This window comes from Mustela nivalis (assembly GCF_964662115.1).
Source record: "Mustela nivalis genome assembly, chromosome: X".
In the NCBI taxonomy this organism is placed as follows: domain Eukaryota; kingdom Metazoa; phylum Chordata; class Mammalia; order Carnivora; family Mustelidae; genus Mustela; species Mustela nivalis.
In genome coordinates this window covers 92,114,693-92,175,640 of record NC_139040.1, presented here as the reverse complement: position 1 = coordinate 92,175,640, position 60,948 = coordinate 92,114,693, and the positions used below count along the sequence as shown (strand labels likewise).

Here is a 60,948-nt window from a genome sequence, read left to right as displayed (position 1 = left end):
AGCCTTCCTATTCTGAGACCTCTGGGACGGCTTGGCTGGTAGTGTATTAGAGGCCATCATTCTATCGAGGGAATTTCTCATAGTAACCATTCCCAGAGGAGGAGGTGAGAAGGGGTCATAGTTCAGTTTGGAGATCCTTCCTAAAGAAATAAGACACTAGGGATGCCTGGGTGGCTCAGTTGGTTAAGCAACTGCCTTCGGCTCAGGTCATGATCCTGGTGTCCTGGGATCAAGTCCCACATCGGGCTCCTTGCTCAGCAGGGAGCCTGCTTCTCCCTCCGCCTCTGCCTGCCATTCTGTCTGCCTGTGCTCGCTCTCTCTCCCTCTCTCTCTCTGACAAATAAATAAATAAAATCTTTGAAAAAAAAAAAAAAGAAATAAGACACTAGAAAATAACTGGTTAAAATACTGGGGTCCCAGTGCTGATCTGGGTGGTCACAGGGCCAATCAAGGGTCACAGGGCTGAGCTTAGGGATCTGAGGGTAGTCTCGAGGGTCCTGGGAAACAGGCTGAAGAGCCATCATTGCTTATACCATTTTAGAGGTTTTAGGTAAAACAAGATGACAGGACTAGGGCTGGCCTATGGCCACAGCAGAGCTGACTTGGGGGTGGCATCGGGGTTATCCTTGCGGTGGGGGGGGGTCTCCCTCTCCCAGGATATACAAATCGGAACAAGAATGTGGGACATGGGAGGCACATTTGTTGAACACTGTGTCCCGAGCATGGGCTCTTCCCATCCCGTGTACCTGAAGTCACCTTGGGGTCCTCGGGGCAGCTCCTCTTCATAAAGAAACCCATGCAGACCACCTCCTGCCTCCTCCACTCAGTCCTCACCAAACGCTCATCACCAATACCGTGAGACCTTGCATCCCTGAAAGCCCAAGACCCAACAGCCCAACTCACAGAGCACCCTTCACTCCCCAGATCCAGCGGTCCGTCCCACAACCACCCGTACTCTTCCTCTTCACACTCGCCAGTGCTCTGCCACACTTTGCCACGTGTCTGACCCTTCTCTACTCCGCCCCACTCACCGCTAGCGTTCTCGCCAAGCTTCACGTCCCAACTTGCACCGCTCTGCCCACACTGCCAACATCCGCCCTCGGCCCATTCACTCGGACTACTCGCTCACTCTCCGAGCCGTTACTCACGTTCCCGTCTACTCTGCTCTTTCTCCAGCACCTTCCCACTGGCTATTTACCACATTTTTGCCTACTCTTCCCTGCTCGCCCTCTTTCTGCCCTCTCATTCCCCCACGCCCCCACCCCCCCAACTTGGCCCTTCATCACCTTCATCTATGTTCCTGATTCTGGTCCATCTGTCCGTATCCTGCTGTTCCCCTCCCCCTTTCGCCCCATGGTCCATGCCTCACTGACTTCTGCTCGCACCCAGGGCCCATCAGCCAGCCATCTGTGTCCCAGGAAGCTGGTATCCACGATCAACATGAATCGGCAAGACCTGACCCCTGTCCACACCGCCCTTCAGACCTTGGACAGGCCTGAAACCCCAGGGATATTCCCTAGCAGCGGGAAGAGGAAATGCTTCCTTTCTGGTGCCCCTGGGCATCCTCTCAGCAGACGGCCCCAGAAGTAAGGCTGTCAGCCCCACGTTTCTTCCCCAAGCTTCCTCCTCCCTGGGAAGACACCAAATGGGACACGTCTGACTTACGTAGCTCCAAAAAAGCAAACCCACAGCTCGTTTTCCTGCAGGATACTTTAGGGAAAAAACAAGGCCCGGCAGGAGACAGGCAGGGTCTCAGAGGTCTGACTCACTCACCTGTCTGGTTAAATCAAAACCCTTCCCCTGCCCTGGATTTACACAGCTTGGGTTCCCCCGTCCCACCAGAGATCGAGCCCCAGTTAAAAACCACAGCATCCTGAGGCCACGAACACAATCACAGAGTGGAACCTCTCTCTCTGGTGCAGACATGCTGCAGCCTGGTCTTCGGCTATGTCCGTTCAGACCACGGCTCTCAATAGGTCACCAGCAGTCGTGTGACCCAGGGCATAAGCTGCCCAACTTGCCTGGATACTCACACATTTCTCTCTCTCACGATAAAAATACACACGCACAAACACAAAATGAAGCAATGTATATCATTTTGTTAAAATATGTAAGAACAGTGATGGGCTTTAATACAGGGTATTTTCAGAGGTCATGGAGCACACTAAATTAGGAAATGTTTTCCAGTCTCCATGATTTCAGGTTTAGGTGCTGTGGTCCCAGCCGACCTAAGAACCACCTCACTTGGCACACTCAGGAAAAGTGAGGCCCGTGTGCCTTTCGAACCAGCTGGCTATCTGTTGTTCTGACAGATTATTCTGTTTACTATTCACTCAAAGCATTAAACTCCATATTGAACATCCATGTCTCAAAAGTTAGGAAATCCTGTATCTAAAATCTAACTTCATTATCACAGCAATGGAACAAAACATTCGTTTTAAAAAGTTTTATTTATTGAAAAGGTAGTACAGCCACAGAGCACAATTTTCAAAAGCTATGAAAGGACACAGAGGTGTCTCCCTCCCAATTCCATTCCCCCAGCCACCCACTTCCCCTGCCCTTTCCCAGAGGTAATCAGGGTTCGCAGCTTCTCATGTATCTTCCCAGAGAGAGTTGATGCATATCTGCTCAATTGCGTACTTACAATTTGTTTTTATATGCAAATGGTAGCATATTATATTCATGATGCTGCACCTTGCTTTTTGCACCTAATCGTGTTGCAGATCATCCCACATCACTACACAGATGATGTCCAAGTTCTCTTTATATATATGTATATATATAAATTTTTATATATTTCTACATATATATAATGCGCACACACACACACGCACACACACAAATTTTTTTTTTCATTTTGCCTACCTAGGAGGTTTGCTGTATGAACATACCATGATTTCGGGATCTAGACCCCTGTCATCTAGACAGCTTCCAACCTTTTGTTTTCACAGTGCGCCTGTGAAGATCTCTGCATGGTCATCATTTCGTACATACGTGAGTATATACATTCCTAGAAGTGGAACTGTAGGCTCGAAAGCCATTGCCTCTGTGGTTTTCATTACTTTGGAATCATTATTTGAGTAAGAGTTTTGCCTGGACTTGCTGTTCCCCAGAGGTTCATGTCGGGTAAGAAACGGGGACCACATTCTAGGCAGGTTAAGAGTTTTTCTTAAAATTGTCCCCCCCACATTTGGTATTTCTTTTAGGTTTGACTTCTCCAGAGTCTGTAAACCGGGGCAGCTGTAGGGCTCTTCAAAAGGAACACCCCCTTTTCCTGCTCCAGCCCCTGTCAAGTGCTCCTCTCATGACTGCAGACTACTTTCTACAAATATGGCTTGTCTGAGTGATCTCTTGTCAAGGCCTCTGCCAGCCTCTCCTCGGACCCCAAATGGGTCTAGGAGACATCCTAACTCCCACCTGTCAATGCCCTCTGTTACGGTGGTGGATGGGGTTGGCCTTGCACTTGGGGGATGTCCTGAACCTCAACTGGTGAGTCCTCACCAGTACGGCCCCACGTGTGCAGCCTTGAGTGTTTGCTTCGAGATCTCCTGCACTGGCGCGAGGTCCCCTCTGCCTCTGGCTGCGCTGGCAGGGTTTCGGCTATCTCCTCCTTGTGGCAGATACAGAGATTACACTTCCTCTTCTGCTCCTTGTAGTGTCTGGGTGAAGACTGAGATGAAAAGAGCCTTTTAATCCCCATATTTAAACCAGATATCAGAATGTACTTTTAAAACGTTAATTAGACAAAACTTTCCCTCAGTGAACCTTAACAGGCGCCTTGGATCTACTCGTTAATGTGTGATGAGCTTTGACTTCCGGCTATGGCCCTTCGCGTGGGCTTTCTTTCCCGTGTGTGTTCTCTGATGTACAATCAGGTTTGATTTTTGGGTAAAAGCCTTCCCACATTCTGCACACTTATAGGGTTTCTCTCCCGTATGAGTTCTCTGGTGTACAGTGAATGTGGATTTTTCTCTGAAGGCTTTGCCACACTCAGAACACGCATAGGGTTTCTCTCCTGTGTGTGTTCGCTGATGTATTATGAGCTGGGACTTCTGGCTGAAAGCTTTCCAACATACGGGACATTCATAGGGTTTCTCTCCTGTGTGAATTCTCTGATGTATAATGAGCTTAGACTTTTCTCTGAAGGCTTTGCCACATTCATTACATTTATAGGGTTTTTCTTCCGTATGGGTTCTTTGATGTATAATGAGGTAGGATTTCTGGGAAAATGCCTTTTCACATTCACTGCATTCATAGGGCTTCTCTCCTGTGTGACCCCTCTGGTGGAGCATGAGATAGGATTTCTGCGAGAACGCTTTCTCACATTCATTACATTCAAAAGGCTTCTCTCCTGAATGAGTTCGCTGATGTACACCGAGGTTGGACTTTTGGGTGAAGGTTTTCCCGCACACATCACATTCATAGGGTTTCTCCCCTGTATGAGTTCGCTGATGCACGATGAGGGTTGACTTCTCGTTGAAAGACTTCCCGCATTCGGCACATTTATGAGGTTTCTCGCCTGTATGAGTTCTTTGATGTATAACAAGAGTTGACTTATCACTGAAAGTTTTCTTACACTCGTTACATTCATGGGGTTTCTTTCCTGTATGAGTACTGTGATGTATAATTAGATCAAGCTTCTGTATGAACGATTCCCCACATTTAGTGCATTCGTAAGTTTTCTCGCCCGTGTGCGTTTTCTGATGGACAATGAGGTTTGACTTCTGAGTGAAGGCTTTTCCACATTCATTACACTCATAAGGTTTCTCTCCTGTGTGAGTTCTGTAATGTATGATGACGGTTGACTTTTCTCTGAAGGCTTTTCCACATTCTGGGCACTCAAAAGGTCGCTCTCCTGTATGACTTCTCAAGTGTATAATGAGCTGAGATTTTTGGCTAAAGGCTTTTCCACATTCAGTACATCCAAAGGGTTTCTCTCCAGTATGAGTTCTCCAATGTACAATGAGGTGTGACTTCTTGCTGAAGGTTTTCCTACACGCGGTGCATTCGAAGGGTTTCTCTCCATTTTTAATTCTCTCTTGCAGACTGAGCCCTTTCTTCCGCCGGAGGGCCTTCCCACACTCTTTATATCCATGCGGCTTTACTCCAGGAGTTGTTTTCTCATACTCCGTACGGAAGAATAACTTTGCACATCCACTATCATGTTTCTTTCCTACAGAGCTTCTGGTAAATAAGTCTAAACTATCTACCATATTATTTCCAAATGGCTCATATTTATGGGACCTTTGGATTGAAGCAACAAGGTTTGTATCCAGATGAAAGGCGTTTCCAAATTCATTATAGTCATGGCCAGTCTTGGTGATAATTGTTTTCGTGTCAGGGAATCCAACTTGCATCAACAGATACCTATCTTGGTCATCCTGGTGCTGTCTCTCAATCTGTTCACCAATTTGACAGACTGCTTCTAGAAGGAAGTACAATAAACCATTTTTGTAACTTAATATTATATAATGACCCTTCTTTAAAAGTGCCCTACCATATAAAAGCTGATACTATTATCTCATTTTATCTGAGTTCTAGAGAAGATCCTGACCATCAAATCCCGTTCTTTTACTAAACTCCCACCTGCTAGGCTTTTTGTTACCAAGAACAATCTTTCCCTGACATCTCAGTCTGTCTTACTTCTACTTTTACATCATCTCTGATTCCTGTCAACTCTGGGGACCTTATCAACCTTTATCTTCACTTATCATATGAACTCTTAAGTGTCCAGGACTTATACAATTTCTTTTTTTTTTTAAAGATTTTATTTGACAGACAGAGATCACAAGTAGGCAGAGAAGCAGGCAGAGAGAGAGGAGGAAGCAGGCCTCCTGCTGAGCAGCGAGCCCAATGCGGGGCCCGATCCCAGGACCCTGAGATCATGACCTGAGCTGAAGGCAGAGGCTTAAGCCACTGAGCCACCCAGGCGCCCCAAGGACTTATACAATTTCTAAGCAGAAATGTAACAGTGTGGCTAATGGACTCAAATCTTAGACAATCCTGAATCCACATTCTTAGTCAATCAGAGAAAGATGCAGAATAATTAACCTTACAAAAACGAAGAAAAACTCAAAGATCTTCCCCCAATCTGGATTCATCCAAGCTTGCATTCACAGTTCAACCCCATCTTCTCCTGTCCACACTATTTTCACTAAAAACTATGACTCTATCAATGCCAAACCCTTCCTCATTTTTTATCACCCACATAGCCTAGTCTCCCATATTTTGCTATATTCAAAATCTAGATAACTTTCAGGTTGCCTGGTTGGCTCAGTGGGTTAAAGCCTCTGCCTTTGGTTGAGATCATGATCCCAGGGTCTTGGGATCGAGCCCCGCATCAGGCTCTCTGCTCCACAGGGAGCCTGCTTCCTCCTCTCTCTCTCTGCCTGCTTCTCTGCCTACTTGTGATCTCTGTCAAATAGATAAGTAAAATCTTAAAAAAAACAACAACCACAAAATCTAGATAACTTTCAAGAAGCAATTCTGTCTTTTCAAAGAAGCTTATTCTGATCTTCCTGTATAACTAACTTTTGTTTTTTTCTAAAGTAGCTATCTGTCCCACTCATTTAGAAGTTAAAGTTGCAAAGCTTCAGCTTAAATATACCATATTTCATCACCTGCAAGATGCACATTATTTCACATTTTAACACATTTCTGAACCCAGATGTACTTATTATCAATGGCATGTCACCAATTAAGTGGTGGAAACTTTTCTTAGTGGCTATGTATTAAAATCAACTGGATCTTGAAGTCAATAAAATATAGTAAATACTTTCTGCATCTACCAAATCTTAATCATTTCTGTAGTTGACTTTTCACCTTTTCCTGAAATTTTGTATGAAAAATGGACAGAAAAGATGAAAGAGTATAAAAAACTATTCAGACTACCACTCAGACTTAACAGTGATAACATTTACAATAGTAATACTGAATTTGAAAATGGACCATGTTCCTATGACATCCTTAATATCATTAGCAAAAAACTCATTCTTAGGCATGAATATCAGACTCAAAGAAGTTGTTTTTGCAAAATACATCTGATGGGGCCACCCAAGCTCCACCAAGTGTCACAACCAATGCTGCTACCACAACAGTGGCTATGCTGACTCAGCGCCACAGCACTACTCTGAAAAGAAATAACTCAACACATTTCACAGGCTCTTGACCATTAAGTGAAAAAAGGTGAAGAAAACTGTATAGTAGGCTACCGTATTTCTAAGGAAAGAAATCTATAAATACATACTTATATAGACTCAACAGGTAAACAAGGGAAGAACACAGCTATACACTTTAATAATTGCTTACCTACAGAAGGAAGGGAGAGAATGAAATGCAAGGAAAGAAGCTGAACTTCTTTAAATATACCTTCTTCTCTAGATTTGACTTTGGAACCAAGTCAGTATTTTACACATTCCTAAAGCAAAACTGGATTTTAAAGGATCCCGTAATAATAATATACCCTCATCTGTATTTTCAAACCACCATCGCTGGAAAGTCTTGTTTCTCAATGGCACCAACGTGATTACCTCAGTTGATTCACACCACTATGGACAGCAGTCTCAGAAGAATGCTAACTACATTACCATCAGATGTAAGATTAAACGTTTAAGCCCAGAATTTGATTTGGAAATACCAACCTTTTTAAATGAAGGAGAAGTATCAGTTTGAATACATGATGTATTTTCTCTTACAAAAACTTTTTTTACCCGGCGCCTGGATGGCTTGGTCAGTTGGGCGTCTGCCTGGGGCTCAGGTCATGGGTAAAGCCCTGCACTGGGCTTCCCTGCTCGGCGGGGAGTCTTCTTGCCCCCAGGCCCAGCTCCTGCTCTCTCTCTCACTCACACTCTCTCTCAAATAAAATCTTTTAAAGAATCGTTTTTACATGGTTCCTAGCTCTGTCAATTTTTATTTTTACTTTTTTTAGAGACTTTATTTAATTGAGATAGATTGAGAGTGAGAGAGCACAGGCAGAGGGAGAAGCAGGCTCCCCACTGAGCAGGGAGCCCAATGTGTGGCTCCATCCCAGGACTCCAGGCCCATGACCTGAGTCGAAGGCAGACACTTAATGACTGAGCTACCGAGCATCCGTGTCAATTTTTAAAAGGCCTAGAAGCAATTCACTAGCATCCAAATTGTGGTCTCAAAACACTATTTACAGGGCGCCTGGGTGGCTCAGTGGGTTAAGCCTCTGCCTTCGGCTCGGGTCATGATCTCAGGGTCCTGGGATCGAGTTCCATATCAGGCTCTCTGCTTGGCAGGGAGCCTGCTTCCTCCTCTCTCTCTCTGCCTGCCTCTCTGCCTATTTGTGACCTCTCCCTGTCAAATCAATAAATAAAATCTTTAAAAAAACATTATTTACCACCAAAAAAATCCAACCAACCAACCAAAAAAAAACCCAAAACAAACAAACAAAAAAACAGGGTTCCTTGGAGAAATGGCTCATTCCAGGCCAGAGATGAGAACTATATAATAAAATGAGCCTGGAACATCCTGTGATACCAGAAAGTTTCTGCTGGCCAGAGATACGGCAGTCTGATTCATAATGAGGATAAAGCAATGGATTAAAACACAAAATATATTTTTTTAAAAGACCTATTTGGGGGGGCACCTGGGTGGCTCAGTGGGTTAAAGCCGCTGCCTTCGGCTCAGGTCATGATTCCAGGGTCCTGGGATCGGGCCCCACACTGGGCTCTCTGCTCAACAGGGAGCCTGCTTCCCTTCCTCTCTCTCTCTGCCTGCCTCTCTGCCTACCTGTGATCTCTGTCAAATAAATAAATAAAATCTTTAAAAATAATAAATAAAAATAAAAAGACCTATTGGGGCACCTGGGTGGCTCAGTGGGTTAAGCCTCTGCCTTCGGCTCAGGTCATGATCTCAGGGTCCTGGGATTGAGCCCCGCATTGGGCTCCCTGCTCAGTGAGGAGCCTGCTTCCCCTGCTCTCACTGCCTAATTGTGATCTCTCTCTCTCTGTGTCAAATAAATAAATCTTTTTTAAAAATCTAAAAAAAAAGACCTATTAGTCACCTTTTGAATGATGCTATAAAACCAACTCAAAATTTTTAAAACTGGTAAACAAATGGGAAAACATATAGAACTGAAATGGAACTCCTGGAACACATAATAAGTAACAGATGAAAGGCAATCAGTGTTCTTTATAGAACTATTCCAGCTAATCAACAAAGAAGGCATGACAGAATATCACCATTTTGCAACATTAATGAACAGATACAAGCAATGACCACCGAGAACTCATAGCTACAATAGACAACCATGCATTACATGCCTCCTGATGAGAGGATGTCATGCCGGCTAGGAAGTGAACTTGCTTAAAGAAAAAAAAAATAAAACCCTGAATCTGGTCAAACTTCAAAATCCAACCATCAGTTTATAAGAAAAAATAAGGGACAGAGGAATATGTTAAGTAGGGTACTTAGCAAAGTCCAGAACGTGGGAAACTAAAAGACAAATTAACCAGTTACTTAAAACGGGGGAGGAGATAGCTGGGAGTCGCTTGTCCACTATGGGAAATGAGAACGCAAGGAGCTGTGAGAACCCTCCGCCCCCGGATCCTCATTTCTCAATACCATCCCCCACTAAAAGGGATCAGAAATCCTTGGAGAAGCTGCTGATTCTAGGTCTGAAACAGGGCAAGTACAGTATGAACCTGGAACACATTTCTGTGCTAGACAGTGCTCAGAGAAGGATGGGGTCATGTTAAGAGACGGAGGAGCCAGCCCGAAGGGACTCCTACTGGGCAAACTGAGGACAATTTGAACATCAAAATGAGTAACGACAGAAGACATTAGTGCATTATAACATCCTGAGAAATAAAACTCTGAGTCCATAATGATACTAAAATGTATTCATTAAAGGGACAGGGTAAGAGAAGAAGGCCAACTTATAAATGGAGAAGGAATGATAGAAAATTCCCCCATCTTCCAAACATCTTATAAAATGGTTCAGGCAAGAATCCTCTGGGTGATAAAACCACTCAGTAAAAATTTTTGAAAACAGGGACGCCTGGGTGGCTCAGTGGGTTAAGCCGCTGCCTTCGGCTCAGGTCATGATCTCAGGGTCCTGGGATCGAGTCCCACATCGGGCTCTCTGCTCAGCAGGGGGCCTGCTTCCCTTCCTCTCTCTCTGCCTGCCTCTCTGCCTACTTGTGATTTCTCTCTGTCAAATAAATAAATAAAATCTTAAAAAAATTTTTTTTGAAAACAGGATATTAATCATTTGGCACCTCCACAAAATGTTAATTAAACATGTGGTTTAACAACTCCACTCCTGGCGCACCTGGGTGGCTCAGTTGGTTGAGCGAGGGCCTTCGGCTCAGGTCATGATCCTAGAGTCCTGGGATCGAGTCCCCATATCAGGCTCCCTGCTCCATGAGGAGTCTGTTTCTCCCTCTGACCTCCCCTCTCATGCTCTCTCACTCTGTCTCTCTCTCTCTCTCAAATAAATAAATAAAATCTTAAAAAAAAATCCACTCCTATGTCCATACTCAAAAGGAATGAAAACATTCATTTCCATAAAAATTCTACATGAATGTTCATAGCAGCTTTCTAATGGCCAAAAAGTGGGAACAGCCTAAATATCCATCAGCAGACAAATGAACAGAAGTGTAATCCAGACAACAGAGTATCATCCCACCATAAAACGGAATGAAGTCCTAATACATGCAACCCCGTGGAGGAACCTGGAAACCATGCTGAGTGAAAGAAACCAGACACGAAAGGTCACATTTTATAATTCCATTTACATGAAATCTCCAGAACAAGAAAAAGCATAGAGGCAGAAAGTGGTTGCCAGGGGATGTGGGAAGGAGGAAACAGACTGACTGATGAGGGGTATGGGCTTCTTTCTGGGGTGATGATAATGTTCTAGAATTAGATAATGGTGATGGTTTCCTACCTTGGCGAATATACTAAAAACTCCTGCATTTGTATCCATCAGAGAGTGAAGTTTGTGGTCTGGGAATTCTCTCTCAATAAAGCTATTTTTAAACAAAGATAATCAAGATGTTTTAGGAGAGCAAACCTGATAGGATTATCTAGACTCGATGGCAACAGATAGCCCAGGCCCGCGTCAGGACAGCAGTGCCGAGGCCTGGGACTCAGGGGGGCCTGGCTTCAGAGAAGGCAGTGAGAAGCGAGTCGGGGAGAGGGCATGGGGCAGGACTGGCACTTACAAGACACTTAGCCACTGGGAGAAAAAGCTGTGCAGAAACTTTGTGGAGTGAGCACCAACTTAAGGGGAGTGGTCTAGTGGGTGTGGGACAGGGCAAGTGGTGTCAGTCCTATGTCTGAGGTATTCATGTCCCTGTCCAACAAGAATAAAGGGTCACAGCGCTTCTCCAGACATTCCTGAAAGCTCTTTCAGATGTCCTTGCCCCTGGCTGACAAGCTGGCACCCCCTGTCCCCATCATCTTGAGTCGATCCCACTCACCTGGAAAGCTCCAGAAGGAGATTTTTGTTTCTCCCAGGCATGGTTCTTTGACCTCCAGTTTGAGGATGAGGTCTGGTTTGGTTCCCTGCGGTCCTGCTAATGAGAAATGACAGTCTTCAGAGAGCCTGGGTCCTTAGAGAGCCTCTGAGAAAGAGGGCGGTGGGGTCTGAGCCAGTGTGGGAGACCCGCTCACTTGACACAATGGTCCAGTGGTCAAGTCGAACCATTCCACCTGGGTTATGAGTTCACAAACACCCTATGAGGAAACTTCAATCCCCGGAACTCAACACCCAAGGATTCAAGCAGTTCAGAGACCTTACAAGTTTTCCAGAGCAAGCAAAGAAAGGCCCTCCATTAGACACAGTAGTCACGAGCAGCAAAATGACCTGAGGAGGCCATTCTTACCCACAGAGACCAGGTTGCTGTACGTCTCCAGCATCACTTCTCGATACAGAGTCTTCTGTGGAGGGTTCAAGTACTGCCACTCCTCCGGGGTGAAATCCACAGCCACATCCTCGAATGTCACGAGGCCCTGTAATTGCACATTCCTTGTACTCCAAAATACTGACCACTGGGTGAGGAGGATGAAATGCACGGAACTGCTGACTGGGTTCCCAGTTCGTGATGATGACTTAATACCGGACTCCTGCTTTGTTGGGAAATCACAAGCCCTAGCAGAAAGACTGATCCATCGAGAATACAGACTGTTTCGTAAGTATACAGAATGTATGTTAAATGATGTGGTATTTGCACAAGGAAGGACAGTCCAGTAGGACTAAAAAGAGAATCCAAATGCCCTCTGGACACCTGAGTTATGACAAAGTTGACATGGCAAGGCATTGGGGGGGGGGATGATCTTTTCAAATAAATGTGGACGGATTACTGGGTATCTATGAGGGGAAATCACCTTTAGCCACTAGCTCACCATATACAAGAATCCGCTACAGAGGAACTGTAAATCTAATGTGAACGATAACATAAGGAGGTGCCTAGAAAACAGGACAGGAAAATGTTTTCATGGTCTTGGTGGAGGGAAAGAATTCTGAAACAAGATGTGGAAAGTGCTACTCATGAAGGAAAAGATTTGTAAATGTTACAAGATTAAAAATACAATAGTCAGGGAAATACAAATCAAAACCACAATGAGATAGACATCAGCCCACTCCTGTCAGAATGGGTAAAATTAAGAACACACAAAACAACAGGTGTTGGTGAGGATGTGAAGAAAGGGTAGTGGGGCTTCAAGCTGGGGCAACCACTCTGGAAAACAGTATGGAGGTTCCTCAAAAACTTTAAAATAGAGCTACCCTATAATCCAGCAACTCTGCTACTAGCTATTTACCCAGAGGATTCAAAGATACTGACTTGAGGGGCACCTGGGGGTCTCAGTTGGCTAAGCATTTGCCTTTGGCTCAGGTTGTGACCCCAGGGTCCTGGGATCGAGCCCCGAACTGGGCTCCCTGCGTGGCAGGAAGTCTGCTTCTCCCTCCCCCACTGCCCCTGCTTGTGTTCCCTTTCTTGCTGTGTCTCTCTCTGTCAAATAAATAAAATCTTAAAAAAAAAAAAAGATACTGACTTGAAGGGATACGTGCACCCTGATGTTTATAGCACCATTATCAACAATAGCCAAATTATGAAAAAAGAGCCCAGTGTCCATCAACTGATGAATGGATAAAGAAGATGTGTTATATATCTACAATGGACTAGTACTCAGCCATAAAAAAGAACAAAATCTTGCCATTTGCAATGTGGATGGAGATAGAGAGTATTATGCTAAGTGGAATAAGTTCGTCAAAGAAAAATAAATACCATATGGCTTCACTCATATGCGAAATTTAAGAAACAGAATGAATGAGGAAAAGGGAAAACAAAAGAGAAAAAGAGTCAAGCCAAGAAACACTCTTGACTATAGAGAACAAACTGATGGTCGCCACAGGGGACGGGGTGGGGGATGGGTGAAACAGGTGAAGGGGATTAAGGAGGGCGCTTGTCATGACGAGCACTGGGTGTTGTATGGAAGTGCTGAGTCGCTATACTGTACGCCTGAAACTAATAATACACTGTACCTTAATTAACTGCAATTTAAATAAAAGCAAAAAAGGTAGAACAGTAAAAAGGCAAGCCTGAAATGGGAGATTATCTGCAACATTCAACATTGATAAAGGGATCTTCTCTGGTGCATACAAAACCCCTGCACATCAAGAAGACAGACAACACCAAAAAGCCGAGAAGAGATGTGAATGTGTACTTCACTGAAAACAAGATCCAAATGGCCTATGAACATAAGAAAAGGTACTCCACCCGATTAGCACTCAGGTAAATGAAAATTTAAGCCACGCCGAGACACTCCTGTGCCCCCACTAGAAACGTTATAATGAAGCAGCCTAAAATAGCATAGGACTGTCGTGAAATGAGAACTCCCACAGTTAGCAGGAATGAATCCTGACAGAGCTGCTTGGGGAAGTTGTTTAACGGTGTTTACTAAAGTTAGTGATTTGCATGCGGTACGACACAGCAATTCTTCTAGGTACACAGCTTCAAGAAAATCATGCACACGTGCTCTAGAAAACGAGTGCGGGGATGTTCACAGAAGCCCTACTTCTAAAACTAAATCAGGAGGAAAAAATCAGATGTCCCTCAACAACACAAAGGGAAACTGGCAGTCATTCAACGGGACCTTGTGTGGTGATGAAAATAAATGAACTACAAACTGCGTAACACAGATGAATCTCACCGATGTACTGAAGAGCAGAAGAATCTAGACACGAGAGTACATGCTACACGATTCTATTTATATAGAGAGTAAGAGCACAGGCAAGGCTAATCCATGATGCTGAAATTCAGGCAAGGGCACCTGGGTGGCTCAGTCGTTAAGTATCTGCCTTCGGCTCAGGTCATGGTCCCAGTGTCCTGGGACTGAGTCCCACATCGGGCTCCTTGCTCGGCGGGAAGCCTGTTTCTCCCTCTCTCACTTTCCCTACTTGTGTTCCCTCTCTCAGTGTCTCCCTCTGTCAAATAAATAAATCTTAAAAAAATTAAAAGTTAGGCGAGTAATTAATTACCTTTGTGGGTGGTACTGGTTGGGAAAGGGCATGAGTGGGATTCGGAGGTCCTCGTCCTCTTCTAATCTCGACCTGGGGGGGTGACTAGACAGTGTGTTCGCTCTGTGATAACGCACCAAGCTGTACACTTACAAACTGCATTTCATGTATAGTTAAATATACTTTACACCTTTATACTAAAAAATCATTTTTTTAAAGGTTTAATTTATTTATTTGACAGACAGAGATCACAAGTAGGCAGAGAGACAGGCAGAGAGAGGCGGGGAAGCAGGCTCCTCACTGAGCAGAGAGCCCGATGCGGGGCTCGATCCCAGGACCCTGGGATCATGACCTTAGCTGAAGGCAGAGGCTTTAACCCACTGAGCCACCCCGGTGCCCCCAAAATTATTTTCAGCAGAAGTGCAAAGGCAATTAAATGGAAAATGGGAGTTCCCATTTCAACAAATGGTGCTGGAACAACTGGATATACGTATGCAAAAACAAAATATTCCAATAAGTATCTCCAACATATATAAAACTCAAAACACAGAACAGATCACAGACCTAAATGTGAAATCTAAACCTATAAAATTTCTAGAAGATACAGGAGAGGCACCTGTGTGGCTCAGTCAGTTAAGCGTCCAATTCTTGATCTCAGTTCAGGTCTTGATCTCAGGGTCATGCGTCCAAGCCCTGTGTTGGGGCTTTAAAAAAAAAAAATACACTCACACAGGATAAAATCTTTTTAACCTTAGGTTAATCAAATATTTCTTAGATGGGAGAGTGAAATTCAAGAGACACTGTTAAAAGAAGAAAAAGCCACAGAATGAAAGAAAATATTTACAAATCACATTCTGGCAAAAAAAAAAAAAACTGTATTGAGAATATATAAAGAGCTCTCATAACTAAAAAAAAAGGCAAAAGAAAGATATTAAACCAAAGAAAACATACAAATCACAAATAAGCACACAGAAAGATATTTAACACATCATTAGTCCTGAAGAAAGTGCAAATTAAAACCACAATGGGAGTTCCAGACAGCTCTGTGGGAAGACCATGAAATCACCTCCTTCCACGGACACGACAAACTTACAGCTCTATATAGAGTAATTTTCCTCTAAAAAAGACCTGAGAACTACATGAACAGCAGCACCTCCACAACAAAAGACAAAGAGACACAATGAGAAGGCCAAGAGAGGCAGTGACAGAACCTGACGTGGGACCCTACACCAGGAGTGGCGACCCCACAATCGGAAGAGATCACAAAAATATGGTACGCTACTCAAAGAGTAAAGGGACTGTGGCCCACATCAGCACCCCTGACCCTGCGGCCCGCACCAGAAAGCCCCCAAAATATTTGGTTTTGAAAGTCAATGGGGATTAAGGCCAGGAGAATCAGAAAATGTTGGGAACAGAGAGATCCCTTGAAGAGATTCTTCAAGGGCTCTCGTGCAAAACCCACCCACCCTGATATCCAGCACAGAAGCAACAGACTGAAAAGCGCCTAGCCCATAAAGAAGAGAGACACACTGACTAATTTTCAAGCAGCTGCCACAGAGACAGAACTTACAAGGATTTTGTCTGGGAAAGGACGTGCTGACTAACAACATTTTTGCAACCTCATCCTAATTTGCTGGTGATGAAGCCGACAGGCACCATTCTGGGCGCCTACCAGCACCAGAGGGCATGTTCTGCCCATTCCACACTGTAACGGGGCTGGGTTAGCCCCCCACACGCCCTGCAAGGCATCCGAGCCACAAGAGAGCTGGGTGAGCGACCCAAGCACCATGCGACCCTCACAGAGACCAAGCCATGGGGAGGACAGGTGAGCAGCCCAAGCCCCATTGTCCTTGCTCAGTGGCCAAGACGCCAGCAGACCCGGTCAGTGCCCTGAGCCGCACCTTCCCACACAGTGGCTAAGCTGCACATGGACAGGGTGAATGCCCTAAGCCCTGCCCTCCCCAGGCAGAGACCAGGCCACCAGGAAAGGGAAAGCAGCTTGCATCCACTCTCCCCATGCAGCCGCCCAACCACAACAGAGCTGGGCAAGGGCCCTGAGCCCTGAGCCCTGCCCTCCCCACACAGCATCTGTGGCCCCATCACCGCCGGCATGCACGTGCAGCCCACACAAGGGACACCCACAGAGTGCCAGGCTCTGGTGGCCAAGGGAGACTTTGGGGCCACACGGAACATTTCCTACACAAGACTGCTCCTTCAAGACCGAGGGAGGTAGCTGTTTTACCTGATACATATAAACAAACACAGAGAAACAGGCAAAATGAGGAGACAGAGGAATATTCTCCAAACCAAAGGCGGCGGCGGCAAGCCCTCAGAAAAAGACCTTAATCAAACAGAGATAGGGAGACTCCCTGATACAGAATCCAAAGTAATGGTCATAAAGATGCTCACTGATCTCAGGAGAATAAAGGACAAACACAATAAGAACTTCAACAAAGAGGGATGCCTGGGTGGCTCAGTCAGTTAAGCATCTTCCTTCAGCTCAGGTCATGATCCCAGGGTCCCTGGATGGAGCGTCAGGCTCCCTGCTAAGTGGGGAGTCTGCTTCTCTCTCTCCCTCTGCCTTCTCCCTCTCCTCGTGTTCTCTGTCACAAATAAATAAAATCTTTTTTTTAAAAAAAGAACTTCAACAAAAAGAAAAAAGATATGTGGGTACCTAGGTGGAATAGTAGGTTAAGCATCTGTGTTCAGCCCAAGACATGATCTCAGGGTCCTGGGATTGAGCCCTGTGTCGGGGTCCCTGCTGGGCAGGGAATCTGCTTCTCTCTCTCCCTTGGCCTCTTCCCCCGACTCATGCACACACACTCTCTCTCTCTCTAATAAATGTCTTTTGGGAAAAAAAGAAAAATATGTAAGTACCAAACAGAAGTTATAACTAAACTGAAAACGCACCAGAAGGGTTCAAAAGCAAAAGAGATTATATAGAAGCACAAATCAGAGGAGCAATGGAAAACATACAGAAAGAGCATCAAAGAGAAAAAAAAGAACTAAAAGGACACCTTAAGAGACCACTGGCACAATATTAAACAGAATAATAGCATTATAGGAGTTCTAGAAGATAGGAGAGAAAGGATCAGGAAATTATTTGATGAAATAGCTGAAAACCTCCCTAACCTGGGAAAGGATACAGACATCTGTTTCAGAAATTCAAAATCAGATGAATACGAAGGGAAAACACTCCAAGACACATTATTATTACAATGGTTAAAGTTGGGGCACCTGGGTGGCTCAGTGGGTTAAGCCTCTGCCTTCGGGCTCAGGTCATGATCTCAGGGTCCTGGGATGGAGCCCTGCATCGGGCTCTCTGCTCGGCGGGGAGCCTGCTTCCCCCCTCCTCTCTGCCTGCCTCTCTGCCTACTTGTGATCTGTCTGTCAAATAAATAAAATCTTTCTAAAAAATGGTTAAAGATAAGAATACAGAGAAAATCTTAAAAGCAGAAAGAAAAGCCAAGTATTACAAAGGAAACCCCAGAAGTCTGTCAGATTTTTCAGCAGAAACATTTAGACCAGAAGGGAATGGGATGACATATTCAAAGTGTGGAAAGGGAAAAACTGCCAGCCAGAAATTCTCTACCCAGCAAGGTTATCATTCAGAATTGAAGGACAAATTAAGAGTTTTTCAGATAAGCAAAATCTTAAAAACAGAGCTCATCACCACTAAACTGGTCTTACAAGAAATGTTACAGGGATTTCTCTAAGCTATGAAGAAAAGGCACTAATTAATATTTAAAGGAGGCGCGCCTGGGTGGCTCAGTTGGTTAGGCATCCAACTCTTGATTTCAGCTCAGGTCGTGATCTTGGGGTCCTGGGATCAAGCCCCATGTCTGGCTCTACTCTGAGCAGGGAGTCTGTGTGATGGCTCTCTTTCTCTGCCCCTCCTCTCTCTTTCTTTCCCCCCACCAATAAATAAATCTTTAAAAATAATAATAATAAAATAAACATACAAAAGTAAAACTCTCATTTGAAAAGGTAAGTAAAAATCAAAGACAGTGGATCAACCACTTATAAAGCAAGTATGAAGGGTAAAAGACAGAAATAGTAAAATTAACTGACAGTAAAATAATTAGGGGGACCTGTTTGGCTCAGTCAGTAGAGTATTTGATTCTTCATCTTGGGGTTGTGAATTCAAGCCCCACGGTGTGTGTAGAGATTACTTAAAAATAAAATTAAAAAAATAATTAAGGGATACATGAAATAAAAAGATACAAAATGTATCATCAAAAATCTAAAATTTGGGGGAAAGAGTAAAAATATAAAGCTTTGCTTTTGAATGTGTTCAAAATTAAACTACTGTCTACTAAAAAATGACTGTTACATACATGTTACATGTGAACCTAACAGTACCCATGAAGAAAAAAATTTCAGTAAATACATAGAAAGGAATCTAAACATAACACTGAAGAAAATAAACCACAAATGAAGAAAGAGAAGAAGAAACAAAGAGGAACTACAAAACAGCCAGAAAACAATTAACAAAATGGCAGTAAGTACATACCTATCAATAATAAAATGTAAACGGACTAAATGTTCCAATCAAAAGACATAGGGTAGGTGAATGGGGAAAAAAACCCTTTTATATGCTGCCTACAAAAGACTCACTTCAAACCTAAAGACATGCACAGACTGAAAGTAAAGGGATGAAAAAGGATATTTCATTTAATGGAAATGAAAAGAGACCTGGGGTAGCAATACTTGTATCAGACAAATTAGAATTTAAAATAAAGACCATAACAAAAGACACAATGATAAAGGGGTCGACCCAACAAGAGGATATGGAATTTGTAAATGTCTATGCACTGAACATAGGAATATCTAAATACATGTAACAAATATTAACAAAAATAAACAGAAAGAGACAGCAATACGGTAATAGTGAAGGACTACAACACCTCACTTACATCAATGGATAGACTATCCACACAGAAAATCAGTGAGAAAACACTGGCCTTACACAATACATTAGACTAGATGGATCTAATAGATACATACAGAACACCCCATCCAAAAACAGGAGAATACACATTCTTGAATGTATAGAGAACATTCTCCAGGATGGACCACATGTTAGATCACAAAACCAGTCGGACAATATGCTATTAAACAACCAATCAAGAAATTGAAAAGAAATCAAAAGGTAACATGGGAGTGCCTGGGTGGCTCATTCGGTTAAGTGTCCAACTCTTGGTTTCAGCTCAGGTCATGATTTCAGGGTCTCGTGACTAGGCCTCAAGTCAGGCTCTGAGCTCAGTGGGGAATCTGCTTGGGATTCTCTCCCTCTCTCCCTGCCCCTCCCCCCACTTGCTCATGCGCTCACACGCACTCTCTCTCTCTCTCTCTCTCTCTCTAAAACAAGTAAATAAAAATCTTAAAAAAGAGAGAAAACATGACACAAATGAAATGGAAACACAATGTTCCAAAACCTTTGGGACACAGCAAAAGCAATTCTGAGAGAGAAGTTCATAGCAATAAAGGCTTACCTCAGGAAACAAGAAAAACATCAAATAAACAATCTGTCTTAACACTCAAGGAAATAAAGAAAGAAGAACAAAGCCCAAAGTTAGTAGAAAAAGGGAAAGAATAAATATCAGAATGGAAATAAATGAAATAGAGACTACAAGCACAATAGAAAACATCAATGAGTAAGAGCTGGTTCTTTGAAAAGATAAACAAAATCAACAAACTTTTAGCCAGACTCTAAAAAAAAAAAGAGCCCAAATAAATAAAATCAGAAACAAATGAGGAGAAATTACAACCAATACCATAGAAATACAAAGGATTGAGGGCACCTGGGTGGCTCAGCAGTTAAAGGCTCTGCCTTCAGCTTGGGTCATGATCCCAGGGTCCTGGGATCGAGCTCTGCATTGGGCTCCTTGTTCGGCAGGGAGCCTGCTTTCCCCCCTCTCTCTCTGCCTGCCTCTCTGCCTGCTTATGATCTTTGTCTGTCAAATAAATAAATAAAATATTTTTAAAAAAAGAAATACAAAGATTGTAAGAGAATACTATCAACAACTATACATCAACAAATTAGACAACCTAGAAAAAAATGGATAAACTCCTAGAAACATACAATCTTCCAAGACTGAATCATGAACAACCAGAAAATCTGAAGACCAATTACTAAGAATGAAACTGAATCAGTAATCAAAAAACTCCCAAAGAGGGGCACCTGGGTGGCTCAGTGGGTTAAAGCCTCTGCCTTTGGCTCAGGTCATGATCCCAGGATCCTGGGATGGAGCCCCCGCATTGGGCTCTCTGCTCAGCAGGGAGCCTGCTTCCTCCTCTCTCTCTGCCTACTTCTGATCTCTGTCTGTCAAATAAATAAATAAACAAAATCTTAAAAAAAAAAAAAACTCCCGAAGAACAAAAGTACAGGTCAAGTTGGCTTCCTCAAATTATTCCAATTCTTAAAGAAGGAATACTTCCAAACTCATTATACAAAGCCAGCATTACCCTGATCCCAAAACCAAAGACACTACAAAGAAAATTACAGGCCAGTATCCCTGATAAACCTAGATGCAAAAGTCTTCAACTAAATATTAGCAAACCGAATTCAATAAAACATTAAAAGGATCACACCCCATGACCAAGTAATTAATTCCACTTGGAATTAATGGTTTAACATCCACAAACAAATCAATGAGATACACCAAAAGCACTGACAAAATTTAACATTCATTTATGATAAAAACTCTCAACAAAGTGGGTATACAGAGAAGGTATGTCAACACAATAAAGGCCATATATGACAAACTCACACCTAGTATCATACACAACAGTGAAAAGGTGAAAGAAAGCCTTTCCTCTAAGATCAGAAACAACATAAGGATGTCCACTCACCACTTTTATGCAACAGAGTACTTGAAGTCCTAGCCACAGTAACTATGCAGAAACAAAAGGAGAGAAAAGGCATCTAAGTGGGAAGAAGGAAAACTGTCACTATTTGCAGATGACATTATATTGAAAAAAACCCTTAAAGACTCCACCAAAAAACTATTGGAATAAATTCAGTAAAGTTGCAGGACACAAAATTAATACACAGAAATCTGTTGTGTATCTATACACTAACACCAAAACTATCAGAAAGAGATTTAAAAAAAAATCAGATTTACAAGTACATCAAAAAAACCTAAAGTACCCAGGAATAAATTTAACCAAGGACATGAAAGACATTTATTCTGAAAACCATAAACCACTGATGAAAGAAACCGAAGATGGCACAAATGGAAAGATACCATGCTCCCACACTGAAAGAAATAATATTGTGTAAATGCTGTGGCTAAAGCAATCTACAGATTTAACACAATCCCTATCAAAATACCACAGGAATTTTTCACAGAACTGTAACAAGTAATACCAAAGTTTATATGGAACCACAAAACATCTCCAATAGACAAAGCAATCTTGAGAAAGAGCAAAGGTAGATATCATGCTCCTTGATGTTCAACTATACTACAAAGCTACAGTAATCAAAACAGTATGGTACTCGGACAAAAACAAACACACAGATCAATGGAACAAAATAGAGAACCCAGAAATAAACCCATGCTTATATGGTCAATTTATCTAGAACAAAGGAGGCAACAATATAACAATGGAGAAAAGACAGTGTCTTAAATAAATGGGTGCTAGGAAAAGTGGGCAGCTGCATGCGAAAGGATGAAACTGGACCACTTTCATACACATATATAAAAACAAGCTCAGGGCCCAGGGAACATAGTAGGGAGATTATTCACTCTTCTTGGAGCGCATGCCTGAGAGACAGCCCTCATGGAGACACCTCCCCAGGAACAAAGAAGTTGGCCAGAGTCATTTCAATTCCCCAGCCCTCCTCATACATGGAGCCATCTGTGGCAAGCAGCATAGCATACACTGACACTGGCTACCTAACTTGTTTACACAAAGCTTCATGCCCCTGCACACAGGAGGAACAACCCTGCTCAGTCCCAGCACGGCAGGCCCCTCCCCCAGAGACCAGCAGAAACCCCTGTCCACATCACATCGCCTGACCAGGGAGTCCTCTCTGCAGGGCCTTAGTTCCAGTAAGGTCGGTGACAGGTCTCATTTAACAAGCAGACCACAGCACATCTAGTTCAAACTCGCCACATTCAGGCCAGGGACCAAGCACTGCCCACAGCAGGCAAGACGAGCCTCTGCAGATGATTTTATTTTTTAAGAGTGGCCAGCACACCTCAGCTGAGCACACATAGCACACATGGGAGACACTCTATGATGTGCCAGGCCCTGGGCATTACAAGGCCCCTTCATTACTTTCAGAAGCAGGAGACATAAACGGCTTCTCTAACACATAGAAAAACACAGAGACTTAGATAAAATGTGAAGACAGAGGAAACTATCCTAAACGAAAGAACAAGGCCACAGTCAGAGATCTAACCGAAACAGATGTAAGTAACATGCCTCATGGAGAATTTAAAGCAATCATCATAAGGATACACACTGGGCTTGATAAAAGAATAGAAGACATCAGTGAGACGCTTGCCAAAGAGAAAAAAAATTAAAATAGAATCAATCAGGGGTGCCTGGGTGGCTCTGAAGGTTAAGTGTCTGCCTTTGGTTTGACTCTTAGCTCATGTCTTGATCTCAGAATCATTAATTCAAGCCCCACATTGGGGCATCAACTTAAAAAAAAAAGAATTGATCAAAGATGAAAAGGACAATAAACAAGATTGGAAACATGTCTGATGTAACAAACAGCAGGCTAGAAGAAGCAAAGGAATGAATTAGTGACCTAAAACACAAAGTAAAAGGAAGTACATAACGAAGATGAAGAAAAGAGAGAGAGAAATTATGCAACATGAGAATAAACTTAGGAAACTCAATGACTCTATCAAACATTACAATTGTATTATAGGAGTCCCAGAAGAAGGAGAGAAAAGGGGGAGCAGAAAATTTATTTGGAGAAATAATAGCTAAAAACTTCCCCAATCTGGGATGGAAACAGACATCTAGATCCACAAAGCACAGAGAACTCCCATCAAAATCAACAAAAGCAGGCCAACACAAAGACATATTGTAATTAAGTCTGTGAAATATACTGATAAAGAAAAAAATCTAAAAAGCAGTAAAATAACAGAAGTCCTTAATGGTACCCAACTGGCTCATTCAGTAGAGCATGTGACTCCTTATCTCGGGATTGTGGGTTTGAGCCCCATGCTGGGTACAGAGATGACTTAAAAAATAAAATCTTAAAAAAAATTAGTCCTTGGAGCACTTGGGTGGCTCAGTCATTAAATGTCTACCTTTGGCTCAGGTCCTGATCCCAGGGTCCTGGGATCGAGCCCCATGTCAGGCTCCCTGCTTTGTGGGAAGCCTGCTTCTCCCTCTCCCACTCCCCCTGCTTGTGTTCCCTCTCCCACTGTTTCTCTCAGTCAAATTAGTAAAATAAAATCTTTTAAAAAATTAGTACTTAACGTACAAGGTTAAGGTCCATAAGGCTAGCTGCAGATTTATCAAAAAAAAACTTGGCAAGTCAGCAGGGAGTGGCATGATCTGTTCCAAGTGCTGACTGTAAAATTCTGCAGCCAAGAGTACTCTTCGAAGCAAGGCTAGCATTCAGAATAGAAGGAGAGATAACAAGTGTTCCAGACAAACAAAATCTCAGGGAGTCCATGACCACCAAACCAGCCCTGCAATAAGTATTAAAGGGGACTCTGAAAAGGAAAGACCAAAAGTGACAAAGGCAAGAAAGGCACAGAGAAAATCTCCAGAAATAACAAGAAATAAAATGGCAATAAATGCATATCTATCTATAACTGCTCTGACTGTAAATGGACTAAATGTGCCAATCCAAAGTCAGAATGGATTTAAAAAAAAAACAAACAAGACCCTTCTATATGTTGCCTATAAGAGATTCATTTTATTTTACTTTTTATTTTTTTAAGTAATCTCTACACCCAGCGTGGGGCTCAAACTCACAACCCTGACATCCAAAGTCACATGGCCACTGTCTGAGCTAACCAGGCACTCCACCCAAGAGAATCATTTTACACTGCAAGACATCCACAGATTGAAAGTGAAGGGATAGAGAAAAATTTATCATGCAAATGGATGTCAAAAGAAAGCCAGAGTAACTACAAATATTGGACAAATCAGACTTTCAAACAGACTGCAACAAGAGACAAAGAAGTGCACTATATCATAATAAAAGGGACAATCCAACAAGAAGATATAAAAATTGAAAGTATTTATGCACCCAACCTGGGAACACCCAAATATATAAAACAATAATAAACATAAAAAAACTAACTGATAACAATACAAAATGGTAGAGGATAGTAACACGCCACCACTTACATCAAGGGACAGAAAATAAACAAGGAAACAACAGCTTTGAATGACACAGTGGACCAGATGGACGTACAGATACATTCAGAACAAAATACATTCTTTTCAAGTACACACAGGACATTCTCCAGAATAAATCACAGATTAGGTCACAAAAACAGGTCTTAACAAATACAAAAAGACTAAAGTTACACCATGCACCTTCTCTGACCACAGCGTTATGAAACTTGAAGTCAACTACAAGAAAAAATCTGGAAGGACCACAAATGTGGAGGTTAAACAATATGCTACCAAACAGTGAATGGGTCAACCAGGAAATCAAAGAAGAAATTAAAAAATACACGGAAACAAGTGAAAATTAAAACACAACGGTCCAGGGTGCCTGGGTGGCTCAGTGGGTTAAGCCGCTGCCTTCGGCTCAGGTCATGATCCCAGGGTCCTGGGATCGAGTCCCGTATCGGGCTCTCTGCTCAGTGGGGAGCCTGCTTCCTCCTCTTTCTCTCTCTGCCTGCCTCTCTGCCTACTTGTGATCTCTCTCTGTCAAATAAATAAATAAAATCTTAAAAAAAATGCTTAAAAAAATTGTTTTAAAATAAAAGTAAAAAAAAATAAAACACAACAGTCCAAAACCTTTGGAACACAGCAAAAGCAGACCTAAGAAGGAAATATATACCAATACAGGCCTACCTCAAGAAGCAAGAAAAAAATCTCAGCTAACAACCTAACATTACAACTAAAGGAACTAGGTAAAAAACAACAAATGAAGCCCAAAGCCAGCAGAAAGAAGGAAATAATAAAGATTAGAGGAGAAATAAATGATACTGAAATTTTAAAAAACAACAGAACAAATCAATGAAACCATGAGCTGGTTTTTCAAAACAATTAAAATTTAGGGATGGGCGCCTGGTGTGGTCTTAGTGGGATAAGCGTCTGCCTTCTGCTTCTCCCTTTCCGACTGCCCCTCCCCCTGCTCATGCTTGCGTGCTCTCTCTCTCTTAAATAAAATCTTTTTAAAAATTAATAAAATTGATAAACCTGTAGCCAGACTTATCAAAAATAAAAGAGGACCCAAATAGATAAAATCACAAATCAAAGAGGAGAGATCACAACCAACACCACAGAAATATAATTATAAGAGAATATTATGAAAAACTATCTGCCAACAAATTGGGACAACTTAGAAGAAATGGATAAATTCCTACAAACATATAAAACTACCAAAACTGAAACACAAAGAAATAGAAAACCTGAACAGACCCATAACCAGCAGGGAAATTGAACCAGTAATCCAAAAACTCCCAACGAACAGAAATCCAGAGTGCTCACTTTGGCAGCACATAAACTAGGAAGTCCAGGGCAAGATGGCTTCACAGGCAAATTCTACCAAATATTTAAAGAGTTAATACCTATTCTTCTCAAACTATTGCAAAAAATAGAAAAGGAAGGAAAACCTCCACATTCATTCTATGAAAGCAGCATTACCCTGATAGCAAAACCAGATAAAAAAAAAAAACTACTGAAAAAGAGAACCACAGGCCAATATCCCTGATGAACATGGATGCAAAAATTCTCAATAAAATATCAGCAAACCAAATCCAACAATACATTAAGAAAATCATTCACTATGATCAAGTGGGATTTATTCCTGGGATGCAAGGGTGGTTTGAAATCCACAAATCAATCAATGTGATATATCACATTAATAAAAGAAAGGATAAGAACCATATGATCATTGCAATAGATGCAGAAAAAGCATCTAACAAAGTACAACATCCACTCATGATAAAAACTCTCAACAAGGTAGATTTAGAGGAAACATACTTCAACATAATAAAGGCCATATATGAAAAAGCCACAGCTAGCATCATACTCAATGAGGAAAAACTGAGAGCTCCTCTTCTACAGTCAGGAACAAGACAGGGATATCCAATCTCACCACTTTTATTTACCTGAGTACTGGAAGTCCTAGTCATTGTAATCAGAGAACAAAAATTATCCAAATAGGCAAGGAAAAACTAAAAATCTCACTACTTGCAGATGACATGGTACTATACATAGAAAACCCAAAGGACTCCACCAAAAAACTGCTAGAACTGATACACAAATTCAGTAAAGTCACAGGATACAAAAGCAATGTACAGAAATCTGCTGCATTTCTATTTACCAATAATGAAGCAGCAGAAAGAAAAATTAAGGAATCAATTCCAGGGGTACCTGGGTGGCTCAGTCAGTTAAGCATATGCCTTCAGCTCAGCTCATGATGCCAGGGTGCTGGGATTGAGCCCCACATCAGGCTCGCTGCTCCACGGGCAGCCTGCTTCTCCGTCTCCACTGCTTCTGCTCTCCTGCATTCTCTCTCTCTCTCTCAAATAATCTTTTTTAAAAAGGAAACCAATCCCATTTACAATGGCACCCAAATCAGTAAAATACCTAGGAACAAACCTAGCTAAGGAGATAAAAGACCTGTACTCTGAAAACTAAAACACTGATAAAAGAAATTGACGATGACACAAAGAAATGGAAAGATGGGTACCTGGGTGGCTCAGTCAGCTAGGCACTGGACTCTTGATTTCAGCTCAGGTCATGATATCGATGGTGGTAAGATCAAGCCCCCATTCAGCCTTCACGCTCAGCATGGAGTCTGCTTGAGATTCTCTCTCTCCCTCTCCCCCCTATTCTCTCCCCACCTCTCTCTGTCTCTCAAAATAATTTAAATAAAATCTTAAAAAAAAAGAAATGCAAAGACATTCTGTGCTCATGGATTGGAAAAGAAAATATTGTTAAAATGTCTATACTACTCAAAGCTCAATCTGGACATTTAAAGCAATCCCTATCAAAATACCACCAGCATGTTTCACAGAGCTAGAACAAACAATCCAAAAATGTCTGTGGAGCCACAAAAGACCCCAAATAGCCAAAGCAACCCTGAAAAAGAAAAACAAAACTGGAGGCATCACAATTCCAGATTGCAAGTTATATTACAAGGCTGTACTAATTAAAACAGCACGATACTGCCACAAAAATAGACACACAGGTCAACAGAACAGACAAGAAACCCCCCAAATGTATCCACAACTATCGGTCAATTAATCCTGGACAAAGCAGGAAGAATACCCAGTGGGAAAAAGAGTGTCTCTTCAACAAATGGTGTTGGGAAAACCGGACAGTTTTGAATGGTGAATGGAAATGGTGAATGGAAAACCGGACATTTTTTGAATGAAAACATTCAAGAAAAAAAAAAGAAAGAAACTGGATCACTTACTTACACCACACAGAAAAATAAATTAAAAATGGATGAAAGACCTAAATGTGAGATATGAAACCATAAAAACTGTGGAAGAGAACACCAGCAGTAACTTCTTGCCATGGGTAGAAGCATCTTCTTTCTAGATCTGTCTCCTGAGGCAAGGAAGACAAAAGCAGAAGTAAACTATAGGGACTAAATCAAAACAAAAGTCTTCTACACAGTGAAGGAAACAACCAACAAAACTAAAAAAGCAACCTACAGAACAGGAGAAGATATTTGCAAATGACATATCTCAAAAAGGGTTAGTATCCAAAACCTCTAAGGAACTTATAAAACTCAACACCCCCAAAACAAATAATGCAATTAAAAAAATGGATGGAAGGAATGCCTAAATGGCACAGTTTGTCAACAGTCTGACTCTTGGTTTTGGCTCCGTTTGTGATTCCAGGGTCATGAGATCAAGCCCCACGTCGGACTCCAAGCTCAGCACAGAGACTGAGTGGGATTCTCTCCCTCTCCCCCTCTGCACTGTGCATGCTCTCTCTCTCTCAAATAAAAAAAAACAGACAGAAGACATGAACAGATATTTTATACATACATACACACACACACACACACACACACACACACACACACATACATATATAGTGGAATATTACTCAGCCACCAAAAAGAATAAAATCTTGCCACTTGCAAAGACGTGGATGGAACGTATTATTCTAAGCAAAATAAGTCAGTCAGAGAAAGACAGATACCATATGACTTCATCATATTTGGAATTTAAGAAACGAAACAGATGAACATAGGGGAAGGGAAGGAAAAATAAAACAAGATGAAAATTGAGGGGGAGGCAAACCATAAGGGGCGCTAAACTCTAGGAAACAAACTTGAGGGTTGCTGGAGGGGAGGCGGGTAGGGGACGGGGCAACTGGGAGATGGACATGAAGGAAGGCACTTGATGGAATGAGCACTGGGTATTGTATGCAACCCATGAATCACTAAATTCTTCCGCAGAAACTAATAAAAAATAATTTGATTTATTATAAACTACAATAAAATACAAACAGAAACTTTCCAAATTTTTTCCCCAGAATACCAGTGACTAACTGAAGTAAGTAATTTAAGAAAAGATTCCTGAAGGGACCTGAGTGTCCCAGTGCAGTATGATCTAATTTTTAAACAATGGGCAGGGGTCACTACAAACCCCGTGCCGCCAGCAAAACCTATCAACAATTTGAGTGTTTTACTTAAAATGGAAAAGCAGCTTGCAGTGACATCAGCTTTAGGAAATACAACACCTGTAAAGCATGAAAATAAATAAATCTTTTTAAAAAGTTAAAAATGGGCAGAAGACATGAATAGACATTTCTCCAAAGAAGACAGCCAGATGGCCAACAGACACATGAGAAGATGCTCAACATCACTCACCATCAGCAAAATGCAAATCCAAACTACGATGAGTTATCACATCACACCTGTCGGAATGGGTAAAATCAACAACATAAGAAACAACAGATGTTGTGGAACATGTGGAGAAAAGGGAACCCTCTTGTACTGTTGGTGGGGATGCAAACTGGTGCAGTCACCCTGGAAACAGTATGGAGGTTCCTCAAAAAGTTAAAAATAGAGCTACCCTACAACCCAGCAATCACACTGCTAGGTACTTAGCCAAAGAATACAAAAGTACTAATTCAAAGGCATACAGACCCCAGTGTTTATAGCAGCATTATCTATGATAGCCAAATTATGGAAACAGCTGTATGCTAACTAACTGGAATTTAAATAAAAGTGTAAAAAAAAAGTGTGGGACTGGCAGAAGATTAGATACATAGATCAACAGAACAGAGTAGAGTCCAGAAATAGATCCACAAATATGGCCGACTGATTTATGACAAACCTGCAAAAGCAATTCAAAAGAGAAAAATGATCCTTTGGACAAATGGGGTTGGAACAAATGGAATTCCATATGCAAAATAATAACCCTCAACCTACTTCTTACCCCTTATATAAAAATTAATGCAAAAGAGATCACAGGTCTAAATGTAAAAGCTAAAACTATGAAACTTACAGAATCAAAAAAAATCTTCACGACCTGAGGATCCAGCAAAGAGTTCTTAACCATGACACCAAAATCACCATCCATAAAGGAAATAATTCATACACAAGACATTTTCAAAATTAAAAATTCTTGCTCTGTGAACACTCTGTTTAGAGAATAAAAAGGCAAACCACACAAACTATGTATCCAGCAAAGGACTTGCACACAGAATACATAAAGAACTCTCAAAGCTCAGTAGTGAGAAAACAATCTAATTTTAAATGGGCAGAAGAGCAGACTGAACACTTCATCAAAGAGGATACACAAAAAGTAAATAAGCGTATCTAAAGACCTTGAACATAATTGGCTATTAGTGAAACCCAAATTAAAGCCATGATGAGATACCAACTATATCGCCAGAATGACTAAAATTAAAAATACTGACAATACCAAGCGCTGGCAAAAACGTAGCAACTGGAATTCTTATACATTGCTGGGGGAAATGAAAAATGATTCAACCATTCTGGAAAACAATCTGGCAGTGTCTTAAAAAGTTAAACATTCACTTATCATGTGACCCAGCAATCCAATATTTATTCTAGAGAAATGAAAACCGATGTTCAGACAAAAACCCGTGTACGAAGGTTTAAAGTAGTGTTACTTGTAACTGTCAAAAACTGGAAATAATTCCAATGTCTTTCAACAGAAGAAGGGACAGACAAGCAGTGGTGCATCAATATCATGGAATACCACCCAGCAATAAAAAGACCTAACACAGCTTGTCTGAATCTCCAGGGAATTATGCTGAGTAAAAATATCCTCAATGTCAAAAGGTCACATACTGTAGGATTTTATTTTCTTAAAGATTTTATTTATTTATTTGACAGACAGAGATCACAAGTAGGCAGAGAGGCAGGCACTGAGAGAGGAAGCAGGCTCCCTGCTGAGCAGAGAGCCAGACATGGGGCTTGATCCCAGGACTCTGGGATCGAAGGCAGAGGCTTTAACCCACTGAGCCACCCAGGATTTGATTTTTATCTCATCCTTGAAACAACAAAATTCGAGAAATGGAGAGTGGTAATTCCTAGAAGGCTAAGAATGGGAGGATTAGAGAAAAGGGATGGATTTGGCTATAAAAGGGCAACATAAGAGGTCCCTGCGGTGCCGGGGCTTGTCTTAACCACAGCAAAGTCAACATCCTGGTCATGACATTCTACTATAGCTTTGTAAGATGTACTATTGGGGGAAACAGGTAAAGGATACATGGGATGTCTCTATATTTTTATAACTGCACATCAATCGATTATCTCCAATGAACATTTAATTTTTTTAAAAAAAGGTTACATACATATGATTCCTTTTATATGACATCCTGGAAAAGATAAAAACTGTAGTGATGCAGAACAGATCTGTGGTTGTCTGAGGTTACAAGTGGGGAAGGAAAGAACCATAAAGGAGTAGCATAAGGCATTTTTTGCCTGATGAAACTATTCTCTATCCCATAGATTAGTTACACCCATCTGTATTCATGAAATACCTTCACCTCAGCACTGACATTAACAATGCCAAATGGGTTCATATTTATTGTACTGGACAGTGACAACAAATTCAATATTCCTACGCACTAATTTAATTTTTTTTTTTTTTTTACTGAAAGAAAAAAGATGGTTGGCTATAAGCACATCTGCAAGACTCTGTCTCTTGGCCAAATGAGAATCCAAAGTCTGACTGATAAACTTACTTCAGGAAAATGATTTCAAGAAAAGCCATTTCCCTAAGACATTTCGTTCCCAAATTACACCTTGACGTTATGTCGCCAGCTCACTGAGGAATGCTGTAAGAAATATCAGCAGGAAACCAGGGACTGCATTTATCACCAGGCTGTGCTTAAAGACAATTCCGCCATCCACAGGAAGACTCTGAAAAGAAATGCCATGGAAGGCAATTACAGGAAACCTCAACTTCCCTGAGGACTTGGTGTACTCTCTCCTGATGAGCAAGGTGAGCCAGCTTCCTAATTAAGTTTCCCTCTGGCAGCCAGAGGCTCAAAGAGACATCTGTAAGTCAATGTTAGTAGCAGTCACACCCTAAGTCCTCCACATGTCTACACTCTAACTTGGCCTTGCCTCTGTTTCTCGTTTTTCCTGATGCCAATGCTTATTTACAAATAATTTCCTATTTTATGTCAGGAATTCCTCCAAGCTCATCACATCCATGGTAAAAAAAAAAAAAAGAAAGAAAAAGGAACAGACCACATACTTACCTGGGGTTTGGCCATTTTCTGTTCTTCTTGGGAAAAGGCAGAGATGTGCGAAGGCTGAGCTGGAAGAATGGAGAAGTATACAGAGTATGAGAGAATCCATCCGGACTATCTGCCTAGAATTATCTGCCCAAGAATTCCCTCCCATAAGCTGGGCATGAGGCCACTCTGTGGAAATGTGGGCAACCGTGTGATTTTTAACAACCACCTGTGTATTCTTGATTCTTTTCCAAACATGAGCATCTAACACAAAAGGGTTTTTTCTGTATACACTTGTGTACTGACCCAGAAATAGTATTTCCAGGCATTTTCCTTAATGAAATAATGTACTCTAATGCATCACAATTCCTCTGTAAGTACCTTCATCTCAGCGTCGACTTTATGAATGCCAAAGTTAATCCTGTATGACTCAAAATAAGAAGATTAATAAGGAGATACAAGGGGTGAAATGCTACATAGCTATTCAAAAGACTGTTTATGCTTTAGCATCTGTGTACTTTTCTGTACACATACCTAAATGAAAGTTTTTAACACATCACAGAATAAATTAAGCTGAATCACAGTCAACTTCTAAATGAAAAAAAAAAAAAAAAGGTAGGTTATAAAACCGCAGGAACCCACCTCAAACTATATGTGAAATGTTTAAAAACCCAGAGCCCTAAAACACTAAAACTGTCTAAGAATGGACGTATAGACGTAGGGGGATAAAATGAATTCCTTTTGATTTTCTTTCCCACTATTTTTAATTAATCTGTAATTCAAATGTGCTAGTATTTGTTAAACGCCAAGAATACTGAACTTTTGGAAAACTATCGGCCTCCTGACGTTTTAAGCCTGATGATCCCCTCCCAGACCCCGCAGCACCAGGCCTCGCCCACCCCCCTCCCAAGCCAAGCCCCAAGCTCTCAGCTCGGGAGATGAGTCCTCTCAGGTGCCTCTTCCTTCTCCTCACCTCACTGGGGCCGGCTTGCCCAGGAGCCAGAAGGAAGCCTTCGGGTGCAGATTCACTTCGGCTGAAGCATTCACATCAGGCCCCTACCCTGGGGCGCGGGCAAGGGGAGAGGGGCACGGGGAGAGGCGGGGGGCGCCTAAGGAGGGGCCTGAGGAGTGCGTATGAACCCTTAGCGCAGGTCACTGTGCTGGAAAATGTGTAAAAGTCAACGTTTAACAAGCCCCACTCAACCCTGACTAGTCCCATAACTTTGTCCACCATCGTGCCCAGAGAGCGTCATTCGGTCTCCCATCACTTACCCCACAAGTCCCACCATCAATGACCCCCCCAAATCCCCCTTCTTTCGTTCCCCCCGGAACTCCCCATCACTCCGCCCATCACCTCTAGCACTCGCCCTCTCAACCCCTCTCTTTCTCTCTCTCTCTCTCACCCTCTCGACAATAGATTTTCTGCTCACTGCAGAGGAGACCAGTGCAAGAACTGGCCCCAAGAAGCACTTCCGCTTCAGGACCAACTCAGGCTCCGCAACCTACAGGGTTGCAGCGGTTGGATGTGCGCACGCTCAGCGGGGGCTTTGAGCCCGCGTCCGCCAATAGTCAACACCGGGCCCCCTCCCGCCCCCCCCCCGCCGGCCCCACGCGAACGCGGCGGGGCCGCGGCGCCTGCGCGGAGGGAAGATGGCCGCGCCCGCGCGGTCCCTGCTTTGAGATGGCCGCGCCCACCGGGGCTCTACACCTCGAGGGCTGTGGTGTAGAGCAGGTGTCTACTTGGTTCTACAGAGACCATCATGCCTGAGGCTTCGAAAACCATTTTCCTTATGATGGGGAAGGGAACTGCCCAACTGAGGAAAATTCTGGCAGGCGGGAATTTGGTGTCTTGAACCCGAAGGGCAGCGTCGGGTTTACAGGTGTAATTGAACAGGAAGACGGGACGCGTGGCAGAATCGCCCAGCGTGCACAAAGGCCGGGAGGTTGGGAAAGGTCACACTGGCTCCATCCAGTGGCTAAAGCCGGGAGTTTTGAAGGACAGCATACAAACAAGCTGAAGGATACATAAGCGGCGACCTAGGACACACACATCCCTTGGTGAAGCCAATGTGTTAAGCAGCAGCTGACGGGTTCTTTTCTCTGGATGGGCAGGAACAAAATCCTTTCGTCGGAGGTGACAATTTTGCTGACCAAAAGGAGCCGGCCACACAAAGAGCCGAAGAAAAGAGCCTCCTGGCCGGGAAGTGGGACCAATTTGGCGTGTTGGGAGGAATGGAAACTGGCAGAGTGTTGGGAGCGTAGGAGGTGGGAGGGAGGGAGTGGGGGCAGATGCCGTAGGGCCTCCTCTGCCAGGAACCGAGCTCATGCTTCATTCTAGACAGAATGCTGAGCCGTGAGAGGGGTAAGATTTTTTTAAAGACCCATCAGAAGCAATCTCGAATTCTTGTTTATTGCGAGTCGTGCACCACTAGAACATGAGCTTCTCCTGTATGACAGACAGTATTCCAGACATTGGGAACACAGCAAGGAAGAAGACAGAACCAAACAAACATGATGGAGACAGCCTGGTTTCAAAGCCCCATTCACCAGCTTTGTAACTAGGGCAGAACTCTTCTCTGTGCTGTTTCCTCATCTGTAAAATGGGGACGATGACAAACGAACTGATAATTGTAAAGATTTAGAACAATGCTTGGCACACAGCAAGTGCTACATGTTTTAGTATTATTATTTAAATAAAATTAGGCATCTATATGTATTGAGCTTTTGTTAATCAAAAGGAAAAAATTCAAAGATAACCTGCAGGCTGCTTTGAAGAACAGACAACAGAGGGCAAGGGCGAAAGCAGGAAAAACTGTGGCTTCTGCCAACAGGCCCAGCAAGTGATAATGGGGGCTCAGACCTAGCTCAGTATCTCGTGTGTGCCACACACTGTGGGAAGCACATGGTATGACCTGCCTCACTCAGTCCCCACTGTGAACAGTCCCATGGCCTCTACTTGTCAGAGGAGGAAACTGAGTCCCAGAGAGACTAAGTAACATGCGCATGGTCACACACTTTTCCAAGGCTGGATCCTTAACTTCTACCCAATAATATTCTTTTGTTTATTCGCTATCCCATAGAACTTCTGGAAAGAATCTGCAGGTCCTTATGCCAGAACCATTAAAACTAGACAAGGAATTTTTTTTTTTAACCAGAAATCTAGTTGGAGCTTCTTGGCAGCCAAAGCAAAGAGAGAAAACAGAAGACTAGTTCCTATCTCTTGCTCCCCGAAGGGTACAAAATATGTCAGTGGGAAATAGGAAGGACCAGACTATAGGGCTCATCCCAGCCTGGCCTCTTCCATCTTACAAACATTATCCCCCCACCACCTTGTACACACACACCTGTGTATAGAAAGAATCCTTTAGGATTGGTGGGTATTGGGGTACAGAGATTGCCAGCTCCAGAAATGTCCCTGAGCCAGTGATACACCCCTCAAGAACTGTCCCAGGTTTCACAAGGCACATTGGCAACCTATGTGAGGCCAGGTTTTCTGTGCTGAGGAGCTGGACTCTCACTCTGTGCTGGGCATCCTCTGCCAACAGTCCCTGCAGGAGCAACCTCCTCACACAGCGGTCTAAGCAGCAAGTAGCTAGCTGAAGGAGTATGGGAAGCTGACAGCAGCTGGTCCCACCACAGAGTTTGTACAGTGTGACACTCCCAGCGACAGTTCCCCCACCTCACCAGTGAGTCGTCACCACGATTGCTCTTAAGATACTTTTCATCAAGGGGTATGTGGCTGGCCCAGTTGGTAGAGCATGTGACTCTTGATCTTAGGGTCATGAGTTCAAGCCCCACATTGGGTATAGAGCTTACTTTACAACACAAGATACATTTCATCAAAACTATAGAAGCTTGGCCAATTACAAGCAGTGACTTGGGACCATAAGGTAGTGGGTGAGTTTGTCAGAGCAACAGCTCACGAGCCAGTTCTCTGGTGACCTTGAAGCTGGCATGCTAGCCCTGAACTACCTGCTTCCAAGGGAGGAACCCCCTTCCATTCTTTTGAAGCCACTGGTATTTGTGGTACATGCCATCACTGGTACATGAATCCTGTCAGACTGTTCTGTCTTGGCCAATGTGAGTATCACTCAATGGGAGACATATGGGACTGGCTGGGGGCAGGGGTGAATAATGGGGAATGAAGGGCAGATTGGGAGTGAATGGTGGCAAGGAGAGTCAGAGGGGGATGGGAGGGCGGTGCAAGAGTAGAGTGGAATGAAAGGGGGTAGTGTGGAGCCACATGAGGGAATGCCTGCGCATTTGATTTTGAATGAATCGAGATTATGGGTGAGCCTGAGTAAGTGATAGGAAATTGAGGCATGGGCTAAAGTGACCAAAAGTGAAAGTAGGAGCAGCCCGAGTAAATGGAGCAATTCACACGGTGAATGTGTATGAGTTGATAAAGCAGGAGAGTGCAAATTGCTTTGAGCACGGAGGACCAGAGTGTGAATAAATGATGGTTTATGGGGCATGTTAAGGGTGAGAGAGGTGAATTTCGGTGGAACGTGGGAAGGAATGGAGGGAATGTGGGGCATAGAGGGAAGAATGGGGAGCACAAGGGACAGAAGAAGAGGGACTGAAGCCATATACATGGTAGAACGCGCATGTGTGAATCAGGTTGAGTTCGAGTGGTGACACTCTGAGGGAGAAGGGGAGTGGCTAGAGTGAATGAGGGGCAGACTGGGACCCGACAGGGGTGATGCGGGGCTCCAGGAATGTCCAGAGATCCCAGCATCCATCAGCCAGGTGAAGGAGATGCCGCATGTGCATGAATGGAGCTAATGCTGGGCAGAGAGAGAGGGAATAGAAGCAAAGAGAAGAAGGCAAGTGACTGTGGGGACTGTGAGCCAAAGGGAAAGACAAAGGTCACAGGTCACATGGCCCCAAGTGAATAAACTGGGGAAACATGGGGACCAGTGTTAGCAAAAAGTGGTGAATTCAGGGCGGAGTGTGATTGGATGAAGGTACTATGGGGCAGAATGAAAACAACTAGACATGAGATCAGGTGCAGAATGGGAGTGGTTCCAGGAGGAACAGGGGTTACACTGGAAATTTCTATGAGTGAGATCGTTTCGAAGAATAAGAGGCAGACTTAATGGAGTCAACAAAGAGAAAGTGAGGAATGGGGCTGAGCAAGCGTAGAAGGAGAATCTGCAGGTAACCTGAGCTAGTGGCAGGGAATGGGGATAAATGTGGTGTTGGAGAGAACAATGGTGAAGAAGGGGCAGCAAGAGAGTGAATGAGGGAGAGAATGAGGCCCGGAGTCCGGGAACCAAGCCGAAGGCTGGGCTACATGAGCGTGAACGGGAGTCGCTTCGTGCGGTGTCAAGGAGCAGAGGGGAACCTGGAAAATGAGAGTCTGAGAGTGAGCAGAGGTGAAGGAATACGACGTGAGAGAACTGGGGCCATGAGAGGAGAGGGTTAAGGAACCGTGGCCATAGGAGGCCCAGCACGCAGGAAGGGTAGTGGACAAGAGGCAGTGTAAGTGAATGGTGCAGGGTGGAGGGGGTTGGAATAAAAGCTCGAACAAGAATGGAGGCAGAACAGCAGTAGAGGGCACATCTCCATCACGTGTCGTGATCATACACGTGATTATACACGTGTCGTGTATAATATGTAGTGGAGGGCACAGTGTGATCGAATGGGGCAAACGTGGCCAGATCCCAGGAAATTAGGGTGTAGTAAGTGAACGAGGTGCCAAGAATGGGTAAATGGAGGTAACAAGGGGCGGAAGGCGAGGGAATGATGGCCATATTGTGCAGAGCTTGAGAAATCGAGGTGGTAGGAGGCAGTGTGGTGAACCGAGCTGACTGCTGAGCAGAGTGAGGGGAATGGAGGCGATGAGGGGCAGAGTGAGGGGAAATGGAGGGAACCAAGTGGTAGCGCAAGATTCAAAACAGTGGAGTGGCACCATGTTAAGGAAAGTGCAGGAATGTGGGCTGAGTGTGAGACCCAGGACCGGAGTCCTATCTCTGTGTCTCCAGCTCCTTTCTTCCTGCATTTCTTTCTGACATCTCAGGGTTTCTCCCTGGTTTTGCCCCCTCCCATCTTTATGTACAGGTCAGTATCATTTTTTCCCTTGTGTGTCCATCTCTAACAGAGATGGCACTGGGAAAGACAGTGAGGGTGTCCAGCCCTCTGGCTTCTGGGTTCCAGAATCTACTACATGGTGTTTGCTCACAGGGCCCGGAGTTCCAGAATGCTCCTAGTTCTGAACAGGGCAGCGTCTGAGTCTGGAGCAAAGAGCTGGATAGGAGGGCCTACAGGCGTTATCATGCAGACCTGGGTCACTGTGGTGGTGACTCTGGCCACACTGATGGTCGCCACTGTGGATGCGAAGATCTATGAACGCTGTGAACTGGCAGTGAAGCTGGAGAAGGCAGGCCTCAATGGCTTCAGGGGCTACAGCGTTGGAGACTGTGAGACTCCAGTGCCCCAAGTCCCACCACCCCCCGAGCTACCCACCACACTCAGACCCAGGCCCCTCCTTCTCATTTATCACCTCCCTAGGCCAGGGTATGATCCTCTCGGCCACCCCCTGACTTGCTCTAATGTCCTTACCATCATTGCCTTCACAACCGTCACCCTCACCTCTGCCATCAACACTGTCACTACCCTGAGTCATCACGGGGCAACACCCCTTGCCATCCCTCGTCTCTCACCAGAATCAACATCTACACCACCAGCAAACCAAGATCACCCCCCCACAATCGAGATGACGACCATCCCCATACCCTCCCCCTCTCCTACCACCAGCCAGTCCTAGGACTCATGCTTACCTCCTATCTACACCCTCCCTGCCCCAGGGCTGTGCATGGCACACTATGAGAGTGGCTTTGACACCTCCTTCGTGGACCACAATCCTGACGGCAGCAGCGAGTACGGCATTTTCCAGCTGAATTCTGCCTGGTGGTGCAACAACGGCCTTACACGCACCCAGAACCTCTGTCACATAGAGTGTCGAGGTGAGGCAGCGCTGCGGACACCCTGAAGCCTGGCCCGGCTCCACTGCCCAACACATAGAGGGCAAGGTTGCCTGAGACATACTCTCTAGTAACAAAAGCAGAAAAATTATAGGGAAAGGAGTACAGTTGCCTGGGCTGTCAGAGACACCACCTCCTGTATACTTACCGACTACGTGGAGATTTTGTCCAGGTCAAGAGCGCTCAGAAGTCCTATACCTCCCCGAGAATGGAGGCCGAAGGTTTCAGGGACTCAGAAAACAGGAAACTTAGCTCCATGTGGAATGGAAGGGGGAGGTTGTCCTGATTTGGAGTTGAGGTGGTTCAGGCCCTGAGGGAAGAAATGCACATCTGGCTGTAGGAACAGAAATAAGGAATATCTGTGCAGAAAGAAGAGAGCTTTCCAGACAAGAGTGTGGTGGTTTTGAGGACAAAATGTAATAGTGGTTGTTGTTCGGGGCTGGCCAAAATGGTACTTGGGTTGTCCAAGACAGACCAAAATGGGGACTGAGGCCATTGGGGGCCAGGCCAAGTGGAGGTTGAGGCTATCCAAGCCCTGCTACAGAAACAGAAGAGGTTACCCAGGATTGGCCAGGTTGAAGGTTGAGGTTGTCCAGAACTAGCCACCACAGAGGTTGAAGCTGTCGGGGACAGAGTAACATGAATAGTAAGGTTTCTCAAGATTAACTAAAATAAAGGCTAAGGTTGTTCACTTTGAGCTAACATAGAAGCTGAGGTAGTCCAGGACCAGCTATAATGGATGTTGCAGTCCTGGAATGGTCAACATGGAGGGTGAAGTTATTTATAACGAGTCAAAACGTCAACTGAGATGGTCCAGGACTGGTCAGCACGGTAATGGAGATCATTAACCAGTCAGAATGGCAGTGAAGGTCATCCTTGTTGAGCAGTTGGGATCACCTAGAACCAAGCACCATGATGACTGAGGTTGAATGGAACTAGCCAGCATGGAGACTGAGGCCATTTGTAACCAAAGTGGCAGCTGAGGTTATCCAAGACCTGATAACATAGTGTTTGAAGTCACCAAGACTGACCAGCCTTGCAGCTGAGTAGCTTCCCAACCAGCCAGCACGGGGGTTAAGATGATGTCAGACCAGCTGCCTATGCAGTTGAGATCATCCAAAATCACACAAAATTACAGTTGAGGTCATCCAGAACTGGCCAACAGAGTTTGAGGTGGTTAGGACCAGGCAGTATGATGGCTGAGGATATTCATAACCAGGTAGGATGACAGTCCAGATCATCTAGGATCTCTCAGTATGAGTTAAGGTTCTATAGAACCAGCCAACATGGCAGTTGAGGTCACTCATAACCAGCTGACAAGTGAATCAAGGTCATCTAGAATCAGTAGACATAGTGGTTGAAGTTATTCAGGCTCCAAGGAATCCAGAACCCCTGAGCCCACCATACACCGTCACCCTGTCCCCAGTGCACCAGATCACTATGTCCCTCTCTCCCCTCCCCACCTAGACCTGCTCAACCGCCATATTCTAGATGATATCTTGTGTGCCAGGCAGGTGGTGTCCTCACAGAATGGTATGGCTGCTTGGTAAGTTCATAGGGGTGGCTTGGATCCTGGGCAGCTGGGATAATGCCACTGCCACCCTATCAGCCTGTCCGCTTCACCCTCCTCCTCTCCCTTCATTTCCCAGGGACTCATGGACCCGGCACTGTTCTGGCCATGATTTATCTGAATGGCTCAAGGGATGCAATATGCATGTAAAACCTGACGCAAAGAAGATTAATAATTCGTGACTCGGTTTCCCAGAAGAAGAGATTTTTCTTTTCCTTTCTTTTCTTTCTTCTGTGGTTTTAATAAAGAATGGTATCTATAAACTAGACAAGTATCCTCTGATGACTAACTCTCTTCATTTTCCCAATGCTTGGAGGTAACCCCCATTTAATCACTGCCCACATACATTCAAAGCTCTCAACAGGGACACCATATTGCTTGGGGTGAAGGTAAGAGCATAGCTTCTCCTGGGTTCAAATACCATCTCTACCACTCAGGAGCTATGTTGCATCGGGCAAGGCATTTAACTTCTCTGTGCCTCTGCTTCCTCATTGGCAAAATGAGGGTGATAATGGTAGTACCTACTTCATGGGATTGTTGGGAGAATTAAGTGAATGAATGTTTGGAAAGCACCTAGAGTGTCACAAGGCAGTTATCGATCTGGAGATGGAAGGGTAGAGCTATGAAAATTCTCTTTCCTTAAAAAGCAGTCACTAAAGGGGCGCCTGGGTGGCTCAGTGGGTTAAGCCGCTGCCTTCGGCTCAGGTCATGATCTCAGAGTCCTGGGATCAGGTCCCGCATCGGGCTCTCTGCTCAGCAGGGAGCCTGCTTCCTCCTCTCTCTCTCTGCCTGCCTCTCTGCCTACTTGTGATCTCTCTCTGTCAAATAAATAAATAAAATCTTAAAAAAAAAAGCAGTCACTACAGAGTCTTTAATTAAGGTAGATACAGTCTCACCACAGAAAATAAGATTGGTTTCAGCTTACACAGGAAACTCAGTGTTCACATTCTCCCACACCCTCCCATATCTCCCTATTCTAAGAGTTGGCCCCGCACTCCCTCTTTCATAAGTAACGGTAAATTTCGAATGAGAGGGAATCTAGGCCGGGAATTCAATGGATGCGCAGGGTAGTAATTTCTTTTTTTTACAGAATGACTGGATTTGGATCTGTGTCTTGGACAGAGAATTTAGGAATTTAAACTTGCCACTCTCTGTACTGGCCCCATCAGAAGCAACCACACCTGTGAGGAAGCAGTCCCTCATCATGCCTTTTGTACTTTTTGATTATGGGTGGCTATTCACCTACCCAGAGTCTTGTTTTCGGTGTTTACTTTACCCAGGGTAAGCATAGATGATCATTAAAGCAGATATCCACCAGTGGGAGAATGACCGAGTCCCCCTCCTTAATGCCAATTTGATTCCTCCTGCCTTCAGCCCCAGCCAGCCTGGAGGGCCCAATCTCACATTTCCCTGGAGATCCATAAAGGGTGCCATCACTCTGGGTACTGATTTCTGTCAGCAAAAGCAGCAAAAATGAACTCTGCTGAATTTAAGTAAAAAGTAGATCTCCTAAAATCTTATCAGGTAGCCTAAAAGCCTTAAAAAAATCCTTGAAAAAAGATGATTTATTTATTTGACAGAGAGAGAAAGCACAAGCAGGGGGAGTGGCAGGCAAAGGGAGAAGCAGGCTGGCTCTCTGCTGAGCAAGGAACCTGATGTAGGACTCGATCCCAAGATCCTGGGATCATGACCCAAACCCTAGGCAGACACTTAACTGACTGAGCCACCCAGATGTCCCTAAATAAAAAAATCTTTTAAAAAAACTTATGCCATAGGAGTCCTGTATATAGAGTATGTGTAATGCAGAAACCACCCATGTGCTTTGAGGAAGTGGATTTACAAATCTATTCTTTCACGACCTTACTCCTTAGTCACATCTTTCTCTCTAATGGACGTAGTTTGCCTCAGGTGTCTATTTTGGTTTTTCTGGTGCCTCTCCAGCTGGTCAACTTGCCAGACTTCTAGAAAGAAGAAGAAAGCATTCCCTGTGAATCTACCTTTTGTTAGAAGCAGACTTCTGAAAGGTTGACTTATTTTCTTTTAGGTCTAGATACCAGTCAGAAAGAAATTCAAATTATATGTCTCATATTCTGAGCTTGAGGGAAAGAAAGCACAAATTGCTCTAACAGAAACTGGAACAAGAAAGTAATGATAAGGGGCGCTTGGGTGGCTCAGTGGGTTAAGCCGCTGCCTTCAGCTCAGGTCATGATCTCAGGGTCCTGGGATCGAGTCCCGCATCGGGCTCTCTGCTCAGCAGGGAGCCTGCTTCCCTCTCTCTCTCTCTGCCTGCCTCTCCGTCTATTTGTGATTTCTGTCAAATAAATAAATAAAATCTTAAAAAAAAAAGAAACTAATGATAAATACAAGTGACTTTGGGGCACCTGGGTGGCTCAGTGGGTTAAAGCCTCTGTCTTTGGCTTGGGTCATGGTCCCAGGGTCCTGGGATTGAGCACTGTATCGGGCTCTCTGCTCAGTGGGGAGCCTGCTTCCTCCTCTCCCTCTGCCCACTTGTGATCTCTGTCTGTCAAATAAACAAATAAAATCTTTTAAAAAAATACAAGTGACTTTGATTAAGAAAAATACCTTAAAATGGAAGAGAGAAGGTGAAAATATGTTTAGAGAGCCATGAGTAGGGAAAAGGGATTGCTGAAAGGTAGTAGATCCAGGATTCGGAGGAAGAGGACTCAAACAGAAGAGCCTTTCAGGAAGGCTGAAAATGGGACACCTAGGTGGCTCAGTCGGTTGGGCGATGGACTCTTGGTTTCAACTCAGGTCATGATCTCAGGTTCATGAGATCGAGCCCCATGCCCAGCTCCACACTGAGCATGGAGCCTACCTGGGATTCCATCCCTCTCCCTCTGCTCTGACCTGCTCATGTGCACACCTGTGCATGTGCGCTTGCTCTCTCTCTCGCTCTTAAAATAAAAAGGAAGGCTAAAAACAACTGACATGACCAAGAGAATAAGCAGAAGGACAAGGTAGATCACAGTCTAGTTCCTCACCACTCCATTCCAAGATTACCATGAGACAGCAACTCACAAGAGTAACAATTTGGAGTTAGCGAAAAAAGAAAAAAGAAAGGTATATCCTTGAGGAAGACATTTCTAAGTTTCTAAGGACATCCAGCCCTCACTCACCCACTGGGGTCTTACTCATCATCTCCATCTGTCTGTTTCTTATTTATCTGTATAACTCAAACTTGGAATTTCTCTATGATCTGAAGTCCTCCCTTCTCCAAACAGGTGATCACATCTGGTTTGGTAACGGGATACCCTGTAATGGAAATGATAGATGACTTAGGCACATCTGTGTGGGTTTCATGGCCTCAAGGCAATTAGGAAGGTACATCTTAATAAGTATAAATTTCACACAAGAGATGAAAATACAAACACCTAAAAGGTATTTGTACCCCTAAAAGGGATCAGGAATCTTGAATCCCTAGAACTTGAGGTCAAAGTATTGAAACACTTCAGAGGTCGAAAGTTATCCTATTTGATACACTGTGAATTACTCAGGGAAGCCATGCTCACCCACAGAGACCAAATGGCTATAGCTCTCTAGCATCACAGCTCTGTAAAGTGTCCTCTGAGAAGATTCCAGATGATTCCACTCCTCCTGGGTGAGGTCCACAGCTACATCCTCAAATGACACTGATCCCTGTCATCGCATCCTTCTACTCGATCAGTTCAATGATGATATATTTTAAGATAAATGGTGATATATTTTATATATTTTAAGATAAATGAAATATTCTTCAGAGAGAGGCTAGTGTTTAATAATTTCCAAAAAGGGGGCGCCTGGTTGGCTCAGTGGGTTGAAGCCTCTGCCTTCAGCTCAGATCATGATCTTGGTGTCCTGGGATCCAGCCCCGCACCGGGCTCTCTGCTTGGCGGGGAGCCTACTTCCTCCTCTCTCTTTCTCTCTCTGACTACTTGTGATCTCTGTCTGTCAAATAAATAAATAAAATCTTTAAAAAATAATAATAATAATTTCCAAAAAGTTTTCTCTGAGATATTTGCAATAGATATCTCTAGCAAAGGACTTTTACACTATGGAAACCATAAAGAACTCCTACAAATCATGACAGATATAGGCAATCTCATAGAAAAACTAGAAAAAGATGTGAATAGATACTTCACAAAAGATGATATCCAACTGACTAGTTAACCTATGAAAGGGTGCTCAAGGGGCGCCTGGGCAGCTCAGTCAGTTAAGTGTCTGCCTTTGGTTCAGGTCATGATCTCAGGGTCCTGGGGGATCAAGCCCCACATTGGGCTCCTTGCTCAGCAGGGCGCCTGCCTCTCCCTCTCCCTGCCATTCTCCCTGCTTGTGTTCTCTCTCTCTTATAAATAAATAAATAATTTTATTTAAAAAGGGTGCTCGATATCTTTATTCACCAGGGAAATAGAAATTTAAACCATAATGAGATATAACTACCAACAGAGTGGCTAAAATTAAGACCAAAGACCCAAAAATTGGCAAGGGTATGGAGCAACTGGAACTCTCACGTATTGTTGGTGAGAGTAAACCATAAGAGTACAGCCACCTTGGAAAACATTTCAGCTGAATCTATTAATGCTGACTGTGCACCTAACCAAGGACCCAGCGATCCCACTCCTACGTACATATCCAATGGAAATGCACACACATCAAAACATGTACAAGAATATCCATGGAAGCATTATTTGAAATAGCCAAAAGGGGGACATCCACCAGCCTTAGAATGGATAAACAACTGTGATGTATTTATACAATAGAACAGTACACAGTAACGGGAGAAACCAATGATACACAAAACAACAAGGATGAATCTCAAAAACATTATAGCTGAAAGAAGCCAGACATAAGGGTTCCTAGGTGGCTCAGTGGGTTAAAGCCTCTGCCTTCGGTTCAGGTCATGATCCCAGGGTCCTGGGATCAAGTCCTGAATTGGGCTGTCTGCTCAGCGGGGAGCCTGCTTCTCCCTCTCTCTCTGCCTGCCTCTCTACCTACTTGTGATCTCTGTCTGTCAAATAAATAAATAAAATCTTTATTTTAAAAAAAGAAGCCAGACATAAAAGAATAACGTATGATTCCACCCATGTGACATTCAAGAACAGGCAAAATAATCTATGCTTAGAGAAATCAGCTGTTACCCAGGAGTCAGGGGATGGTGATTGGAAGGGGCGTGAAGGAGGCTTCTGGGTGACTTCTCACTTCCTGTTTCTTGATTCAGGTACTAGTTACCCCAGGTGTTTCCAATTTGTAGTTCATGAAAGTGCACAAATTATAAACTTTTCTCTGTATGCTATGCTTCAACAAAATGTCAACCTCCAAATTCTTATCTAAATAATATTCCCATAATATCTCCATAAAAAGGTGTGCCTGGGTGGCTCAGTTGTTAAGCATCTGCCTTCGGCTCAGATCATGATCCCAGGGTCCTGGGATCAAGTCCCACATCAGGCTCCTTGCTCAGCGGGAAGCCTGCTTCTCCCTCTGCCTCTCCCCCCTGCTTGTGTTCCCTCTCTTACTGTCTCTCCCTCTCCCTCTCTCTCTGCATCATATAAATAAATAAATAAATAAATAAAATATTTCCATAAAAAAATAAGACAAAGATAATAAGAACAACAACAACAAAAGATTTAAGAACCTGTAGGAAAGGGACACCTGGCTGGCTCAGTCGGTAGAGCATGATGATTGATCTCAGGGTTGTGAGTTCAAGTCCCACCTTCGGTGTAGAGATTACTTAAAAATACTCTTTAAAAAAAAAAAAAAGAACCCACATGAAAAAGAGCCATGTATGTAAAAGAACAATTCACCAACAAAGGAAAGAATATGAAAAGACACTCAACCTCATTGCCAACTAAATAAACACAAACAAAAGAAATATTTTAACTACCAAATGGCAAGGACTAAAAACATGACAAAAGGATTAGAAAGGGTATTTTCATTCATAGAGCTGGAGTATTAGGCTAAATGAAGTAAGGCAGTCAGAGAAAAACAAATACTCTGTGATCTCATTCATAGGTGGAATTTAAGAAACAAAACAAACAAACAAAGGAAAAAAAGAGGGAGAGCCAAACCAAGAAACAGAGTCTTAAGAATAGAGAACAAACTAATGGTCACCAGAGGGGAGAAAAGTGGGAGAATGGGGGAAGTAGGGGGTGGGGATTATGGAGTATGCTTCTTATGATGAAAAAAATAAAAACAATGGTGCCTGGGTGACTCAGTCAGGTAAGGGTCTGCCTTCGACTCAGGTCAGATCTCAGGGTCCTGGGATCAAGACCCTGTGCTGGGCTCCCTGCTCAGCAGGAAGCCTGCTTCTCCCTCTCCCTCTGCCCCTTCACCTGCTTGTGTGCCCATGCGCTCGCGCTTGTGCGTGCGTGCTCTCTCTCTCTCTCTAAATAAATAAATAAATAAATAAATAAATAAAATCTTTTTACAAAATAAAATACTTTGTAGAGTGCCCGGTACAGTGCAGGCTCTTTCCATGTTAGCTCCTGTTTCTGCCACTAATACCATCCTCCTCCTTAGCCTCTGTATTATCATTATCATTACTCCTAGTACCTTCATCAATATTACCATGTAAAGAGATAACACGGAGTTGCAAAACAGTTTGTATATTATGAGCAAATTTTAGCAAAGGAAGGTCAACAGGAACAATCTGCTTTTATGTGTATGTAAATATAAAGAAGAAAGGACAGAGAGGGGTGTCGATGGAAATTAAATTTACCATAGAATTGCTTATCTGGAATGAGTGATGATAAGACATCTAGAGATATTTTCTCTTTTTAGACTGTACATTCCTAAGAGTCTGAGTTTTTTGGTGCCACTTCCTTTGTAGTGAGAGGGGGGAAAATGACACAACGAAATAGACATTTTTATAAAGGGCAAAAGAGAGGGCTGCCTTGGTGGCTCAGTCGGTTAAGCACCTGCCTTTGGCTCGGGTCGTGATTCCTGGGCTCCGGACCAAGCTCCGCACCAGGATCCCTGCTCAGTGGAAATGGGCTTCTCCCTCTCCCTCTGCCCTTCCCCTACTTGTGCACTCCCGCTCTCTCAAGTGAATTAAATAAATAATACATACATACATACATACATACATGCAAAGGGCAAAAGGGAAAGAACTGAATACAGTCAGGGACATCATTAATTCCCAGCCTGAAAAGGAAAAAGGCAGATCTTTGGATTGCTCCAGCTTTGCCAAAAATCCCAGATGAGAAAAAAAGCAAAGTATTGGGGGGAGGTGGGTGGGAGGATGGGTGAAATAGAGAAAAGAGATTGAGATGTACAAAGAGCTTGTTATAAATAAGTCCAGGAGAGGAAAGTACAGCATAGGGAATATCGTCCATAATACTGTGATAATGTCGTCGGGGGACAAATGGTGACCACACTTATTTCCGGTGAGCGCTCCGTAAGGTAGAGAATTGTCAAATCAATATGTTGTACGCCTGAAACTAATACAACATTGTATGTTAAATTATACTTCAATTTAAATAAATACTGGAAAATAATTTGGAGGGTATGGGGTTTACTGCTTCTTTCTTTTTTTAAGATTTTATTTATTTATTTGGCAAGGAAAGAGAGAGACAGTGAGAGAGGGAACACAAGCAGGGGGAGTGGGAGAGGGAGAAGCAGACTCCTCACTGAGCAGGGATCCTGATGCAGGGCTCAATCCCGGGACCCCGGGATCACAACCCGAGCTGAAGGCAGATGCTTAACCGACTGAGCCACTTGAATGCCCCCATTTACTGGTTATTTCTTGACCCTTAAGGTTTTATCCTTGTATTGACCCTGAACATGACAGCTGCTTGTACTGACATGGCTCTGGTTTCCTGAAGTGTCACATCCCTTTAGTTCTGGCCCAGCAGGACACCTTTGGCTGGTATGAAGATATATTTTAAGTCACACACAAAGCAATCATCTCCCTGTGATTATCACAAGATTGGTGATGAGGCTATGGCTAACCCACTACAGAATTATTTTGAAACCTCAACATCAGGAAATCTTTGCTTCTGAGGGAGTGGCTTACTTTCTCTCTATAGGTAAGATAAATAAAACAAATGAGTGCTTCTCCCCTATATGTCACAGCTTCCAAGAAGCTCAGAAAAAGAACTGTAGCTCAATGTAATTATGTAAGATCCTATGATCTACATGTATACATATCAACCTTGCTTTGGTATTACTCTATTTCCCTAATCCTAACTTTTCATGTGTTTATACATGCTCATTTTATGGCATAAATAACAATGCCAACCCCATATATAAACCTTATTATGTGTGTGCCAGGCATTGTTCTAAACACTTAATTTATAATTTTCCATTTTATTTTATTTTATTTCTTTTCAGTGTTCCAGCATTCTTTGTTAATGCACCACACCCAGTGCTCCATGCAATACGTGCCCTCCATAATACCCACCACCAGGCTTACCCAACCCCCCACCCAACACTTAACTTTTTAAAAAGATTTTATTTATTTAATTGAGAGAGAGAGAGCACAGAGGGAGAGAAGAGACAGAAGCAGACTCCCCACTGAGCACGAAGCTCAAGGCAGGGCTGGATCCTAGGATCTTGAGATCATGACCTGAGCTGAAGGCAGACACTTAACCAACTGAGGCACCCACGCGCCCCCTAAACACTTAATATTAACTCAATTGATCTTCACTAGCAATCATAAAGGCTTAGGTATCATCATCATCATTTTACAAATAGGGAAACTAAGCTACAGAGAAGTTAGAGACCTGCTTAAGTTCACAAAGCTATTATGAACATTTTTGCCCCAGAGTCTGGGCTCTCAACCACTACACATGACTGCTTCTTTGCTTCTAAGTGTTTTAACATGAGTCAGGGAGGGGAGAGCAAATAAGAACTTACCTGGAAATTAGTCATGTCTGCCTTATGGAGAGTGGCAGTGGCCTAGAAAAGCAAAGCTTTTGAGAGCGGAGAGAAGAAAAAAGTTGTAACAGCATGGAAAACTGGAAAGTTCACCAAATCATCAGGCTAGCAATCCATAAACGCCAGCTCGTTAAATGACCCTGCTGTAGGCAAGACAAAACAGAAAAGAATATCTGTTTGCCCCACAGAGCCCCATCGTTCCACAACACCGCTCTGTCACGGAATCTACAGACTTCCCAGTACTCACCCTCACCTATCACTGACTCTAAGCAACCCCCATCACCCCCAAATACCCTCATTATTCACCCCACGGACCCCAGGACGCACCCCACAGATCCCCATCCCTGACGCCAGAGACCTCCCATCACACACCCCACCCCCTTGACACCCCATCCCTCACTCCACACCCCCACTCCACAGGCCCCATCACATACCCCCAACGACTCTCACGACCCATCTCAGAGGCCCCCTCCAAGTACTCACCTGGAGACGTCGCGTCTCTACAGAGCCCGCACTCGCACGTGCCGCTCCGCCCGCAGACCCGCGCTGTCTCCCCGACGCTCTGAGCGAACCGTCCGCCCTCCATCCCCTACTCTTCCTGTTTCCCCCTGGATTCTGGCGAGCTACGCCTGGAGTTTCCCCAAATCAGTCACCAGTTCCTCCGACAACCACTCTCTCGGTCCTTTACCCAGCTCTCGTTAGAGTCCAGCTCTGTCCCTCGCATGCGCAGTGGCCCTCGCTGAAGCCGTCGGGGCCAGTAGCCAGTGGCGGCGCCCGGCGTGCCTGTTTCTGCGGTGGCCAGGCGTGAAGGCGGGGCGGGGTGTGTGGGTGTGTGTGTGTGTGTGTGTGTAAAGAAATGGCCGCGCCGATAAACCGGTTTGTCAGGGAGCAGACATCTTTCGAAGGTGCCAATTCCGTACAGCGGAGATAGGTGTCTCTGAAAGTTCAGAAGAGATGAGATTTCGGGAGGACTTTGAAAACTTGCCATGACTGAAGCCCTAGATGCAAAGGCTAGTGATGGGAGAGTTTTGCGCATGGTTGCGGGTGTGATGGGAACTGATCTGTACCAACGTAGGGCTGAGGACGAGACCACCGCCTCCGTGGGAAGATACCACGGCGCGGTGGGGGTGAGGAGACAGGGAGTATTACAGATATACCCCGGAACTATTAGTGGGAAGAAGGGAAGCAAACTGGGAATGATCCCTTCCTCTACCACTGGGGCAATAGAGAGAAAGTGTCGGGGTGCAAGAACATAACACCGGGGAGATGGGGGCGTGGAGAACCGGGGAATACAGTCCTTCTGATAGATACGATTCAGCTAGCCGTCCTCTTTGGGAGATACCACTAGTGCAGATGGGGGAAATTCTGTCCTCGCAGAAAGAGACAGGTGAAGAAAGTGACAAGGGTAAACAGAATTACAAGGAGAGCCAAAGACAGAATCCTGGGAGGATTGGGACAACCGGGAGGTCTTAGTTATGATGAGGGAGCAGGAGGCTGGCTGAGGACAAAGCAAAAGCTAGCACCTTGCACCCCCTCTCCACCCGCTCCCCTCCCTCCATAATATGTGTGACATTCCTCAGGCACCCCTGGCTGCCCTAAAAGAAAAACAAATAGTTAACTTGCAGAGAACACAATCCTGCAAGACAGGAGTCTCCCTTGGTTTACAAATGCTCTAGAAATTTACAACAAGGAAGTTATCTTATCAATATCCCAATTTCCAGAGACACATAACTCAGTTCCTCAAGCCCTAACATCAGCCTTCCCTCCATAAACAAAACTGAAGGAGGCTGAGGTAGAAGGAAATGTAAATAAAGTTAAATTTCTTCTAAACCTAAATCTCACTAATAGGAGGAATGTGACATTCCACCAGGAAACTCCCAATTGTCTTCATGTTAGTGCCCCATTAGAGGGGGAAATGGCCTTGGCTTGATAATAACCAGGCCTTCAATATCCTGACTATCTTCTTTACCCTGATAGCCCTTCTGAACACCCCCTTGTCCTCACCTACCCAGCTCCTGTGTTTATAATCAGCCACTCCTCAGGATAGCGGGGCAGCAGCTCTTTCTGCCCACGGGTCCTGCCCCCGTACTTTAATAAACCACCATTTTGCACCAAAGATGTCTCAAGAATTCTTTCTTAGTCATCGGCTCCGGACCTCACCCCACCGTACCTCACCTAGGTTCTAGAACTTCATCAGTTAGAGACTAAATAAGAATCTGAACCTGACAGTGATCTGCCAAGCCCACATTCCATCCCACTTCTAGGCATCTGCCCCCAGAAAGTTGCGGGAGGGTCGAGATGCCAGGGTCCAAGTCCTGTAGTCCCAGGTCCCTGGCCTCTGGGCCTTAGTAACCTATGGAGGAACAACCAGGACAGTGTGCTCAGATTCTGGACCTTAAACACTCTACCCTATTAATCACACTCTACCACTTAGTCATGTGAAAGTCAAAATGTACATGATAATTAAGGAGATGATTTTTTTTTCCAGGCTATTGCAATGGGGAAAACCCATTAACAAGGAACATCTCAAAGGCAAGAAAAGGGACCTGGGGTTTTATAGAGTGTTAAGTAACAAAACTTAACCAAGTAAATTTGAAAATCTAATTGGTTTTGTTAAATGGTTCATGAATCGGCAAGAAGCCACCCCCTCCCCCACCAAGTAGAGAGGTGCACTAAGGAGTTGTAAAAAAATGGCACATTTGTATGGGGTGCCTGGGTGGCTCAGTGGGTTAAGTCGCTGCCTTCGGCTCAGATCATGATCTCAGGATCTTGGGATCGAGTCCCACATCGGGCTCTCTGCTCGGCGGGGAGCCTGCTTCTCTCTCTCTCTCTCTCTGCCTGCCTCTCTACCTACCTGTGATCTCTCTCTGTCAAATAAATAAATAAAATCTTAAAAAAAAATGGCACATTTGTACAAAAGGATGAGGGCAAGAAAGTTATTAACAAAAGAAAAGGATCGTTTCAGGCCAGGCCTCACTCTAGGGGGAAAAGCAAGGTGCCTTTTTTTTTTTTAAACAAACATATAATATATTATTTATTTCAGGGGTACAGTTCTGTGATTCAGCAGTCTTACACAATTCACAGCACTCACCATAGCACATACTCTCCCCAGTGTCCATCACCCAGCCACCTCTCCCTCCCTCCCCTCTCCCCTTCAGCAACCCTCAGTTTGTTTCCTGAGATTTAGAGTCTCTTATGGTTTGCCTCCTTCTCTAGTTTCATCTTGTTTCATTTTTCCCTCCCTTCCCCTATGATCTTCTGTCCTGTTTCTCAAATTCCTCATATCGGTGAGATCATATGATAATTGCCTTTCTCTGATTGATTTGTTTCGCTTAGTCTAATATCCTCTAGTTCCATCCACGTCGTTGCAAATGGCGCGATTTCGGTTTTTGATGGCTGCATAATATTCCATATACCACATCTTTATCTATTCATCTGTTGATGGACATCTAGGTTCTTTCCACAGTTTGGCTATTGTGGACATTGTTGCTATAAACATTCAGGTGCACGTGCCCCTTCGGGTCACTACATTCTTATCTTTAGGGTAAATACCCAGTAGTGCAATAAAAGCAAGATGTCTTATCCTACAGATTACCTCGTCTTTTTTGGGAGTGGTAAGGAAAGGGCTCAAGTGGCAGATTCACTGATGTGGATTGAAAAATTCCTGGCTGTCTGGTTAAGACTATACTTCTTCAGGAGGTTGGAACTGCAATTAGATTATGTCTTCAGGGGATGCAAAAATGCAGATTGAAAGGGATAAATGCACCCCAATGTTTATAGCAACATTATCAACAAAAGCCAAACTATGGGAAGAGACCAAACATCCATCAACTGATGAATGGTAAAGAAGATGTGGTATATGTATGTGTGTATAATATATATGTGTGTGTGTGTGTGTGAGATATACATATCACACACACACATAGATATAGATAGATGTATCTATATGGTGGACTATTACTCAATCCTCAAAAAGAATGAAATCTTGCCATTTGCAACAGCATGGATGGAGCTAGAGTATATTATGCTAAGTGAAACAAGTCAGTCAGAAAAAGACAAATACCATATGATCTCCATCACATGTGGAATTTAAGAAAGAAAACAGATGAACAAAGGGGAAGGAGGAAAAAAAATAAGGAGGGAGGGAAACTGCTGTGACTCCTAATGATAGAGAACAAACTGAGGGTTGACGGAGGGAGATGGGTGGGGGATGGGCTAGCTGGGTGATGCGGATTAAAGAGGGCACTTGTGAGAAGCCCTGGGTGTTGTAAGTGATGAATCACTGAATTCTACTCCAGAAGCCAATATCACACTGTATGTTAACAAAATGTAAATAATTTTAAAAAGATTATGTCTTTGGGAATATATTTGGGAATTCAGTCTAAGTGACACCATTTTGAACTTATTTTTTTTTTAACATGAGGCATATTTAAAAAAAAAAAAGTCATCCTTGAATCAGGAAGGACAGAGACAGGTCTTACCTTGGAATATGCAAAGGCATTGGGAATTGCTATGAACTGAATTGTGTCCCCTTCAAAACACATACATTGAAGACCTGGCCCCCAAAATGATGATATTTGGAGATGAGACCTTTGGGAGGTTAAAGTTAGATGAGATCATACAGGGGGGCCCAGATTGGATGCCACACAACAAAGAGGTCATGTGGGGACACACTGAGAAGGTGGTTCTCAGAAATCCTGAAAGAGAGTTCTCTCCAGGAATCAAATCAGCTGGTGCCTATGTCTTGGACTTCCCAGCTTCCAGAACTGTAAGAAACTAAATTCTATTTTTAAGTTCCTCAGTCTGTGCTATTTTGTTATGGCAGCTCGAGCTAATACTGGGAACTTTGTGGTTCTCCATTTCCTGGAACACGAATGAGTGGGGGTATTTCTTCTCCATCAGTGCTTTCCAGAAGAACAGGACTCATTCAGCTATAAAGTCTGAAACTGCCAGGCCCCTCCATTCCAGCTCACCTTTGTCCCTCCTGGCTCCCGTTCCTTCCTACTCTATCAATCATTCAAATCTATTCCCTCCCACTGTGTCCCAGATTTCCCCATTGGGTCCCACTGTTTACTCACTTCGCATTCACTCTGCTTTGTGGCCACCAGTCACCCATACTGTACCCCATATTAACACCTTTAAAAAACGTCCCACAAACAACATTCTAGTGCAGAAGCACAGAAACAAACAGAAAAATCATTTTCCCAATTAAACATGCCTAGCTGTCCAGGTAGTGGTGATGTTTTCAGCTTGATATGGTTTAAGATGCTAGTGACTTTGATACAGTATAAATACATGTGTGATCTCATGTGCAATTCCTTACACACCTAGCTTCGTTCTTCCCTATTGTCTCCTCTTGGAGTTATACCTGATTTTATTACCAGTTTTTATTCAAACCCATCGAGGGATAAGATAATTCTGATTATGTTTCTTGGCCAGGAATCACTTGATCCTAAAGGTCTTGTGAGAAGACATGACGAAGAACAAAATCAATTGCACATGCCACAATAGCAGGGAAAGGGAGAGAGAATGAACCCCTTTTTTATCACAATAAAATACATAGAACATGGAATTTATTATTTTTACCATTTTAAAGTGTACAATTCAGTGTCATTTAGTACATTCCCAATGGTCTGCAACCATGACCACTATCTAGCTACCGACTAACCTTATCACTCTGAAATGAAACTCTACCCATAAAGCAGTCATCCCTATTCTCCCCTGTGCCTTCAGTTCATGCTTCCCACTAATCTGTTTTCTGTCTCTATGGATTTGCCAGTTTGGGATTTTCATATAAATAGAATCATATACTATGTGGTATTTTGCATCTGGCTTCCTTCACTGAGCATAATGGCCTCAAGATATATCCATGTGGGGTCATGTATCAGTAATCATTCTCCTTTATGGCTAAATACTCTATTGTAGGGATAGACCACATTTGGTTTGTCCATTCATCAGTTGGTAGACATTTGGGTTGTGTCTACCTTCTGGCTATTGCGAATACTGCTACTATGAACATTTGTGTAAAAATTTTTGTTTGGACACCTGTTTTCAATTTTATTGTGTATATACCTAGGAGTAGGCTTGCTGGACCATATGGTATTTCTATGTTTAACTACTTAAGGAACTACCAAACTGTTTTTCACTATGGCTACACTATTTTACATTCCTTCCAGCAATGTAGGAGGGTTCCAATTTCTCCACATCCTGCCCAACACTTTCATTTTCTATTTGTTTTTATTACAGCCATACCAGGAGGTATGAAGTGCTATCTCATTGTGGTTTTGATCTGCATTTCCCTGGTGACTAATGATGGTAAGAATATTTTCATGTGTTTATGGGCCATGTGTATATCATCTTTGGGGAAATGTCCTTTCAAATCCTTTGCCCAGTTTTTAAATCTTTTTTTTTTTTTTTAAGTAGGCTCCATGCCCAACATGGGGCTTGAACCCATGACCCTGAAATCAAGAGTCACATGCTCCACTGATTAAACCAGCCAGGCACTTTTGCCCATTTTTTCAAAATGGACTTTTGTCTTTTTATTGTTCACTTGTAAGAGTTCTTTATATATTTTGGATACTAAACCATTATCAGATATCTGATTAGTAATACTTTCTTCCATTCTCTAAGTTGTCTTTTTACTCTCCTGATAATGTCCTTTGATATACAGAAGTTTTCAATCTTGATGAATTCCAACTTACCTACCATTTCTTCATTGCTGATACTTTTGGTGTCATATCTCAGAAGCTACTGCCAAATCCAAGGTCATGAAGATTGACCACTATATTTTTGTTAAAGAATTTTATACTTTTAGTTCTTCTAGTTAGGTCTTTGATACACTTTGAGCTAATTTTTATATGTGATGTTTGGTCAGGATCCAACTGCCTTCTTGTGTATGTGGACATCCAGTTGTCCTCGCACATTGTTGAAGAGACTGCTCTTCCCCCCACCTAACTGTCTTGTCACACTTGTTGAAATCAATTGACTGACTGTATGTGGGTGGGTTTGTTTCTGGACTTTCAGTTTTATTCCACTGATTATAATATATATATATATATATATATATATATATATATATATCTCCTTATGCCAGTACCACACTGTTTCAATTACTGTATCTTTGTGATAAGATTTGAAATAAGGAAGTGGGAGTTCTCTAATTTTGTTCTTTTTCAAAAATGTCTTGGCTAGTTGGGACTCCTTGCAATTCCATATAAATTTTAGGATCTGCTTCTCCATTTCTGCAAAAAAAAAAGCCATTGGAATTTTGATAAGGATTACATTAAATGTGTACATTGCTTTGAGAAGTATTGCCATCTTCACAATGTTAAATTTTCCAAACCATGAACGCTGGATGTCTTTCCATTATTTAAGTCTCTTTCAGGGCGCCTGGGTGGCTCAGTGGGTTGAGCCGCTGCCTTCGGCTCAGGTCATGATCTCAGAGTCCTGGGATCGAGTCCCACATCGGGCTTTCTGCTCGGCGGAGAGCCTGCTTCCCTCTCTCTCTCTCTGCCAGCCTCTCCATCTACTTGTGATTTCTCTCTGTCAAATAAATAAATAAAATCTTTAAAAAAAAAAAAAGTCTCTTTCATTTCTTTTACTGATGTTTTAAACTTTTCAGTGCACAAGTCTTGCACCTGCTTAGTTAAATTTATTTCTAAGTGGGGCGCCTGGGTGGCTCAGTGGATTAAGCCGCTGTCTTCGGCTCAGGTCATGATCTCAGTGTCCTGGGATCGAGCCCCGCATCGGGCTCTTAGCTCAGCGGGAGCCTGCTTCCTCCTCTCTCTCTGCCTGACTCTCCGCCTACTTGTGATCTTTCTCTCTGTCAAATAAATTAATAAAATCTTTAAAAATAAATAAATAAATAAATAAATTTATTTCTAAGTATTTTATTCTTTTGGGTCCTATTAGAAATAGAATTGATTTCTTGATTTCCTTTTCAGATTGTTCATTACCAGTGTATAGAAATACAAGTGCTTTCGTGTGTTGATCTTCTATTCTGCCACTTTGCTGAATTCAGTTATGAACTGTAATAGTTTTTTGTGGATTCTCTAGGATTTTATATATATAATATTATCTGGGAACAGAAATCGCTTTATTTCTGTTCCAATTTGAGTGCCTTTGATTTCTTTTTCTTTTTTTTTTCTTTTTTTTTTAAGATTTTATTTATTTATCTGACAGAGAGAGATCACAAGTAGGCAGAGAGGCAGGCAGAGAGGGAGGAGGAAGCAGGCTCCTCCTGATGCGGGGCTCAATCCCAGGACCCTGGGATCATGACCTGAGCTGAAGGCAGAGGCTTTAACCCACTGAGCCACCCAGGCGCCCCTGATTTCTTTTTCTTGACTGAAAATTGTTCTGGCTAGGACTCTGAGTACAATGTTTAATAGAAGTGGAAAAAGTCTACGGACTCTGAAAAACAATCTGAGGGTTTTGAAGGGGTGGGGGGTGGGAGGTTGGGGGAACCAGGTGGTGGGTATTAGAGAGGGCACGTATTGCATGGAGCACTGGGTGTGGTGCAAAAACAATGAATACTGTTACACTGAAAAAAAAAATAAATAAATTAAAAAAAAAAAAGCGGCAAAAGTGGGCCTCCTTGTCTTGTTCCTGATCTTAAGGAAATGCTTTTGTTCTTTCAGTATTGAGTATGATGTTAGCTATGGGTTTCCCATAAATGCCTTTTATCAGATTGAGGAAGTTCCCTTCTATTCCTAATTTGTTGAATGTTTTTTCATGAAAGGATGTTGGATTTTTGTCAAGTCTCTTTTCTTGCATCAATGAGATGACATATTCTCATTAACATGTGGTCCAAGACACTTTCTAATTTCTACTGTGATTTCTTCCTGATCCATGAGTTATTTACAAGTGTGTGACTTATCTTCACATATTTGAGGGTTTTCTAGTTATCTGTTATAGATATATAATTTAATTCCATTGTATCTGTATGGTTAAACTTCATCCCTTGAAATTTGTTGGGACTTTCTTTGTATACCAGCATGAGATCTATTTGGGTAAATATTCTTTGTGTATCAGAAAAGAATGTGAATTCTTCAGTTGCAGGGCATGGTGTTGTCCATGTACCAATTAGATGAAATTCTTTAATTGTGTTTCTCTGATTATGTCAGAATATTATTTATATCATTTTTATATATAAATTATTTTATATACTTCATTTCTGAAATTTTTATATCATTTTATATCATTTATGATTTCTTTCTGCTAGTTCCATCACTGAGAGAGATGGGTTAAAGTCCCTAACTTTGTTGGGGATTTGTCTATTTCTCCTTTTAATTCTATCAACTTTCACTTTATATATTTTGAACCTATATGATTAGGTGGTATAATAGGCAGAATAATGGAGACCCAAAGATACCCTGCCCTCATTCCCAGCAACTGAGTGATGAGTTGTCATATACATGAATATGTTGTCACATGACAAAATGGATTTTACAGATATAATTAAGATTTTAATCAGTTTATCTTAATGTAAAGAGATTATCCTGGATTACCCAAATGGGCCTGGTATCATTACATGAGCCTTTAAAAGCAGATGTTGGGGCGCCTGGGTGGCTCAGTGGGTTAAGCCGCTGCCTTTGGCTCAGGTCATGATCTCAGGGTCCTGGGATCGAGGCCCGCATAGGGCTCTCTGCTCAGCAGGGAGCCTGCTTCCCTCTCTCTCTCTCTCTACCTGCCTCTCCATCTACTTGTGATTTCTCTCTGTCAAATAAATAAATAAAATCTTTAAAATAAATAAAAAAATAAATTAATAAATAAATAAAAGCAGATGTTGGGGGACGGAGGCAGGAAGATGGCAGCAGAGTAGAAGGACCCTAGGCTTGCCTCATCCCAAAGACAAAACTAGATGACTACCAAATCATCCTAAACACCTCAGAAGTCAACCTAAAGACTGACAGAATGAACTCCACAACTAAGAGGAGAGAAGAGGCCACCTTGAAGAATGTGTTTGGGGACACAGGGATCATGGATGCTGCAGAGGGAAGGGAACGATGGTCACAGAGAAAGCCAAGAGAGAGAAGAACACAAAAGGAGGTTTCCCCAAAGCCATTGGCTTGGGAAACAAGAGGGACTATATTTCATGAGTTCTTGCAACCAGTTATCAAAACAGAAATGGGAGAAAATAGAAAATTTGAACAGAGCAATAACCAGCAAAGAAATTGAATGAGTAATCAAAAAACTCCCCACAAATAAAATCCAGGACCAGATGGCTTCACGGGCAAATTCTACCAAATATTTTTAAAAGGATTAATACCTATTCTTCTCAAACTATTCCAAAAAATAGAAAAGGAAGGGAAACTTCCAAATGTCATTCTATATTACCCTGATACCAAAACCAGATAAAAACCCCACTAAAAAAGAGAATAGACCAATATCCCTGATGAACATAATTGCAAAAATTCTCAGTAAAGTACTAGCAAACCAAATCCAGCAATACATTAAAAAAAAAAAAATCATTCATCCCGATCAAGTGGAATTTATTCCTGAGTTGCAAGAGTGGTTCAAAATTCATATATCAAGCAATGTGATATATCTCATTAATAAAAGATAAGAACCATATGATCATTTTAATAGATGCAGAAAAAACTTTTGACAATGTACAACATCAATTCATGATAGAAACCCTCAACAAAGCAGGTTTAGAGGGAATATATACCTCAAAGTAATAAAGGCCATATATGAAAAACCCACAGTTAACATCATACTCAATGAGGAAAAACTGAGAGCTTCTCCTCTACAGTCAGGAGCAAGGCAGGGATATCCACTCTCACCACTTTTAGTCATTGCAATCAGACAACAAAAAGTCCTAGTCCTAGTCATTGCAATCACACAACAAAAAGAAAAGTCATCCAAATTGGCAAGGAAGAAGTAAAATTTTTACTATTTACAGATGATTGGATATTATATATAGAAAGCCCAAAGACTCCATCAAAAAACTTCTAGAACTGATGCACAAATTCAGTAAAGTCACAGGATACAAAATCAGTGTACAGAAATCTGTTACATTTTGATATACCAATAATGAAGCAACAGAAAGAGAAAATTAAGGAATCAGTCCTACTTATAACTGAACCAAAAACAATAGGATACCTAGGCATAAATCTAGCCAAAGAGGTGAAAGACCTGTACTCTGAAAACTATAAAACACTGATAAAAGAAATTGAAGATGGGGC

At 43.1% G+C, this 60,948-nt stretch overlaps 2 protein-coding genes across 20 annotated transcripts; one reads left to right on the top strand and one right to left on the bottom strand.

The window, feature by feature from the left end:
* Nucleotides 1-2,434: 2,434 nt before the first annotated feature.
* On the bottom strand, nt 2,435-50,563 carry ZNF182 (zinc finger protein 182). Of its 18 annotated transcripts, XM_082718054.1 has the most exons (11): nt 50,246-50,563; nt 49,742-49,905; nt 46,521-46,627; nt 44,029-44,164; nt 39,470-39,631; nt 33,309-33,495; nt 32,642-32,756; nt 32,360-32,418; nt 11,856-11,982; nt 11,451-11,546; nt 2,435-5,425 (listed from the first exon to the last, which is right to left on the bottom strand). In XM_082718054.1, the coding sequence occupies exons 8-11, from the start codon at nt 32,372-32,374 to the stop codon at nt 3,792-3,794; spliced, it is 1,872 nt and encodes a 623-aa protein (XP_082574180.1). In that variant the 5' UTR covers nt 32,375-32,418; nt 32,642-32,756; nt 33,309-33,495; nt 39,470-39,631; nt 44,029-44,164; nt 46,521-46,627; nt 49,742-49,905; nt 50,246-50,563; the 3' UTR covers nt 2,435-3,791. The 18 variants fall into 18 exon arrangements, with proteins under 18 accessions (XP_082574180.1, XP_082574181.1, XP_082574183.1 ...); XM_082718055.1 differs by lacking the exons at nt 44,029-44,164; nt 46,521-46,627; XM_082718057.1 differs by lacking the exons at nt 44,029-44,164; nt 46,521-46,627 and having other exon boundaries at nt 32,717-32,756.
* On the top strand, nt 34,923-41,545 carry LOC309856704 (sperm acrosome-associated protein 5-like). 2 transcript variants are annotated; one of them, XM_082718111.1, is made up of 4 exons: nt 34,923-38,757; nt 39,145-39,303; nt 40,789-40,867; nt 40,971-41,545. In XM_082718111.1, exons 1-4 carry the CDS (start codon nt 38,505-38,507, stop codon nt 41,071-41,073), a joined length of 594 nt encoding a protein of 197 aa, XP_082574237.1. In that variant the 5' UTR covers nt 34,923-38,504; the 3' UTR covers nt 41,074-41,545. The 2 variants fall into 2 exon arrangements, with proteins under 2 accessions (XP_082574237.1, XP_082574238.1); XM_082718112.1 differs by lacking the exon at nt 40,789-40,867 and having other exon boundaries at nt 40,971-41,047.
* Nucleotides 50,564-60,948: the final 10,385 nt, after the last annotated feature.

Coding starts and splice junctions, on each gene's coding strand:
- ZNF182 (XM_082718054.1), bottom strand. Junction 11,547..11,855: donor CAGCAACCTGGTCTCTGTGG/GTAAGAATGGCC, acceptor ATTTCTCATTAG/CAGGACCGCAGGGAACCAAA. Junction 5,426..11,450: donor CTCCTTCTGGAGCTTTCCAG/GTGAGTGGGATC, acceptor ACTTCCTTCTAG/AAGCAGTCTGTCAAATTGGT.
- LOC309856704 (XM_082718111.1), top strand. CDS start 38,505: ATGGTGTTTGCTCACAGGGCCCGGAGTTCCAGAATGCTCCTAGTTCTG. Junction 39,304..40,788: donor CTGTCACATAGAGTGTCGAG/GTGAGGCAGCGC, acceptor CTCCCCACCTAG/ACCTGCTCAACCGCCATATT. Junction 40,868..40,970: donor CAGAATGGTATGGCTGCTTG/GTAAGTTCATAG, acceptor TTCATTTCCCAG/GGACTCATGGACCCGGCACT.